The sequence below is a fragment of the Betta splendens genome, chromosome 22 (assembly GCF_900634795.4).
Source record: "Betta splendens chromosome 22, fBetSpl5.4, whole genome shotgun sequence".
NCBI classification, from domain to species: Eukaryota; Metazoa; Chordata; class Actinopteri; order Anabantiformes; family Osphronemidae; genus Betta; species Betta splendens.
Genome location: NC_040900.2, coordinates 7,338,452 through 7,400,216, shown reverse-complemented (window position 1 = coordinate 7,400,216; position 61,765 = coordinate 7,338,452). Strand labels below are relative to the sequence as shown.

Below are 61,765 nucleotides of genomic sequence, written 5' to 3'. Positions count from 1 at the left end.
CATCAGATCGCGAGCCAACCGGCTGCATCGCCGGATGCGGCCGCACTTAGACGTACAGTAAAGAGCGGCGAGGCGCTCGAACCGCTCCTCCGCGTCTCCCTTGGAGCCTCCCCGCGTCCGTCCCGCCCGCTCCGGCTTGCCGTCCATTAGCGCGGCAGCTGTCGGGGCCGCGCACGTGGAGCCCGGCTCTCGCTTAGGTTCTTTTCCCCCTGACATGGACTCAGCTGACTGTTCCCAATGCTCACTCACCCATCAGAGGGAAAACAGTCGACTCTCCCTCACCCGCTCGCTCCCCGTGTCTCTTTTTGTCTCTGCATGTTCTCTCCTCCTGCCTTCCTCTTCCACTGCCCCCCCACATGCATTTCTGCGCTCTGCCTCAGTCTCTCATGCTCTTATCTTGTTTCCTCTGCATGTTTTTGGTGGCTCCTATCGCTCCTCTTCTCCATCTCCTCCTTGTTCCCCTACATGTCCTCTCCATTACTTCGCTCTCTGCACCTATAGCTCTGCCGTGTTCACCCTTTCACGCCTCCCCGTCCTTTTGAGGAAGCACTTCGATCGTTTGGCTTTTGGGGAAAGTGCTTCCAAGTTCGCGTCGTGCCGAAACTTTCGCTGTACGGTCGCACGTGGAAAAGGGATATGAAGCAAAAGTTGCTGCAGGATGCGATCCGGCGAAGGCTAATCTCAAAGCCCAAAAGCTGCATTAGTGCCTCAGTCTTCAGGAGCTGCACTGTCACTCTGAGGCCAAGTCTGTAGATACATTAGCCGATGAGAGAGTCCTGTGCTCGCTGTCACCTGGTGCAGCTGTGACTCACTCATGTGCCTGTAATAATTAAATGAAGGAAGTCATCGTTTAATGAGATTAAAGATCAGGTTTCATGAGATTTGCTGGAGAAACTACTGTTATATGTCTAAAAGAGGGACTTCAGCTTTTATCAACAATGTAGCGGTCAAACCTACCAAATCCCTGTTTGATATGAAAACGCTGTACGACACGTTCATTAGTATTACTCTGGTATAATTACTTCAAAGTGGTCTTTAAATGCGTCACCCTTTCCAAGCCATCCCCTCTTTCTTGCTTTCCATCTTTTCTTTGCACTTCACGCCCCGTCTTTCATCCCTTCTCGCTCCCTCCCACTCCTGTACCTTGCTCTCCCTCCCTCCCCGCTCCCCAGAGGGAATGAGTAAGTGCATGGTTGAGTGGAGAAGAGAGGTGGGTCCTGCCCTCCCAAATTCTATTTCAGAGAAACCCGAGCTCAGAGAAGCATGTCTGCCTTCAGAGGGCCGGCGCTGGCCTGCTTTCACAGTTTCATAAGCAGTGCGGCAACGTGCGGAGATAAATACGAATCCCCCAAACCGATAAATACACCAAAGAGGCGCGGACGTCAGCCGCCGTGCCCACACTCGCTCGCTCCAGCGCCGAGCCTCGCAACGACACCCGAGGAAGTCGGCGAGCAGGCGTTCCCACACTCATACGTGACTTAGATCAATGTAAAGGCACGCGGGGGTAAACACACACACGCTCATGACGTGTCTCCACTGCCGAGGTCTGACTGTGCACACACACACACACACACACACACACACACACACACACACACACACACACACCAGCGGGAGCACGACCGGCAGAGGGGAAATGAATTATACATCCACCCTGTCTCTATGCATTAGACATAGAAAAGGAGAGAAGAAGAGGTGGAGGCAGAGAAGAGGCAGCAGATAATGTGGCCCTGGTACCAAACATGTTGCCTTGTTATGAAGAGGAGAAAGAGGAGCGGCAGAGCAGGGGCGCGTCTATAAACTGTCGATCACCTTGACAGCATGGCCTTAAGACAGACCCTCGCGTCTGCTTTGCAGGTCCACAGCTGGATGCAGAAAGTGCTCCTAGCAACATCTCTCTGCTGCTGTGACGCTCATTGGTTCACAGTTCAAAGAGTTCCTTCCTCTGCAGATGTGTGTGTGTGTGGGGGGGGGGTGATGCAGGAGAGGAAAATGCACACACGCACCCACTCGCTCCGATCCGACTGATTGAAGCACAATGCGGGAAAGATAAATAAATATAACGTCACCGACTAAAAGCAGGAAGCACCGAGCTACGTTCAGATTGGCCCATTTTGGAGAAAAGGCAGCGGTTTGAAGCTCCAACGCGCCGGGGACGAGGGAGAAAAATCCACTTTGGCCCGAGACACCAGCCAAATTGAGTGTGGTGAAAATGTGGGGAGGATTTCCAGCCTGTCACCGCTGTCAGGAGAAATTCCCCTCCGAAGACTCATCTTCTTGGGAATAAAAATATGAATTCACATATTTTCAGATTGAGAGCCGGCCGCCCCATTTGCTGTTGAGACGCTGGCAGGTTTGTTGCTGGTCACAAAAAGCCCTTTGTCTTGTTTGCAGTCGTGAATCATCACAGACTAAATCTTTAGCGGTGCATTTTTTGCCGTCTCTTGTTTGATTTTAACCCCGTTGTCAGTGCTGTGGTTAGACAAACAGCTTGATCTGGCTTTGTGGAAATTAAAAGGAAGGGAATTCATAAAAATCAACCAACAGCAGAAACCATGACAAAAGCGTTGTCGTTTTTCCTTAATTGAGGTCTTTTGCAAATCTCCTATCTGAGGTCTGAGGACATCAAACCGTCTCATGAGCTGTATAATCATCTTGATTGCGCTTTTGCAGAAATGCCTCAGTGTTACTGCAACTGAGTGGCACCAAGTTCTGCAACAAAACTCGAGTTCATAAATCAGGATCCAGATGGATGCGCACACGCGCACACACGCACGCACGCACACACACACACACACACACACACACACACACACACACACACTAAACGGTAAAATGATCTTCATCACCTGACAAAGTCCAAGTGCACAGGAAGTAAAACATAAGCTGGAATATTTGGGAAGCGCGTTGGAGCTGGAGGAAAAGTGCTGACTGGAACTGACAAGCATACAGTACACATATAAATGAGCCAATTTGCACCTAATCAGGAAGAGGAAAACAATGCCTCCTCCACACCTGGCGCTTAATATTATGCGACGACAAACAGCGACTTTGCTCCTTCCTCTCCCCGTCTGACGTCTGAAGGCAGCTTAGCGCCGGTGCAGCCGCCAGCGTCGCCCTCGTACCCTCGGACCCGGACACCGAGCTGCTGCATTGGTTTATCCAACGCCTCTTGGTGGGCGCCCGAGTTCCTGTTCTGCACGAGACGCCGGGTTTGAAACGGGCGAACGGTTCTGGATGCAGACGGTGGCATTTGGGCGTCGCCAAGCAGGAGGGGACGCTCGGCTGAGAGGCTGAGAGCCAGAGCACCTTCCTCATTAGCGGCTCAGAGTTGTTTGCTAAGTAGCTCCCCAGATGCTTCTGGTAATTGTGACAAACGGAGCTTCTAAATAAAATACTGGTAAGTGAGAGTCAGCGGCTATTCTAGTGTAGCGGCGGAACACAAAGCAAAACATGGCTACCGACGGGTTCAGTCCCTGAGCGAAATTACGTGTTTTTTTGATCAGACTTCAAGTCAATGAATCTCATTTCAGCAAACACACCAAAAATCTATTAACCAAAAATCAATAATCTATTAATACAGAAACACTATTGACTAATGCTCAGCTTTAAGCTCAGTCTTCATTTGCTGTGATGCGTGCACACACACACACACACACACACACACACACACACACACACACACACACACACACACAGTGGCCTTTGCCTAATCTTCCGTCAGACTTTCCACCTTCTTGCTGGTCAATAATTCATCCATCTCCTCTCCAATAATGTTCTTGATCAAACTTTCATGCCCCTGTGGTCGATTGATTCTTAATTGGGGGAAATGGAATAAGTCGTGGGGAGCTGCAGGACGCGCATAAAGCGACCTGCAGCAGGTGGAAGGTGAGTCACAGCTGGATGAGTCCAGGCTCGGCGGAGCGGGGAGGGAAGGAAGGCCTCGCTGCTCCGTGACTCCTCGCTACTAATGGGTTTAATGAGCTCTCAGGAGTCGCGGCTCCTTAAGACGTGGAGAGGCGTCGCGGAGCCGCACTGGGCGCAGAAGGAGACGCGAAAAGATGTCGACGCAGGGAGCAATTAATGGCGGATAGCTTAAAAGTGGAGAAAAGAGTGGCGAGGGAGTGATAACACCAAAAAGCAGGTTCTGTCACAGGCGCCACCGACATCAACAGCATTTACGGAGCGGGACGCGAGCCGCTGCAGACGCCGTTCCGCCTGTTGTTGTTTGGAGTTGACCCATTTTACATAAACAAAAAAAAAACATCAATAACGGCTTCCTCAGCAAACACACGCAGACTCCGTGCGCGCGCGCAGAGAGAGAGAGAGAGAGAGGAAGTCAGCGAGGGTGTTTGAAGTGCGCGTGATCAAACACGGCGTATGCAGCACCAGCAGCGGATGCCACAGCCTGTGCTCCTCACCGATCCCCGCACCGACGAACACGCCTCCCGTCAACGTTCCTCCCCGTCTCCCCGTCTCTCCCACTTTTCCACAATCGCTCTCCTCCAGCTCTGGCCCATCACACCCCCCTCTCTCTCTTTTTCCCTTTTTTACCCATTTTGAATTGTGTTCATCGCCTTAACAAATCACGTAGTAATTGCTTTTGACACTAATCTCATTAAGAAACATGGCCGACAGCTTTTTAAAAAAAACTTTATTTCATTTGAACCAGTTCTTTTCTCCTCCTCCTCCTCCTCTTTCATAATATCCCTATCTGAAAAAAAAGCAAAAGCGAGAGGAAGCTCCTCAGAGTCATATTCCGTGTTAGGCAAATACTGTATAATTCACCACTGTGCATGAACTATAAATATATCCATTACTATCCTCCTTCCTTCCTTCCCTTCCTGTCTCTGGCTGCACCTCAGGCTTTGGATGATCGGTGCCACAGCAGCTTCATGTCAGCCACTCGTGTCCACAGCGAGAAATAAATGCAGACAGTCGCAGTTTTCCGCCGGAACGGTGTTTGTTCGGAGCCTCGTACCACCTACAAAGCAGCACGCTCCTCCAGTGGAACGAGCTATGAGGGACGTCAACACAAAGCCCGGTAAAGAACAGAGCCCTCCTGCAGCCCCTTCAGTAATCAGGGATGAGAGGAGTTGGGAGGAAAGGAGGGAGCAAAAAAAAAAAAAAGAAAAAGGGAAGGAGAAGGAAAGGGGGGAGCCGAGGGGAGCCCAGCAGCCTCCTCAGAACTACACAAGAGGCGAGGAAAATTTGCCAGCCTTTGATTAGGCTCTTCAAACCGGTGTAAGGATCTTTTTTTTCCCCCCACTGAAGCCAACACACTTAGAATACACTCTCCCGAACCACAACTGAACGCACACGCGCACACAAAATGGGCGAAGACACACAGGAGGCACACATAGAGTACATCTGGCAGAGTGTCACACACATTTTTACACCCCCCCCCCTAAAAAAAAAGCTGGATACAAGAAGAAGAAATGAACAATCTCGCTCTCATTTGTGACATAACATCCCGCTGGCTGCGCGGGTGACTTAGGAGGTGACGCCTCAAAGGATCCAGCTTTCTCATCAGCGCTGGGTCTCTTCATTTCTCTACCCCCCCTCGAACCAAAGATAGAAGTGCCATATAAGTGAGTAAGCGCTCTCACGTCTCTCTGCTTTTTCCACACAGCAACTGAAGGGGGGGGGGGGGGGGGTCTCAGTGGAGATGTCACGGGGGAGAGTCCCCAAGAACGATGGGAGTGCAGGGGGAGGAAAAGGGGTGAGACCAGCACATCAGCTTCTTTCGTCCTCAAGTCGTTACTAATTACATTGTCTTCATCATCAGCCACAGAGTCAAAAACGTCATCTTCATCATCATCATCGTCATCATCATCATCCCATAAAAATCACTTGTATGGTTCAGAATCTCCAGCCTTTCCTTTATATCACCACTATAAGTTTCATCCTCATCCTCTTCTTCATCACAATCCCTGATGATGATCATAAGTTTGCATGACTCCATGACGGCCATCTCATCATCTCCTCATTCAGTATCATATATCCCAGCAGATGCAATCATCCTTATGTTGATATTAATTAGTATAATCAGCATTAATGTCAACAAGATGACTGATTTCAGCATCATCTGATAATAATCCTCATCATTATCCTCCAGTTGAACAATCACAATCAAACAATGAGTCATTTTATCATTTTCCCATTATCCTTCATCATCATCACCATCGCCACCATCATATCAGAGCAGAGGACCAGAGCACTCACTGTGCTCATCAGCATAATCATCGTAAGCATTAGTGCCATTGTCGTTAATCTTGTTAAAACAGCCGCCACCACTGCCACCATCATCACCCTCATCATCAGCTTTGTAGTCCTCTTCAGTTGTTATCATTGTTTATGTAGCCTTGTGATTACACCAAAACATACTGGGATGGTGCCATGTTTTTACCATGTTCACCGGTTCTCCTCGCGGTCCTGATCACTATTCCTGTCATAATCCCCCTCGTCATTAACATTAATACAATTAGCATCCCGCCGCAGCGTTACCATGACTGTCTTCATCTTCAGCAGTTAGGGCTCCCACTGTTTTCATTATTTCATAAACCTCATTAGCGTCGTCATCACGTTGAATGTCAGCGTTAGACTTTGAAGCGGCGGCGCTGACATTTCCGAGCTCTTCTAGAGCGTCGCTCAGAGCAGCAGCTGCTTCAGAAGCTAAAGCGTCTAGAAGCACATGAAACGGACGAAGCAAGGAGTTGAGTGGAGGCGCGTGTCGCTTTGAGAACGGCTGTCCCTGCGCGGGTTCAAGCTCCTTCCCAACCTTTGGAAAAGGTCTTTTATCCCGTATTCTGTCAGGATCCTTGATGAACTATTACAATTGCATTGTACTAAGTGAATGTACCTGTCTGGAGAGGGTAATATATTGTTTTAATATAGGCGTAGAGCTTTCATTTATGTGTGTACTGGGTCTGTGCCGAGACTCAAGATGAATTTCATGAGGAGATTCTATTATCATGGCCATCATTAAGACCTCTCCTGTCATCATGATCCATATGTCCATTATCAGAAGTGGCATCAGTGTCACCTTCATCAATATCATCGTCTGCTCCCGTCCTCTGTATCTGGAGCCACGTCAGCCAACACAAGGCCCTCAGGGCGAGGATGGTTGTTCGGGTCGGGGGGGGAACGGCGGCTCGGGGCGACCGCGCACGGAGCCAGCAGGTGCCGCGGACGAGGGCAGGATCCGGCGCTGGAGCATCTGCCGGCTCGGCCTTGTTATCTCCCATTAGCGTGGAGTAAAACGAGGCGTTTGTGCGCGGCGGCCCCGCTGCGGCGGCCCCGCTCCGGCGGCGGGTCGTCCACCGCCGGCTGGAAGCTGGCTGAATTTCTCTCCGCCTTGTCTGATGGATTACGATGCAAATGATTCACTCGCCCCTTCTTTTGTTTGACTTTCCACTCCCACTGTTTGAAAAACCTACTGGGGATTTATGATTTTTTTTCTCCTCCTTCCTTTCTTTTTGTTTGGACCGAGATGAAAAACGGGTTTTCATTATTGCACCAGCGCATGCACAGAGCAGGCACATTTATGCGCCGGGCCGAGCCAAGAGATTTGCGGTGCCGTTGTGTAGTTTGACGGCGAGGGAGGAAAACAACCGCGTTGTTCACGAGTGTGCGGTTGAACATTTCCAGGACGAGCTACGTTGTCCGGCACTTAGTGGATCGTGAGCGTGAAAGGTACTGGGGTCGGCGCTGCATTGTGTCCAGCCTCACCTGCACACTGTAACACCACCTGCTGGGCCCATCCACCCGTGCTTTCCCGCTGCCTCCGCGCCGCTGTCTGTCCGCTCGACTCACGCTTCCAGAAGTAATCTTTCCACCACTTCCCCTCTCTTTTTCCACCTAATTTCCTTCCTCTGCATTTTGCCTCCTTTGCTTTAATCCTCTTTCCTTCGTGCTCCATCTTTGTAAATGGGGGGAGGAAAAAAAAAAAACGAACCAGAGTGGCCTCGTCTTTGTGTTTTGCCCTTCATATCCGTGTCTGAGTGTCCCTAATCCTTCAAGCAGATCTTTTTATTCCCCCTTTTAAACGTTTGGTCTTTTCAGCCTCTCCGGGCCGGGCTGAGGCGCAGCCAGACAGTGCTGCGTGTGTTATTATCAGTCTCCAGCTGGTCTACATGAACACGGAGCAGCTGGGGTCCCATCAGAGCATCGGGCCGACAGAACCCAAAGACTCCTATTCTTTCACTCGGCTAACGCAATCAGCACAACCAGCCGGGACCTGAGGAAAAGTATTAGAGGGGAGCGGAAACAAGGATGGAGCCGGAATGACAATGGTCATTGTTTGCAGCGTATTGAGCGCAGCGCGGCATCGTTCATATTCCGGGCCTGTATCTTTCATTTTGTCCTCTCTTATTCACACTTTCGCTCCTTCATCCTGTCTGTTGGCCTCTCCGTCTCTTCATAAAACCCCCGGCTCACTGGCTCTCTCCATTCCCTGGCTGCGAGCGCCTCTCTCGCTCGCTCGCCCGCCCTCTCTCTCTTCATTAAAACAACAACTCCTGGGATCTCCCCAGGTTGTTTCGAGGCGCTTACATCATCATCATCACCATCGCTGCTAGAGTCATTATCATCAGCTAAACCTCATTAGCACACGGCGGCAACAGAATCAGCAGCGGCGCCGCGGAATATCCTTACTCATCCTCCCAACCTGCTCCTCTGCATGAACAATCGAATGTGGGGTGAAAGTTAAGTAAACATTTTATATTGCATTACCGACGCGGCGCTGAGCCGCTGACATACTGAACGCGGTCCCATGGGCAGAGGAGATGACATTTTCCCCGACATGCACAGACACACGGGCAGAAAAATGCACAGAACCAGTCCGGTTCCATTTTCTCCGGGAGGAAATATATTTTTGGGAAACCTACTTTGAGGAGAAATCACTTCTAAGACAAGGATTATGATTCTAAACCTCCACCTTAATAACAGAAGAAGAAGAAAATCCCTAATCCTAAAGTGAAGGCAAGATTTGGCTGCAGCGGAGAAACAAAATCACGGGGCACGAGATGTTCCTCAATCTGACTCAGGTTTTCAGTTCTAATCGGTTACATGTTCACATAATGGAGTCTATGACACCCGACTGTAAAGTAGCACATGACTTCATCTTGGTGTGGGCAGCTGAAGATCCAGTGTGAAGAAGTTCAATCGGGAGGTTTTACTGATGAAAGTGCATAAAAAACTGAATATAACGTTTTGGGATAATTAGTTCCCAATAGAGTTTTGTTTTAAAAATTAATTTCTGTGTTTTTTGGGATCACCTCATTTGAAAAACAACTTTTAAAACCACCGTTCTTTAGCTTGAGTGCACATTTTAAATATAAAACCAATGCATGTTCTAAATTTAAGCAGAATAAGGAGCATCGGCTGACGGGCAGAGAGGCAGAGTGACTGTTGACACCGTTGACTGGTGACAAACAGCAGGACGTGATGCTGTAACGCACGTTTAGGCGAGTGGTGCCACAACCTAAAGCGCGTTGCGCTGCGTTTCATCACACACATGAGGAGCAGGTGATCCCGGCGCAGATCTGCTCCGCGTTAACGGAGCATATTCAGATGCAGATAATAACTCCTCTGTGGGGTTTTCTTACTGGAACTAAGGCAATTGGCCGCGCGTTTAACATCAGCCGACAAACTGTTCCTGCTCCAAAGCCGATGAATATGTAGACGACCTCCTCCTGCCAATCACGATGCTGAATGTGCTGATGACTAAGATCAGCTACACTGGATCTCGTTATGTAACCGACTCTCCTGCTGAGCTGGGAGAAATCATTTGCGAGGCAGGAGCCCTGGCTTTAATTACACCCCGTATCACTTTCAGCTCTGTGGGTTGTCTCCGCGTCCGCCAGCGCAGCCCTGACATGTAAAAACAACACGCGTAGTACACGGTCCAGGCATGTAGGTCATGCCAAGAACATGCAGCGTGACGTAGTGCAGCTTTGCAGCGCGCGGAGGGGAAGTGGCCCGAGGCGGCGCGGACACGGCGTCAGGATGAGAGCGATGACATGAGATAAAAGGAGGGGGGTGAGAGGGAGAGACGCGAGAAGACGGAGAGGAAGAAAAGTGGGAGGATGGAGAGGAGGAGAGGTGGAGTGTTTGGTGGTGGTGGGCGGTGGCGAGGAAGATGGATTTAACCCAGGGGCAGGTTGGAGTCTGACAAACTGTCAGTAACGGAGCGGGGGTGACTATGAGTCTACATGTAAATTGGATGCAAATCTGTGTGTGTGTGTGTGTGTGTGTGTGTGTGTGTGTGTGGTAGGGCTAAGGAAGTGCTAGTGACTCCACATATCACTGGACGCCACAGGGGACTCTGCAGAAAGACGGTGCATGTGTGCGTGTGCGTGCATGTGTGTGTGGACGTCGTTTATTATGAGCGTGCACGTACGTGTGCGTGCATATTAAACTTTCAGTACTTGCAGTACATACACGGGCGTGTGGGTGCTCGCTGCATAAGATGCTCCTTCCTCAAAGGCTGTGTGGGAGAATGTGTGTGTGTGTGTGTGTGTCTCCAAGGAGACAGACTCTGTCCCATAGAATGAGGGTGTCGTCAACCATCAGCGCTTCTCACTGACATGGAGTTCCTCAAAGACAGAGATGAAGAGAGAGGAGAGAGGAGGAACAAAGGGGGAAAGGAGAAAGCGAGGCTTTTGAAGGATAAACCGCGGGATTAGATAAGGTGCTCCTCCTGGACCATTGAGCCAGGGTGTGTGTGTGTGTGTGTGTGTGTGTGTGTGTGTGTGTGTGTGTGTGTGTGTGTGTGTGTAGCCCATTGCTCTGAGCACATTAGCTGCTTGGGGTGAACAAAGCCCCCTCACCTGCTTGCTTTATAACGGGGGCCTGAAGGGGCTCAGTGTGTGTGTTTATGTACGTGCATGTGCCAGCTTCAGCTTCCACTGCCTCTGTGTGTGTGTGTGTGTGTGTGTGTGTGTGTGTGTGTGTGTGTGTGTGTGTGTGTGTGTGTGTGTGTGACCAGGCTGCCTCGCATTCAGCCTTCTCTCCATTGTGGTTCCGTGCACGTGCGTGAGCCTGTGACCTAAATCCCGCCGCCACCGGTGCGTTCGCTCCGCTCCTTCCTGCATGTGGCATCAATCCCTTTATGTGGGTCTGGAGGATTCCCAGATCCTGCTCCAGCGCCGCTGCAGCGCCGCCGTGTTAGCGCGCGGCGCCGCATCGAGGAAGCGCGGGCGCCGCTGCCCGCCGTGACCGAAAGTGGTCGGGGCTGTTTGAATTGGATTATCTCATACATTTTGTATTATCCAGCGAGACCTTGAAGGAGATAGAGAGCCCTGCTGAGAGCCGGGACCTTGATGTAACGGCTTTCTCCAGTTTGTAGCATGGCTCCTCTCCGTCTCTCATGGAGGAGCGTGTCTTCAGCTCATTTTATTCACGTCGACTCATCCAGGTTGGTCTCGATGCAAAGACGCAGACTGTGGCCGAAGCGGAGAATCGAGTCGCACATGAGGACGAGTGGAACGCGGCGGCGTGGGCGGCCATGAATCCCAGAAAAGCACATTTTGTGATAGAAAGTTTTGCTCCAAACATTAAAAATTTACTGCTACTTTCTTCGGGACCACTTTGTTAAATGTATTTCTAATGACGGGCTGTAGATTTTTCAGACTAACTGGGACGTCGAGTCGGCAAAAGGCAGAAATTTCTAAGTGTCATTTTCTATTCTCTAGGTGCCACATGCTAAATTTAATTCACCCTCGTTCTAAATGAGACTTAAAACGATATTCCAGCTCCACCACAAGAAACCAAACTGTCTGCACGGCTGAACACACACAACCAGAACCAGAGCCCGGCCGGAAAAAACACATATTTTACTTGTGCCATTTCTGAAACGTTGAATCTTCCCAGTCCATTTTCCCGCATTGCTAATTTATTTTGACTGGAAAGAAGAGCAGCTCACCAGTCAGAACAGAACCCCCACAGACAGAAGGTGAACACACACCGGCTTCCATTCACCATGAACCCGACCGCGACGTGAAGAATTCACCGCCCTCGGGTCTGAACAAACACCAGACCTCGCACCCAGAGCGACTCCAGGCCCAGACGAAGCCTCCGACCAGAACCGGGTCAAAGCATATGAGGCTGTAGGAGCGGACCGACCCAACCCGTCGACCCGTGACCTCGCGGCCACTGTGTTCCTCTGGCAGCTCTCCATGAGCACGTGAGGAGCAATGTGTCGTTTCGCTGCCAAACACAATAGCTGCTCTTCACATGCGCCGCATTATTTGGGATTTGGTCCTTGGCAACTAAATTACAACGTGGGGAAATGGGAGCAATTATGTTTTTGTGGTGGAATATTTCATGGACAGCGGCACCGAGGAAACGCGGAGCGGAGTTTCTGCTCTTTTATGAATCCCATCGTGTCGGCTCCGATGGACGGTGCGTTTTGGGGGAAGACCGACCTCAGCATCCTGGAGTTTGTTTACCAGGATCATCCTCGTGCTTCTCGTCCCACTTATTGTTTTGATCCTGCAGCATTTCTACATCACAATCAGGCCAAACGTCTGCACACAAAACAAACCCCAACCTCTTTTACTGTATGTGTGCGAGCCAAAGCCACTTCTCGCTGTAGATGGGAGCTGGGGGCAGATGATGTCACCGAGAGGCTTCAGCGGCGTGACGCAGCGCGAGCAATGACGGCGCCGGGCTCCAAACGGGCAGAACCGACCTCGCCGGGCCTCATCACGGCTCTGGCGCCAATGCATCTTTGATGTGTCCCCTTTCCTTCCACTTCTCCATCCCACCCTGACGGAATAACAGCGCCCCCAGCAAGCGTCCACGCAGCCCGCATTCACCCTGTGACACGTGTGTGTGTGTGTGTGTGTGTGTGTGTGTGTGTGTGTGTGTGTGTGCAGGCGCGGAGAAAGAAAGTGGAGGGGAAAAAGATGAAAAGAGAAAGAGAGAGAGACGGAGCGCGAGAAAGGGAGAAAATGTTCCCCCTTGCCTGCTAAATATTTGAGAAGCCTTCTGTGGAAAAGTGATGCAGTCGGAGACGGGCCTGTTAGCGAAGTGTGTGTGTGTGTGTGTGTGTGTGTGTGTGTGTGTGTGTGTGTGTGTGTGTGTGTGTGTGTGTTGGCTGATGCAGGCACAGACAGACCCGTTAGTTTGGACTAATTCAGCTGTGAACAAGCGAGAGGGAGCACTTTCACTGTTTATTTATCTACCTGGGAGAGGGAGCGAGAGAGGGAGAGGGAGCAGAGAAAGGGAGAAGGGGGCGAGCGAGGGAGGCGAGAGCGAGCGAGCCAGAGAGGCCGGCCAGGTTGTCACAAACCATTAGACGGACGGACCCGGTGCGCTCTGCCCCATGTCAATGAGGGCGGCACAGCCAGACAACTGTGTGTGTTTTGCTTTATGCACGGATGTGGATTTTGCACGAGTGCCAGACGAGTAACGTGCGCTTTTGTTTATTGGCACAAGTTGCGAGGAAGGTGTGTGTGTGTGAGCGAGCGAGCGAGCGAAAGAGAGAGAGAGAGAGAGAGAAACAAAGAAAAAGACTCTGTAGACATTGATGGGGAGACGGGGCAGGATGCCCTCATTGTCTGAGACAAAAGGAGCTCCCGGTGCCACAGAACAACACATCCAGTGTGCGCGTCCACGCGGCTGCTTCTCAAACAGCATCAAATATTCATTCAAAACACAGCTTAAGCAGGAACGGCGCACACGGAAAAGGACGTGCTGGTGTTTTTTAGTGTCTTTGACTCTTCAGCTACACGCTGGGAATAGATGGAATAAGGTAGAATACACACACACACACACACACACAGAGTAAGAACCCAACTCCCACTGAAACTCACTTGGGGTTGGAGCTGTTCCAGTAGACGGCGTGTCTGTCAAATATGATCTTCTCCTCCGCCCACACGGACACCCAGGAAAGGACGGTGAGCACCACCACCTCCATCGCACACCTCTGCCCGAGCTGGCACAGCATCGCACACATCCGGCGGGGGGTCTGTCTCTGTGACTGGGGATCAGGCTCGACGCCGCGCTGCCTCTATCGCTGCTGCACAAATCCCCTCTAGATCATCAATGTCCGTCTGCGCGTCTCTGGGCGAAGCGGCTCGGCGGCTCATGGGTCGTTAACCGGCTTGATGCGAGTCGCGGTGACCTCGGCGGCGTCTGAAGTCATGCCCGAAGCGGCTGAGATTCACTTTTGGACTTGGTCGGCCGCGGACGCGCGAGCGCCCATTCACATGGCATTTACGAGCGCGTCGTGTGCGGGATGCTGCGCGTGCGTCTCCTCTGCAAGGTTCCAAACTTTTCTCCCATTACGCGGAGCAGGGGCGATGGGCGAGCGACCGGGACCGCGAGGAATCCAATTAATCGCGCTCCAGAATCATCCGAGGTTCGCGCGCGTATCGGCGGAGCGGTCGCTCATCAGCAGACGTGAGACGACGCCAGAATCGGCCGTCATATTTGTTTACCCAGATTTGCGTCGAGTCTGGGGCGCGTGGGTTCTCGGAGGCTCGTCTCAAACTACGTCCACTCGACCTTCCCTCTTATTGCGTCGGACACAAATAGATCCACAGACGGAGACGCTCCTTTTGCGTTTCTTCTCAGTCCAAACTTATCGCTCCACGGGAAGCGCGAGACCTTAGCATCCTCCTCTTCCTCCTCCTCCTCCTCCTCCTCACACAAGCTCGGAGAGCATCTCAACTTGGCGATCCCTCCGCTGTCACTGGCTTCGAATACGACGCGGCTCCGGTCGCGGTGCGCCTCTCACTTTCCCGTGCGTCACGCGGATGCGCGCGTCCAAGCGAGCGTCTGGCGATGGCGGCTCAAACCCGAACGCGCTCCCGTGCAACCTGCACCTGCGGCGGCGGCAGCGCTCACCGGCACTCTGATTCGGCGTAAGTAGCCCCCCCCCCTCTCCCGCTCCTCCCCCCGTGCCGTACCCCCCCTCCTCCCCGCCGTCTCCGCGCGGGCGGGGTGCGTTCTCCCTCTGGAGACCCGGAGCCGGCTGACTCACTGCGCCGGAGTCGGGTTCCTACGGAGGAACAAAGTCCACTTAGCGCTTCAGCACAAACACAACGTGTACATTTGGACCAACACAACGTGAGAACGCGTCATCCCCGGAGGGACGCTGCAGCCGAAGTTGCATCTAATTGTTTACTTCTCGGACTTCTCCGCAGCCGCAGCCATCTGTGTAACTGAAGGCGCTCGTTTGCGCGGCATCCGGGCGCGTGCGCAAAGCGCCCGTGAAGTTCATTATGAGCCTGAGAGCCCGGTGCCTGACGGATTGTCTCAGAAAGCGCGAGAGAGGGCGTCTGATGGACCGCCGCAACGGCGGAGTCATTTTCCATCAGCGTCCATTAGGCCCAAAGGGCACGCGGAGGCAGCGTGGAGTCTGGAACCCGTGAGCCATAAACCTCCAGATAGCGGCCTGACAGAGCGCTGCCACCCCGGTGCCGCGTGCACGTGCGCGCGCGCGCGCAGACTGCACTGCAGAACTATATTCGTCTTAGACGTTTCGCCTCCGCGCCCGCAGCGGAGCGGGATACAGTGAGTGTCGTTTCCACACAGGGCTCCATGAGCGTTTCTCCAACACGTGTCGATAAGTCGAGCACAATGAGCTCGAGCGACGACCAATCCCCCCTCGACAAGATGAGAATTGATTCACGGGAATTATTTGCAGCGAGTCCATTTGCATTCTTTAAAAAGGGGGGCGGAATGAACTTCGGCGCGAACGCGGGTCTCGGACTCGACGGAGAAGCCGAGCGACGGCTTTGTTTTTCCTGCAAAGCGAAGTTCGCCGCACACCAGACGCAGCGACTCGGCCCCGCGCCTCCAATCAGAGCAGAACAGGCCTGCGCTGCGCTGCGCAGCTTAAGCCGAACCTCTCCGCGGCTCCATCCTTCGCGTCTTATTGTGCCTCTCCGTTGGATCCTTTATGCAAAGTGCCCTAGTTTCTGCGCCGCCTGCAAAGTAATGTTAGTAATTTGGGCTGCGCGGATGCGGGCAGGGGAGAGAACCCGTGCACCCCCATAACCCAAATACAGCTGTGCCGCTCGCCTGTGGGTGAATTATTCAACATCTGTCTAAGGCGTGCATATGTAAACGGGTGGACGGGCTCCTGCTTTAAGGCGTTTCCTGTGTCACTCTGACACGGCGTAAATCTCATGTAAGCTGCAGACTAAACAGCACGGGGTGGATGCAGATACGAGGGCCCGCTAAGTGATGCTAAACCCAAGTTAATGTGGGTCAGAGCGCCGAACTATGACGCATGCCTCCTTAGAAGGGCGTTAAATCCTGAAATTTACAGCCAGTTAAGTGTGCGATTGCTTCACAGTGCAACTCCGCGCATGGGGGACGTGAATTACACACACATGAATCATCTCTCAGCTCCAGCGCCTAAAACACAAAACAGATGAGTGTCTGTTCAAGCTGTTGACTCAAAGCAGCCATTCATTCATTTTGCAAGAGTCTCAGCATCAAACGCTCAGTGACTTGTATTGAATGTTGAATTGTATGTCACAAATTATATACACACACAGGACAAATTACTCGTCCGTTGTTCAGTCACCAGCACATTTGCATGCGTGTGTGGCCTCAGTGTTTGACTGGTATTTGCTTGATTAGGAACCCCGATACTAATGCAAATAAACGCTGCCAGATGTGGCGGGACCGCCGGCCCACATGGTTCCGTTTAGCGCGCCGGACGGAGGCGGGAACGTCCCACGGGTCCGGATTCGGCAGAAACGAATGGCGCGGCGGCGTGAGGTCACGGCGAATGACACGCAGAACGAGTCCAAGCGCGAACGGCGAAACAGTGTCGAATCAAATTAAGTATAAATTAAATTTGATAACCTAAATGCATCACAAATCGGCGTTTGGCCCATTTGGCTGTAAGTCACCCTTCCACACAATTATGCACTCTTTGCATTTCAGCGTAGCCCAAAGATGACTGGGTGCAGGCCGCGCTCCACTATAAATGACTCTTGGTGCAGAGTGAAATACTAAGAGGCTGCATATAAACAAGAGTCTGAGACATCACAGCACCATCAAAGCATCAAGTTGTTGCCATGGAGTTCTGTGCCTGGCAGGGATAGACTGAACTATACAAATATGTTTTGAACATGAGCTGTCATGGTGTCTTTAAGTCTCCGAAGAACAAGCTGCAGATGTGTGCGCGTCACGCTGCCAGTGCTTGATCATCCGATTGGCATCCATTTTTACCTTGACCTTCAGATGGGGAAACGGGCGCCTCCACGCTGCTTTGGAGCTCACTGTTGAACACCACGCTCTAGAAGCGGCTGCGATTACATACGAGATGGAAAAAAAACATCGCAGCTCCTCTCAGCAACAAATGTACAGTACTGGACTCTACTCTTTTCTCTTGTCCCTGTGTAAAAAGTGGGGAGGATGTGGGCATAATCCTCTCCATCACTCAGCAGGGATGTCAAAGGGGGGGAGAAAGGGTAATGCCAGAAAGCCCAAGGAGGCACTTCAGATTAAGCCACTAACTATTGACATTGTGTGAGTGGCAGGTAAAGTCACCCCTGCTCGACAGCCGTGATTAAGAGCGGAGAGCAAGAACTCCCCCTAGTGGCTGAGGAGGGAACGACTAGTTTATGAAACAGCTTTGCAGATTTTCCCCTCAGCTATTCCTGAGGATTTGTTTGATAAACGCCCATGTCTGTCAAATCATCATGTTCATCTCAGTCTGCAGCAACTCGACTCCCTCTCATAGGTTTAAACCGACCTGCTACACTTTAAGGTCAGAGCGGAGCACAGGAAGACAGAGGATTATTATTAAGAACAGCAAGCGTCCAGCGCTGCGTATCGAACCGCCCTGTTGTCACCATCCAGGGATTGGACCGGGGTCAGATGAGCAGTCGGTCAAGTTTCAGATGGGATGAGTACAAAGTTGGAAATGCAGTCAGATTAACAAAAAAAACACCAGTAGTAAAGAGGACGGGAAATGTGGAAAACGTCTCAGGATGTTAACCGATACAGGAGCAGCAAGTCTGTAAGAAAGTGAGGAAGAGAAAAACCAAATGGAGGCCAGATGAAAGAAGAAACAAACTGAAGATTTATTGGAGGCAGCAGAAGATGCAGGAGACAAGCAGAATGGCAAAGGGCGGGGGAGCGGGGCACATACAGAGACACTGCTGTGTTCAGATAGGTTTAATGTCTTTGTGTTACAAAAGGTTTTTTTTTTTTGTTGTTTTTACAGCTTCAGAGAGCTCAATAGGTCTGTACTGTTTTATCAAAATATACATGTTTTGAACGTAAAGTGATATCATCCCAATGATTGTGGTAAAAAAAACATGAATATATACAGCCATCAACCCCGCTTCATACAATAACGCCACCCCGCCCCCATAAAAAAGAAAATAAAAGCTTTTAACAAAATTGAATGGCATATTAATCTACACTGTCAACGTCACAGCTAGCACTGTGGATCGATTACATATCCATTCTAAAGCGATCTCTACCATAGAGGACTCCCTGTCAAGTCCACCAAACAAAGGGGCACAACATACAGTATACAATGCTACCAAAACATATCCGACTTCATGTCAAATTTGACCAAGGCCTTGAAGACACAGCAAAATTAGAAGGGAATTGAAGCCTTGAGCTTTTGTGGAACAGAAGGAATGTGAAGAAACCTTTAAGAAATCACAAGACTACAAAACAGCAGGGGTAGAATACACTTTGGTCCTTAACAGCAACAACTGTGTGCAGCTACATGAAGCTTCATTAAACCATGCATAATAATCTTTTACAAAAATAGAGACAGAGCACATCTGTATCTGGTCCAAGACTACAGTGGTTGAGGCAGTGGGAACCGGTGCGAGAGGCACTGGGGACTGTGACAACGATTAAGACTTCAGAGTGATGGCGCCAACTCGGACATAGGAGGAAAAGTGCACTAAGGAACCTGACTGTTGTGCGAGTAGACACAGACAGGAAACGGGTGAGAGTGATCCCACCCTCTAATCACACATCCTGAATTTAAGAAATATCCTGGGTTTTCCTTTTGAAAGACACAGTCCAAGACTGGTGTTACCACCGACTGACAAACCTCCCAGCTGCCCTCTCACAGGTAGGCTTACCTGAATGGAACGATAAAGGCATCTCTGCAGACAGGTTCAAGAAAACACCTGAACAAGCGGTAAACAAGTCAGCTGACCAGGCCCGAAAGTGTTTCAGTCTCAGATCACAAACGTAAGAAGTCAAGGCACTGTCATAATGATGAAACCCAGCTTCTACTTAACAATATCAGCAAAGCCAAGAAGTGATACACATGTAAATGCTAACATTAAAAGGAAAAGATAAATGAATATATAGGTGTCCACATACAGATGAACATAATATGGTTAAATGAGCCCCCAAACACATTTGCCTCTAAGGAAAGAGAACTAATGGAGGTGAATGAGGGCTGTAAGACAGGAAGGCTAAATACAGCTGTACTCCCGCCACAATACACCTAACAGAGCTACAACACCTAGCACAGATATTAGGCATCTAATGTACTTACATTCATAGATTCTACATACATATAATGGGGGTACATTAATACAAATCCGTAGATTACAGAGAACAGAGTGAGCCACTAACCCCAGTTGGACAATGCTGGTACATACCAGAAGGCATGAAAGGCGTTTCTAAAGGAAACAACAGCAACGTTTAAGGCATTCTGGCTGGGGAACAGTAAGGCACGAGACTTTAGAGAAACACAGTCAGAGAGAGATGTGTCCATATTCGATCATTTCAGATAGTGGTATGGATACCCCAAAGAAACACTTGGGTAGTTACAAGAACAGATTAAAAAGTCAGAAGCTGCTCGATGGTCTGTGAGCCAAAACAAATCCCTCGTCTCAAACCGTTTTTCGACTGGCCAACCGGGTTTAAAGTGGCATAAAAAAAAAAAAAAAAGGCGCACACATATTCACACAGCTACAATAACAAAAGGAATGCTGAAGTGTGTCTGGTGTGGATATTAGTCATCCACCTACGCATATATTGGTGGTGAAGGGTGTTTTTTTTTTCTTCCTTTTTAAAGATGTGATTTGGTCTAAAGTGACAGGTCTTCAGATGCCCCTACTTAACCTCCTTTATGTTTCATTGCAGAATGTTGCCTCTTACCTCAGACCCACAGGAACGTCTATGATGGAACTATTCAATTAGGTTTTGGGAATCAGGAACTTGTTCTGAACTGGACCTTAAAAGCTACATTTGACCAGAAAACACGACTGAGCAGAGTTTGGACCGGCTGGTAGGCATTTTCCATCAGAACTGTGACAACACAGGTTTACATTATTTTGGGTGTGTTTTATTCCCCTTTGCCAAAAGGGGGATAATGAACAAAAAACTAGTTTCTGCAGTGGAGGAAATCTGTAACTGCATACAAATAATGGGACTGGTCCCTCAGAATATCTCAGACTCAGCTAATAAGAGCATGTCTTGCTCAACAACAAACACTAAAAGAGAGAGCGAAATATGAGCAAAATAATTAATTTCCTACAATTTAAAATACTTTATATTTTAAGCCAAATTAAATTGATGCCATGAGTCAAATAGAAAAAACAAGGGTGTTCTCATTTTTATCTCATCTTGGCTGGACAAAAATGCGCGGAACTAATCCCAAAATCATCAACAATGGAATGACTAGCAACATGGGTTGAAGGAGCAACATTCTGCAAAGAAACAGCCATAAATACATAATGATGGCCACTGAACCTAAAATAGGATTCAGACTAAGAAGTCTGGATGGAGGAAGGAAAGGCACTTAGATGGTAGACTTGGAGAAGGACACTCGAAGATGATGGTTCTCTCTCAAATCATGGTTGTGGAACTCAATGAGAGACTCAATTGCTTCTTCAACTGAGCCCATCTGGATCAAGGCCATCTTGCGGTCTTTTCTGTTAAATATAGAAAACAATGTTGCTCAGGAATTATAAAAAGGGACATAATGTGAAACAACTGATTAGGAAAGGCAAGACTTACTGAAAGAATTTAAAGGCCTTGACTGTGGCTCCAGAGCTTGCAAACAGCCTCCTGAGGTCATCTTCTACGACAGACGGCCTAAAAGCAAAACAAAATATACAAGAATCAGTTAAGTGGGTTTATACTGCCTTTAGTTATCAGCATCTTTGTTTATATGCTGAAGTAAAACATGGCACTAGAGACATAATTAGAGGCAAGAATGCACCTCTAGAATAGAGATTTAAAATAAAAGACGTCACAGCTAGTTAATCCCAAGCTCTAAATATAGCAAAATGAGTCAGGACAGCACACAAAAAAGAACCTTTGAGTATAAAGGCTGCTGGGAAGAAAGCAGGAATGAGATTTAGCCCCATGCAGCAGAACTCACGGTATGTTGGAGAGGTGGAGTGTTGCGGAGGGTGGGAAAATGTTGGAGTAATTTTTGGAGCCCGGCTTCTTGAAACGGTGCAGTGGCGAGTTGCTGAAGTCCTTTGTGAGCCCCTGGTCCTCGTGGCCCTCTCTGGGCAGCTGCACTGTGGTGTGTTTTGACAGTGTCACACGCATGGCCCTGCCGTGCAGTCGTTGGCCATTCAGGTGGCTCATAGCTGACAAACATCAAACAAAGTCAATACTTGTTTCAACAAAGAGCATGCAAACCTTCCACGTACAAAGCAGACATTTGACCCATTTCGTTTTGTTGCACGCACAAATAAACTGCTAAAGAAAGGCCTACATGATGAGGGTCGGCTGAGTAAAGGCTCAAAATAACACGGTACCAGATAATGAGAGAAACACAAAACACAGATGAAGCAAAGTGCTACACCACAGAAAGCAGAGAGTGTGTTACAGATCTGAGTGTGAATACCTAGCTGAGCCTGTGTGCCATCAGACATCTGGATCAGAGCATTCTCCTTTTTATTGAACAGGATCTTCACTCTCATGACATCGCCATACACGCCTAAGGAGAAGAGGAGCAGCCATCACAATACAACCGCAACGGTCAAGGCTACCCAACGTAGCCTTAACAGGAGCCAAACAGCCAATCACAGCAACAAAACAATTTAAACCGTCACATCAGACATTCTTATGTTACTAAAACATTGATTATTCTACTTTCCTGTCCAAGTCTGTGTGGAATGACTAGTACTAATCCTAAATACGCCCTCTTGGATAAAATGCAAACATCTAAAAGTTATGCTTCAGAAGCCAGAGGTTGTGATTTGAAGGCAAAAAAATCAAAGAAGTTACATGAGTGTTTGATCAAATTGATTGTCCTACATTGAGGAAAAAACTGATTACTTGGCCAACGTAAGGGCCTGATAGACATGCAGGAGTAAACTAAACATGCACATACCTACATAGGAATAACAGAGACTGCACGATAACTGGGTGACATCTGAGGGATATGTCAACTCAGTCACTAAAAAAGCAGCAGCATTTCATTGTTGTACGGTGACGCAAGGTAACCAGTGAAAACTCAATATAATGCAATTTGTTAAAATTCCATGGCTTCAAATTGGACCACGCGGAACCAAATAAATTTTATCCTCTTCCTGAGGGTGATGCTTTAGAATTTAGATCAGCTTTATTCCTGAACACATGACCCCCACATTTCCATTAAGTTGAGCAACATTTCCACTTACGGGTTGTGCTCTTTGAGGATGGAAAAACTGCAAATGTTTTTTTGCCCGTGGACAGTAAAAATCAATGAAATGCTGTCGCTTTATGTGGTGTTTTCACCTTAGTTTCCCTACACACCCCCACGACAACCAAAACAGGTCATACAAACAGACACCCCCACCCTTCATAGCCTTGTAGCCTGATGACAAGCCATCAGTGGTTAAAACAATGCCAACATCATGAGACAAGACATGCCCACCTTGCCAGGTAACAGTAGTTATAAAAAAAAAGGAGATGAAAGGATGATAACGTACCGAAAAGAATAAAGAGGCAGTGTGGCGTAACGCTCTTTAGAGACAGCAGGGGGAGCAGCGGGGCAGGGGGCCAAAGGGGTAGAGGGAACAAGGGACAGGGGAAAGAGACGGAGCGGAGTGGAGGACAGTGGAGTGGAGTCGGGACATGTCCGCAGGCCACAGGCAGCGAGGTCCACAGGAAGGCCACAGTACCATGGAGGAAGGAGAGGCATGAGGGATGAAGAGAGGACAAGAGGAAATGGGAAATTTTAAACAGTGTGACAGAAGAGAAAGAGAGGGCAAAGACGAAGATGGGAGAGGATGGGTAAAAAAGGTAATGGGGAAGATCAAGGGCAACGAAGAGATGTCATCGTTGTGTTTGTGTTTTTAATTTGTGGGTTGTGTCCAAATTAGGAATAATGAATGGGGGAGTAAGAATGTTGGATGAGGGGTGGGGAGGAAGGTGTGGTTGTAGTAATGGAAGAGTGGCCGAGGACAGAAGGAACAATTGGTCATGGGTGTGCAGTCAGTTGGCAAGAGTTGAGGTGAGGAGGGGGTTTAAAACAAAAAAAGGAGGGGGGGGGGGGGGGGGGGGGGGGGGGGGGGGGGGGGGGGGGGGGGGGGGGGGGGGGGGGGGACAGAAAAAGAGAGAAAAAGTAAAAAAAAAAAAACAAGGTCAGTATACACAAAGAAATGTAGTGCTTCAGACAGTAGAACTGGCTAAATTAAAATACACTGTCACTATGGGAACACTAGAAGAAAAAAAGAAGAGAAAAAAGATTAACAATGAAATACAGAAAAAGGCAGAGACAATATGTACTTTGAATTGAACAGGCTATGTTTGTGTACATTACTTCAAATGAAAAAAATATATAAAATGCACTGTATCAATCCAGAAAACCTAAAACTCATTATTAGATTACCAATATGAAATGACTAAACAATGAAGAGTATGTGTACGCTAATGAGTGAACCAGACTACCGCTACACTGTACCATGTATATATGACGACACCATAATAATGAACATGTGTTTCTTTAAAATATACAAGTAATATTGTCTCTCCAACAACTCAAGAATGATTTCAACTAATGGACAAAAATGAAGATATGAAATGGTAAGTTTAAAAAAAAATAATAAAAAAAATAAATAAAAAGAAGTTAGTGTTTCGAATAAACTTAAAATTCACAGTGAGCAAAGTTGCAGATCAGAAATGTAGCAGGTTTGGTCAAACACAGAGAGGTCCTGCAAACAGAAGGAGGGTTTGACTTCATGACCCACCCCCCTTTGTTCAAAACACTGGTAAAAGTTCTTGAGCTAATGTGATCACATGGAGCTGGGGGCCAAAAAAAAAAGCACCGATTTGCCTTGAACAACTGGATCAATCTCCATCATCCACAGTGTGAACAAAATGCATATTATTTTGTTGTATTGTACTAAAAAGATATATAACTGTTTAATAATAGCCAATCCACTGACCTCGGGGTTTAGGTTGCTGACCAACAACACATTGTGGCCGCCAGCTGTGGCGAGCCCTGATAGGCCAAGCCTGCTAGCAGCTGCAGCAGCAGCCGCCATGCTGCCATGGCCCACACCGAGGGACGCCAGGGCACTGGGAATACCAGGCATGGACAGACCTGTAAAGCCAGAGGGACATAAAACACAATACAAAATCATAAAGCACACAAGCTGATTAGATGCTATAAAACAATAGACAAAAAAAACTGACTGAGATACTAACCTGCTGCCTGCTGGATAGCAAAGGTTGGGGGGAAGGCATGAGCTCCACCATATGGAGAGGCCGAGATTATACCCGGTGCTGCAAGAGCAAGGGGGAGTGGCAGAAAAATGTTGAGTTGAACTCAAATTTATTGTAACTGCTGACATAAGTAGGATCAAAATTCAGTTTAAAAAATTAAAACAACGACCAATCCTACTGAATTCTTAACTAAAAAAGTAGCTTCTTCAAACATGTCCTAATTTTACCAAATGCAGCAGCAGCCATGGTCTGATGGTCAATGGAGGGCTGTGAATCTGCAGTGGGGAGGTCTGGTCGGGTGTAGTCCCTGCTCTTGTCATTGTTGTACTTAACATTGAGGCTGGTGAGCTTAGAAAAGCTGATTCTCAAAGTGCAACAAGCATTGTAGATGTTTTGTCCATCCAGAGACTGAAACAGATGAGAAAGCGTTAGCCTTGTTCATGTGAGTTTGTTTGCTTTATGTCAAGGCTCTCAGCCATAAAGACTGTGACAAAGCAACAGTTGTTAACATACCGCTTAATCATAGTACCAGTCTTACCAGTTTAGCATGTTGAGCTGTCATGCCATCTGCATACTGGATCAGAGCCTGAAACTGGTTGTTCTTGGTAAAAGTGATGATCTTCAGCACAGTGCCAAACTTAGAGAAAATCTGGGGAGTGTAAACATTAGGTTCTGCATTAACAATAACAGTTTAAAAAGCTAGGCTGAAGAACAAGAAGTTGTAAGATTACAAACATTTTATTCTTGTAGCCTAGTTGCCAAGCACCGTCTCAATAACATAGGAGGTGGTTACAAACACAAGAACAATGACATGTGCTCTTAATTTTGACGTGTCAAAACAGTGTAGAACAATGTTAAATCTCCCTTGATAAACGGAATAGAGTTGTCTGTACCTGGTGGAGAACATCCAGGGTGACTGGGTAGAATAGGTTTTCCACTATAACTCTGAGTACAGGGCTTTGGCTTGCTGCTCCACCTATGCTAGCTGCATCTGCAGCAATGGGCATGCTAGCCATCCCTCCTCCATGAAGGGCATTAACAGCCTGCAGAGCTGCCTGAGCACGCTGAAAAGATAAAGGCAATTCTTATAACATCTGGAGAAGACAGAGGTATGAATGAGTGGATGGCCAATATGGGAGGTGGGGGCACAGGCCCTTACCACTTGGTTTGGAGAGTTGTCCGTCTTGAGTTCCTTATGAGTTGAGTATTGCATGTAAATGGGGTGGTTTCTGATGACAGGGGTGACAGACGAGTAGTAACTGACCATTGTCTGTGCACACTCTTCACTGTTCAATTCCAGGAACGCCTAAAGGAAAACAGAAACACAAATGCAGTTTGCAGGTGCTTCCCTGAAGAAGTGTTTTTGAAGCATCCCTAATAAATTATTAAAAAGAATTTTAATCCTTTCTAACAGCATCACTGTGAGCACCTATACCCAGTGGCTATCACTGTTTATTTTATTCCACATTTTTATTGGATTTGACACAGCACTGCTGTTACACCAGGAAATGATGAAATTCTATGAGGGATTCACTCTGCAGAAAGTCTCAGCAAGTAAAGTTTCTCCATAGCTGCCTAACAGTGAAGTGTCACAAAAAGGGAAGAAGGGGAATTACCATCATATTCAGGACAGGACAAAGGGCTAGAAAGACGATCCTTTGTCCCAATGCTAAAGATAAATTTCACCCAGGAGTGCGAGCTGTACTGGTTTGGTGAGCAGACCTGAATTGCCTTACCTGGTTTTTCCCTTTTAGCATCAGCAGATTAGTGACCTTCCCAAAAGGCAGTCCCAGACCAATAACCTCAGCCTCATTTATGTCGTTGGGCAGCTTGCGTACGTGGACCACACGTGACGGAACACCAGGGCTGCGTACGTCACCTTTGAATTTTTTGCTATCGTTGCCATTGGCTGCAAGAGAGAACAGAGGCAGATACGATCAGGGAGAGAACAGAAGGCTCTGCCTTGTCTTGAATAATGGATCGATCGTCATGGCAACACAAAACACAGACACGACAAGTACTTCAATAAAAAAGGATTCGCTCCTCCATGGCAACCCCCCTACCTGAGTTCATGATATAAGGCCCGTTGGATATGCAGGAAGAAAACAGTTCGTCGGATCCCCTCTGCAGATGAAGGAGAAAACAATGGTTCACTTCAGTGCATTCACCAATGAGGACGCAGCATGGCAGGTGGAGAGCACAGCTCTCATATTACAAAGCCATTGTGCGATAAAGTAGAAAGTAATCTGATAACTAGAAGAGGATCAAGTAAATATGCCTGAGAACCATTCCAGCTCACATGGAACGCACCGTCCTAGCTTGTTAGTACAGAACTACACATTACAGTACAGTTAAAACACACAAGACACAGTAGCATTATTTCTTATGTGGGGCAATATGCTAAACTATGTTTTAACATCACTCTCACTGAAGAACAAGCAACTATTCAACTTGAAGCAAAAAATTCTGCCTTAATAGCAACTCTCACTCACCACAACCCATCTAATCCCTCCTTAGTTTCAGAAAATCAAACAGTGAAGTCCTCTGGATTGATATGGTGGTGCTACCAGCGAACACTAGCCTACTCTCTGCTGAAACAGCCTGGCCCCACCTCCCTCTCTCACTGTAGTAGATATAAAGTGCTGTTTCAGGGCTGTTCTTATGGCTGTGTCTGTTTGTGGTTGTGCAAAATAGAGTATTGCAGTCACAAGAAGTGGCTCAGCAGCCTAAGCTCTACAACAGTCTACAATGAAGGCCCTGTTCAAGCTGAGACTAGGGGCATTGTTACACAGCAGCACACATATGGAGCCCTGAGGACACTAAGAGTTGAAGAACCCCACACTGTTTTAACAACAACCGGTTGTGCAGGTTTGCTAGCATTCCTCTGCACCTTGAGGATCTTGCCCTTTGAATGTGTAAGGCAGTGGTGGGGGTTCCCAACGACAGGAGGACAGATGGCATTATAAGCGAATACAAAATAAGACCAGGAAGAGTCAACAGTTTAGGACTTAAAACAACTCAAGCTCACAACACAGCAACGTTAAACAGATAAGTGGCGTCTTCTATTTGGTGGGAAGAAAACATAAAAATTTTACTTTTGCTCCATAAGTGAGCCAAGGGCACATACATTCCGTGAGAAATAAAGGAAGTGGCTCCAGCCTTACTTGGTGGCTGTGGGCGGACAGGGTCACATTATCAGTCAGCAGACAAACTATAAACAGGAAAAGCAGCAAGATCAGGCCTGTTTTCAGGGTTTTATTAAACTTCCTCCTGGGGACCGATGGTTACTGCTTTTCTTGCCCCTTTTAACTTCCTCATTCTAATAATACTCACATCTATAATAACCTGGAATGACATTGACATACATGCAAAAAAGGACTGTAGTGCAAATGAAAACATAATTTACCAAAGCTTTTGAATGAAGTCTAGGGCGACAAAAGAAAACCTTGACGATGAAGCCAATACTGACTCACCTAATCATTTATCTTTTTCTTGTAAGAAACAATCTCTTTCCGCACAAAATGGGTTTCAACTTGTCCACATTCTGTTTGCTGAGGCGCTGACAATATAATAGTAGCCTCCAGGATATGGTGACACACTGTTGGCCCACATACTTAAATTGTTCAGCAGTTTCCTCTCCAACAATGGCAGTGCCTCACATTTAATTATCAAAGGCTGCATGGAACTGAAGGCTGTACAACAAGGCTGAATATTATTAGAGGATTTATTTGCACTTGTGTGGTCAAGGAACTGTATTGCAAACACTGCTGGACGCAGTAGTGGGTGGTAGCCTCTCAGAACATGCACAAAAGAAAGAAGCACAGGTACAGACATGTTTGTTCTCTCAGATCAGTCATTCCCATTACAGGGGGCGGGGAGCTGTGCCTCACCAGGGGGCTGGGGGGGGGGGGGGGGGGGGGGGGGGGGGGGGGGGGGGGGTGTGTGGAATGTGACCGCAGAATGCCAGACACTCTGCCCAGACAAAATAATTACAGATTCCAGCAAGGCACCACTCCGAGTCAGTACCATCAAATTATTACCACAGTCCACCAGGCAGAAACCAAAATGTTTCAGAAGGAATACTCATGAAGGGCAAAAACCCTTAAGTATTAACTAGCACCTAGTGCATTGTAAATCAAATCAACAGAGCTAGCCGAAATGAATACAGGGGGGAGGGCTGCATCCCTGCTATGGGGTGTATATACACGAGTGGTTGTTTAAACAGCGAAAAGACCTTTGGCCTGTAGGATGGGCCAGGTTGTGGGAGGATGGGTTCAGCTTTAAGGTGCGTCAAGGCAGCCCCCATGGACACACTACCATGTAATGACTCAAAAGGCGTGCACACAAGAAATTACTATTAAAGTTACATATGTTTTCAACCAATCCCTGCAAAGGACAGCAGATTCATAGATTATTATTATAGATTATTCATAAACACAAGAACTGTTAGAGCAGCTTCAGTAGAATAGTCAAAAACTGACAAATCTAATTCAGAGCAGCTTTCTTAACATTCCAGTAAGGCAAACCAGTTATTAAAAAGGCACACAAAAGAGAACAGGAAGTTTTGTTTGGTCAAGTCACGTAACCTACAGGAAACGAGGCGGTAAAAAATAAGCCAGAGGTCAGCCAATCTTTTCTAATATGAACAAACTATTTGATAAATCTTAAGAGTTACTATCACTGAACTGCATTTCATAAATCTTTAAAAGGGAAGGCAGTGTGACGCTCCTCACACATGACAAAATGCTTTGTAAATACTTGTGTAATTATAGAGGAAGCCCTTGCAAACCGACGGTGTCTTAAATGCACAACACCACAGATCTTTCGCATTTTCAGCGATTTGTGAAAAGCTTTTCAGTTCCTTTTAAGTTGTTTAGCAATAAGGTAACACGCTCGCATTAAAAAAAGAAAAGTTACAAATCTGATAAAAAAAAGACTGTTCCGATTACAGCTCAAATATAGACAACTAGGCTAAAAATGACAACCATTAAATAACTAACACCAAACTCACTTTCCAGCACAATTATAGAGTTATATATTATATAGAGTTTTACATCTATACAGTTTAATTTTCTGTGAAGCATTAAATAGTAAAAAAACACCCACCTTTGTGCCAACTGATATGTCATGGACACTGCTGTAATAGAAAAAAAGGAAAAGAGAAAAACATCAACCATTATCCATCAGTTTCATGTTAACACTGTGAAAAGGCACATTTACACCAATTGAAAGAATAGCAGCGCTGAACCACATCAAAACAAACGTCCTCAAACCGGGTGCATTTAAGGTGTTCGCAACAGAACAAGCAACACAAGGAAGTTGGAAAAACATCGAACTAAAGGCGCTCGTGCTAAAACGGACAAAATACTTACTCAATTTCAGGGACGTAGCCGGATCCCAGAGGGTACAAGTCAGCGTCTAGGCGGCTACAAAGCAAAAAAAGCAAAGTTTACAGTAGCTACTTAGCACAAATAAAGCGGATATCGAACAACAAAATCACATTGAGCCCTTTCCTGAGCGAAATCAAGTCTGCATTCACGCTGTGTCGAAGTCCTGAGACTTTGCTCTGTTTATTTTACGTGATCAAAAATTGTACAATAGGCCTGATTGAAACAATGCACTACAGTTTGTCCTACCCAGATAAGATAATCCAGAATTTAAGTATGTGAATCAATCAACACCGAATGCTCAGGCCAGACATCTTCAACATGGCCCTGGCGCTCCGCAGACAAATGAATGCGGAAATGAGACACGTTGCTTTAGCTAGAGCTCGAGTTCCCGTGAAACCAAGTTGCCAAGGTACATATAGCCAGTGTTAACTAATATCTATGTTAGCACACGGATGCTTCCAATATGCTCCTAAAATAAAAAAAAAAAAAGGTTTGCATCTGAACTCCATTAAGTTTTGTTTAGGTGGTTTGTACAAAGATGAAATAACGGAACAGCCCCCTTCAAAACGATTCACGTAACTAACGTTTGTTAGCTAGCGATGGCTAGCTCCTGCTAGTTAGCTAGCGCTCCGGCTAACTGTTGCATGTTTTGGTGAAAAAAAGCTGATAGAAGTAAACTTTCAGATTGGAACACACGGACAAAGCAGCATAGAAATCCGATCTATTTCAATAAGCCGGCGATACATTAGAAGGAGTAACTCAAGAGTCGGTTTGTGATAAAAAAATAAGTCTTAAGTCCGGATCTTTTTCACTTACCCGTCCATTGCACAAGAAAAAAACTGCAGGTCTGAAGCGAAGGTAGGGCGGCACACTTGCTTGATTTTCTTACAAAATGGCTGAACACACCGAGGCGAGCGCTGATTAGTCCAGGGACTTCCAAGAGCCAAAAAGGGGCGGGGCAAACTCCAGCTACAGTCGCGATTGGACAAGATCGCCATCATTTTGTGGGTAAAAGGAGGCCGCGGCAAATTTTCAGCACGTCGTATCATGTGGCTGTGGAGAGTTCGGTGTGATGAAAAACAAACTTTGAGTCAGCTAAAAGGAGAAGAAAAGGCCAGTGAGCAGATTTATTCACGAAGAACAAAATGGCACGGAATGATGTCACTACCTTGAGTGAGTCATATATACAGCAGCACTTTCAGTGTAAACAGCTGATCATAATGGAGATGCTCATTAGTCTGATACTAATTAATTAGCAAAACAACAGTGCGAAACTTCCTTCTACCCCCTCACAGTTCTAATGCAATAAGTTCCATTTGACTTTGAGACAGGCAGACAGCAAGTTATTTATGTCAAATAATTAACTATTTATTAAAGTTTTGACTGAGAAATGAAAAGGGAAATAAATCTTTTACTGACTGATCATGTGACTGATAAATACTTCATATTTCCATCTTATCCAAGCTCAGTTATCTTATTGAGTCTGCTTGAAGTGTTTATTCAGACTAAACTGAGTTATGTAGTGTTTTAAAGAACTTACTTTAAAGATGAATGCTTGATCTATTTCATTTGTACAGAGTCTACGGATATGGATGGTTGTTTTATATATATATATATATATATATATATATATATATATATATATATATATATATATGTTTTAATACTCCAAAGACATGTCACACTATGTTACCACAAATATTTTATAAAAAGACTAGTAGAGAGGGAGTAGGGAGAGAGTAGAGAGTAAGAGGTTTGATTTAATTGAAAAGTTTAATTGTTTCATTATGTAATGTATTTGTGTGCCCATCCTAATTTGGGTGTTACATCAAATACAATAATCATAGAGGAAAAGGTAATTAGACACACTGTTACCATAGCAGCAATTTGATTTTGCACATCTTTCACAGGACTGATTGGGATGATTCATGCCCTTCCTTGGTTAGATTCAAATGTTTGGTCTTCCTGTGCCAGAAATATAATATTTTTGTGTATTCCATTTGAAATTCATATTACATTTACCTAATGTTGCTTTTTAATAATTCTCATATTCTGGCCAAGTCTACCACATGCACATTCATCATTCATGCATATGGAGCTTAAAAGCCACTCACCTTCTATTATGTCAGCTGATGCAGACAGTTCTTTACAATGGATGCAGTGTCTCCCTTTTGTAAGCGCATGAAAATTTTTAAAATTGCAATTCATCAAAGGTAATGTCTTAGGGCCAATACCAGACTTCTCTCTGATTGATGCCCTCTTTTAGTGCATCTTCCAATTCATACTCACTGTCTCTTTCTCACACAGCCTTACAGTATATCTAAAAAACAAGTAACAGAATTCATTTCAAAACAGTGGACAGATGCTCTCTACTGGCATAATCTAGGAAGTGCACTCAAATACTATGTTGTGAACTGCTCTATTTGTAGCACATGTACTACAGAGGTTTATTACATTCAAAATTATCCGACAAGCCATAAACAAACATTATTTTTTTATTCAAGATTAAACATTTAGACAACCACAGAATAGATGAACAGGCATTGGTTTACCACAAGGTTGCTTTTTCTGCTGCTGCCCCAGAGACCCAATATCAAGCAAGCTGTAGCTAAACAAATTTACATTATGCATATTTCTGTAAATAACCATAAACATTTGAAAAAGAAAATTGCATGGTAGGCATTGAAGGAATAAAAAAAGATATGTCATCAACTTTAAAATGTTATACTAAGAGAGGATACAAATTTTATCTTAAGACACCTAAACAGTCCGCATATGACCCATAACCTAAGCTGCATTTCTTTGTAGTTATTGGTAAAAATGTGTAGCGACCCTCCAGGGCAGAAGGCAGTGTTTCCAGTGGGTCTTCATAACCAGGAGCAGAGCAAGAAAAACCCTGGGCTGAAAGAATGGTGGCACACAGACAAGTCCAACCAACTGAACCTGACAAAGGCACCAACAATACACAGATGTAGTCATCTATATTTTTAAAAAATACACACGTCAAATACAATATACTGCCTTGCAAAGAGGCCAGAGGAAAGAAAACATGAGTTGGTATAAGAAAGAAAGTTGCAACAGCTAGTGGAGATATATGTGGAAAGCATAGACTATATTTCATCCGCCCACGTCTGTTGCCCTCCCCTTGGAATGTTAGAAGGGATCGTCTCTCTGGTGCTGAATGCAGGCAGGATTTGAGAGAATGACTCTGGCACCGAGGGCTGCAAAGACTCGTCAAGTGTTATTCGTCAAGTGTATGCAGGAGGCCGGAGACTCCTGCACCCCCCCACTGATGCAAGGAAGTCAGAGGGAACATGCTAAATGAATAGCGAATGGAGTGTGGTGTGGCAGACAAAACTCAGGGTTAGCACCAGCTTCAGAGGTCGTTTTTGAACCGGGTCTCCAAGCGTAGAAGGTGGGGCTACATGTGTTGGATGATGTTCAATGTAATGATACGTAGATGAATCAGGGACATGGACCAGCCTTGGGGGGAGCAGAAGCACGGCCACATTCAGTACATTAATGAGTCAGACTTTCCACAGTCACAGACTAGGGCCTAAATGTATTTCTATTTGCTTTTAGGGCCCCGAATTGTCAAATGTTGCCAAGATGCACTTTCTCTTACACAAAACTTGCTTCTTTATGCGAAAGTGGGTTCAAATGTTCCAAAGTTTTTAAATTTCCTGTAGCTATTCAAGTACTATTGGGCCCTGGTCTACAGACCAACTGACAGGGGTTAAACTGGGAGCGAGTAGGACAGAAACCAGCAGCCGACCAACACACAGGGGAATTACAGTATCATGAGACTTTATTTGGTTCATAAGGAAACAGAAGGGGTTTGTAACGATGACCTCAGCCTGTCTCCTCTCACCTCGTCGGAGTGAATCCCAATTTAACCCCTGGATCTACATTCACATGAACATGAGATAGGCATAATAAATGACCTAACACATGACAAGACAGTGATAAAAGTTGCAAGGCGTCATGCAGTGCTACCTCATAAGATTTACATTGATTTCACTGTTGAAAGACATAGTTACCTAAACATTTCTAATCATTGCGCTGTGATTTATCGTGACCCTTAATTTGCTGCTCACAAATTAAGTCTATCCATCTTATTTAAAAGATGCTAAAGCTGTGAACGTCATGTACATGTGTCACATACAGTATCTATGACAAGCTAACGTGGTCAGTGCTCCGAATGGTCTCTGCTCCGAGCTGCAGACCTCTTTTACAACCTGATGCATATCTCTAACACTGCCGGTTATATTTAAGGTTACCGATAGAAAGACTTGAAGAAAGACAGGATCGTATATGATCCTGACAAAGCAGAGACACTTGTCGAGATTGTGATTGCAAATGTGGTAGTGCTTACAAGCTTACATGCAGTAAATGGTTGGAGACGATGAAGAGAACCAAAACAATAAATACATTGTATAAAACATAATTTCATATCAATATATTAAAATACTATTTAAAATAATATCTTAGACAATATTGCAATATGAAATTGACAGATAAATAGTTGGTATGCCTACACAGAGCTATATATATATTTGAGTATCTGTGTCCCTCATAAATTGCGTGTTTTTGACTTGAGGTGAGTTTAAATTTCCAGATTTGTCCCAGTGGGTAGCAGAGAGCTAATACATTTTTCTTTTTTTCCAACCATAATAACAATGAACGTACAGTACACAGTCCCATAATAAAGATATACTTACTGAGTACAATAGAAATGTCAAGACAGAAAAATAGAAAAATATCAATAGAAATCAAAAGTCAAATACATATCAGTGAAAGTATACAGAGTAAAATGTACTTATGAGTCTTTGTGGTTCTTGTTGTCATAGCTGGAGCTTGAATTAGCTCTCATTGTTGGTGTGTTGGCTGTGTAACTATACCTCAGCTTTTTTTTTCATATCACCAGTCCTGACGATCACACGCGTGCACACACACACACACACAGACACACACACACACACACGCATACGCACACACACACACACACACACACACACACACACACACACACACACACACACACACACACACACACACACACACACACTCCCCCCTCACAGATACGGTTGCACACATCTGCCACGCACGGACGCAGGCGTGTACTCACCCACGCACACACTCCGCTCACATGACCGTGCAGCATTTGCAGGTCTGTTTCTTGCCCTTCTCCTTCTCGCCCTCCTCGCCGCCGCCGTTGGCCTTCTCCTTCTCCACCATGCTGCCGTTGGGCGGAGCCTGCTCGCCCGCCGCCGCGTCCCCGCCGGCTTTCCCCTCCCCGTCCTCGATGACGACGAACTCGGCCTTGACGTTGCCGTCCACGCCTTCCATCCCCAGGGCCGTGCGGGTCTCCTGCTCCTCCTCCACGGTCTTATAGCCCATGAACACGAGGGTGACTGGGTTGTCTGCACTAGCTTGGTCGGGACTGGGGCCCAGCAGTTTAGCTTCAATCCCTGTCACCTCCCTCTTGGGGGTCTGACCAGAACCCTGCACTACCCCGTTTTCACCTACAGGGGGCAGCAGAGCATCAAAGACAGGCGAGGAGGGGGCAAAAGAAGGGAGGGTAGTCAGAATAAATCAGAACGAAAGGAATTATTCTAATGACATCCGACAGAGAGGAGACATTTAATAAAGAAGCCACTATTAGCTCACTTCCTCCTTATGACACAGGTGCTCAGGCTGCGTTGCCATGGTGACTGAACTTACCTCCATTTTCTTTGGCCACACCCTTATTGGCTGGTACGCCTGTCTCTAACTCTTCAATCTCCTGTTCCAGCCTGGCACAGGGAACACACACACACACACACACACACACACACACACACACACACACACACACACACACACACACACACACACACACATTTATGCTCATGAAAGTGTTATACATGCATATGATGCAACACACACCAAAGCATCATTAGCACATCTTAAAACCTAGCTGCAAAACGTGAACCTCTGCTAAATGTCCGCCGCCGTGAGGTTTTAAGACGCTAACCTGAAGATGACCTGCTCCAGCAGTTTGGTCTTCACCTCGTCCTCGTGCAGGCGCTTCTGAGTCTCCTCCTCCGCCGGAGCTCCATCTAACAACCAGCGCTCCCTCAGTGCCTTCGACTGCGAGTCAAGACGACAAACAAACACACGTCGGATTTGATGCTGACGAGGATCCAAACTACTGAGCATGTTTCTTTTATTAGCAACAGCAGATGATTAATTCATGAGCAGCTTTTCCAATCTTTCAAAATATTGCGTGTAATTATAGCGACATCTTCATTCAAGTTCTTTCAGAGGAACAGCTGATCTGTACAAAAATCTTGTCCAGCGCTTCTCCGTTCGCTCACGGCGAGTCTGTCACAAATTGTGGCCAAATTGTTACCGCCAAGTGGACTGTGGCTCGCGGCCAGAGCATCAAGGCTTCTGGCACTGAATTGCAAAAGGAAAACTAAGCTGTAATTCTCCTGTTAAACTCAATTGAGCACGGGTTCAACGTTGAGATAAATCACTGAAAGATAAAGATAAAGCAGTTGTAATCCTGGACCACATCAAACATTTCCTGGAGCTTGGCATAGATTAGATCAGTATCTAGAACTTAATTTAATTTAAAATTTAAATGAAATAATAATTAATAAGCAACAACAAAGGAAGAACGCATGCATCCGTTTCTCCATCCACGTTTTTGCTGTCACTTTCCCAGCAGCCCCTTCTTCTTCTTGCGACTTCAGATCCACTCTCCCCTCCTGCAGACAAGCCGATATCAAAGCAAATGCTTGGCGTGCTTTGAGGTAAATATAACAGTGTGTCTTATTCGCAGCTGTTAAACCGAGCAGTGAAAGGCGCCCCTGCCTTATGGAAAAGTTCGTTTCACAACTCGTTTTCACAAGTCGGGCTAAAAATCTGGACCGCTGCTTGATGTGAATTCCTCTCTAGTGATGCAACAAGAAATTTGCCTAAAAAACCCTCTCCCTGCGTTTTGTTTCTCTTCTGACTCGACCTCCACCCCTTCCTCTATTTTTCTTTCCTTTTTTCAAGCCACTACAAAGTTCACGAACTCAAAAAGGAGCCTGTCAACGTCATCCTTTCTGTTTTTCTGCTGCTCATGTGTTGTTTCTGTGACGGTGCCTGCTCTGTCCCAACTTTCCTCGTTGAGTAATCCAGCTCCAGAGCTGCACAGAGCTTCACAGAGCTGCACAGCACTCACTCACACGGTGTAATTCAATCCTGTTCAAACCCGGCCCTGCGCGGTCTCCTGGGCCCTCAACGTAATCCTGCTTCCCTCTCTCTCTACTCCCTCGGTCTCGTTCATTTTCTCACCACACCCCAGGGCCCCCAGTGCCTGACATCTCACACACACACACACACACACACACACACACACACACACACACACACACACACACACACACACACACACACACACACACACACACACACACACACACACACAGAGTCGTGAAGCTGATGTTGTGTCTCTCTCCATTGTCCTTTGGGGTAAAAGCTGCTAACGTAGCAGACAAAGGGCGGAACTGTGACACAAACACACGCGTCCATGCAGATGCACTGAGCAGCTGCATGGACTGTTCATGTAGCATCTCTCCTCCTACGCGGTATGATAATGAAACTCAGAAAAACTGGAAGTAAATAGTTAAGTGTGGCAACGCTCGCAGTTGTTTACGTTTCCTGACATTACACATTGTCACATGTGTGTCTTTCATTCTCCAACGACACGGATTGTTGACATTCACATCCCAATTAAAGGGACTGCCGGCTGCATAATCGTGTCTGCCAAGCTAATTAAAAAGAGCTGCTTACTGTGTTAACAACATTACCTCACGCCACCGTACTGTCAGCAATGCGAGAGCATGTGTGTGTACGACCCTGCACTAAAGTGACTTATACAGTTATAAAATGTGCTGTGAGACGTTTACGGGTCGGTCCAGAGAACTCCAGCAGAGGAACACTTGCTTTGCTAGCCTGGTAATGCTCCTGATTACACTTCCCCTGTGTGTGTGTGTGTGTGTGTGTGTGTGTGTGTGTGTGTGAGAGAGAGAGAGACAAACGCGGGGTGCGGTGGGTGTAAGAGGGGTTTCCTGTTGGTGGGAGTGGGACAAAAACCTGTTTCCTCTGCTAAAGCCCTCTGCATTGTCTGGAGCGTCAGTGTTATTTCACGCAGCAGCGCGCACAAAAACAGCCGCGCATGCAGCTACACACTTTACAAAAATCGCCTCCATAAATAGAAAAAAGTGGGAGCACGCGAGGGCCGATCGCAGAGGTCACGGGCACTTATCTGCGACCCGCTGAATTGTCCCGGGCTGAAATAGCTTTGATAGCACTGACACATGCGCTGAGAAAAGCCCGGCCGCTGATACAAGGAGTGAGTGTCCACATGCGCGCGTGGGGGAGCTGCCGCTGTTATCGGACGTCCATTCTGAACATTCCGTGACAGCGGCGGCTCGGGAGTATCTCGCTGTGTCGGGCCGATATTGTGATACCGAGTGTAACGCTGCCGTGTGGGAACAGCGCTCACTCAGAGTTTGGGGTTAGAACAGGACGCGTCCCAGGTTGGGCTCAGCGTCGGGCTCTTTACATGCACAATGATGACGATCCAGACGTTAACATTTCATTCAGCGCTCAAACACCCGACTCAGCGGTTCAAGGATGGATGTCTCCTCTGGAACAGATTCACGTAACTGGAAACATGTGTCCGGCAGCCACGACTGAGCCTATTAAGTGTTAGGCAAGTGAAGGCGCTGGTGGTTGGGCAAACACTTGGTTGGCTGCGTCTCTGAGGGGAGTGTTAGTGGACATTTTCAGGCGGGGGGGGGGGGGGGGGGGTCACTAGTGTGGTACCTTGAGATGCTGGAGCTGCCGCCGGTCGTCATCCAGCTGCCTCCGCTTGTTTTCAATCTCTGTCTGCTTCTTCCTTTTCTCCTGCCAAGGCACGGAGACATCAAACATCCACTCGCCGCACGTGATACGATGTGAGCTTTTTTTTTTTACGTTTCTTTATTGACACGTGTATTAATTAACGCTGGCTGCTACCAGATAGCAAGCCAGACAGGACATAAACAGGCAAAACAGACTTCAAGCCTCTGAGACCCTCGTAAAAGGCGGGTGAGACTGAGGAGAGACAGAAAAAGGCAGCTGTCGCGTCCGCATTAGCTTCAATGTCCACTAATGGCTGAAGGAGATGGAGCCTAAAAGGCTGAGTCATTAAGACGGCCGGTCACATCCTGACAAGCAGCAGCGCTCTGTTGTTCTCTTCAGCTATCAGTGTGTGTGTGTGTGTGAGAGAGAGAGAGAGAGAGAGAGACAGAGGAAGAGACAGCACGTGTGGCGTCTGTCTACAAACAACTTACAGCGATGGCTTGGAGTCTCTCCTCTTGTGACACCTCCGACATCCTGATGCAGAGAGACGGGGAGAGACGGGGAGAGAGGGGGGGGGGGGGGGGGGGGGGGGGGGAGAAGGAGAGAGTTACAAACACCCAGAGCCCCAGACGTGACACGCACGGTGACGAACGGCTTTTCCTGAAGGCAGCGCTCGTTCACCTGTCATTCACCTGCCGACGGCTTCCAAGCAACCGGGGTTAAATGTCTGCGTTTGAACCGAATCGGTGTCTCAGTCAGCGAAGGCATGCAAATGTGCTGGAAGAGGCCGCTGCTGGAGATTCCTGCTCTAATAGGTTCCAGACCAGAGCTCCAGGATGGAGGATGGACAGAGGAGGCGCTGAAGCCGGGAGGGAGACGCTGTGAGTTGGGACTTTGAAGACGAGACAAGGCTCAACCTCTTCAGACGTAGCTTAAATCAGACTAATCGTGTAAAAAACAATATAGAACAACACGCAGCACACTGCACCACACTGTCCAGGGTTGACCAGGGTTTGACAAAAACATCAGCACATCAGTATAACCCGTAATTGCTTCAGACGTGGTCTAATTGCAACATTTTTAAAAATGCCCCCCCCCCCTTCACACACACACACACACACACACACACACACACACACACACACACACACACACACACACACACACACACACACACACACACACACAGCTGGACTGCGCTCGTTAGCTCGCTGTTCAGTCGGAATCTAAACCTCTGGGTTGTCATATGGACGGTTAAGCCGCGATTCTTGCTTCCCTCAACACACAAAACCATCACATGATGCCCATTTAGAGGGGAAGTAGAACCACAATCATCTGATCAACCACACACACACACACACACACACACACACACACACACACACACACACACACACACACACTGTCTGAACACATTCCTTTCCCAGTGATTCAGAACAAACCGATAAAATGAAATAAAAATAAAGAACAGCTGCACCTTTAACTGTAACTTTGGCTGTGCTGCTTAGCGAGCACGGTCGATACTTTGAGCTGCTTTCCCTCCCTGCCTCTGGGCTATTGGAGGTTGGCAGATACAGAGGTCAAGTGAACATCTGGGGACTCATCTGCATGGGTTCATCCATATTAGGAAGGGGACCTGGAAGCGCTGGCTGCTGTCAGGCTCAACTGGGAAGGGTCACGGGTACGAGTGGGGTCGAGGCAGTGCTGATTCTCACTGTCTGAGACAGGCAGGAACTGCACGGAGCCAGCGGGCTGTCACATTACTTCACTGATGCCTTCTACTTAATGCTAGGCTAAAAGGCTGCTTTATTCCCCAAACAAATCGGAATCACTCTCAAACCCTGGAGGTGTTTTTGTTTTTGTTTATAACCACTGTATTGATCCCCGTGGGTGAACGGATGCTGGGCTTCTGAGGACACACTGACACGAGGCCTCGAAGGAGCCACGAGTTCCTCCAAGCTTCTCGGATCCTGTGGGCCTTTATCCTAATGCCTGCCTCATAAAATATAGACAAACGGGGAGAAAGCGGAGCAGACGCGCAGACATTTATCTCTGCAGCATGTGTTAGGAGAGTAATTCAATTTACGTCCGAGGAAGGAAAACATCCAAGGGCGACAGCGGTGCTGCTGGACAGGCCAGCAGAAATGGAGATAAATGTAAGTCAGGCACTGCTGGCCGACAGACTTACACATATATGACACCCCATGAATGTGTGTGTGTGTGTGTGTGTGTGTGAGGTGCACGGCAGAAGTCAGCCCTGCTCCCTGTTGAGTGCACTGGATGCTGCATTTCCAGGAACCCATTAACTGCCTCCGTGAAGCACCAACATCCTCTTCTTCTAATAGCACTGTGCTCACGGTCCGCCGGCAGTCACTTTACAGCATCGGCTCTAGATGCGGCAGAAGTGATTACCTTTACGACGGCGGAGCTGCAGGAACAACGGGCCCCACTGGGCGCCGTTCTTTAGGGACGGCGGTGTTGAACGAGCTTGAATTCAAAATCGCTTTTGTCGTGAAACAGAAATGTTTTTTCTAATTAAAGCCAAATTAGACGCAGTCGTTAGCACATTACTGGTTGTGGTGAGAGATAACAGTATATTTGGATTGGGGGTGTCCCAAAGTCAAACAAAGTCAACAACAACAACTTTATAGAGCATTTAAAGCTGGAACAAATACATTAATGTTCATGAAAAAGGTCAGGAAGTCAAGAAGACAAGACAAACCATGTGTTTCAATCAAAACTGTGCTGTTGAAGGCCTGTTAGCCAATTAGGGACCTCTTCATTAACCATGTGAAGCCATTACCAAAGGTGAGACGTGAAGTGGATTCAAATGAGCACGAACAAATGTAGGAAGTTTGAAATGTGTTCACACGGGTGTTAATTTGCACCATGAAAAGCCTTTTAGCTGATATTCTGAAGTCACTGGTTCACGCTCACAACAAACTGCTGTTTAGATATTACACAGGAAAAGGGACCACACACACACACACACACACACACACACACACACACACACACACACACACACACACACACACACACACCAGGACTCCTCACAGACAGCACAAACTAGAGGATGTCAGCTGAGGTCACATGTTCGCGTTTCCAGGGGTCAGAGGTCAACGCTCCGTTCCCCGCAGAGGCTGCCGATAAATAACGGCTCTGTCGCGGCAGGAGGGCGCGAAACACTGTGCAACCTCACGCTGGGAGGGGAAATGAAGCAGGCACAGGCCGAGACGCGGGGGTGGGACGAGGTGACAGCACGGACAACACACTGGTCCCACAACGAGGTACTAAACGGGCCCTTAGTGCCGCGGATTCCAGTCTGAGGCCAGAAATAGTCCAGCGTTTACTACGCAGGGATTCAGCCGTGGTCTGTTTTCGCTCCAGCTCCTTTTAGACGTGACCAGTCACAGCAGCTGATTCAACCCACCGATGGAACCCAGTTCCACAGAGGAGCTACACGCTAGCAAACCCCGCATGAGAACCGCGTGGGGGCGGAGCGGGTTCCAGATGCCGTTTGACCACTCGCTCGAGCAGCTTCTCCCCGTTTCGACCTGGGAGTGCTTCTCTGCCTTCACTCCCACATTCCCACCAGTTTTTAAACATTTCATCTCGCATCCAACGGCCCACAATAAAAAACGCGCGCTCGGACTCGCCGAGAGTAAAGAAACGGGCCGTCGGCGCGTCTCTGACCTCAGCAGGCATCTCGTTGTGAGAGCATTTTAACAGCATTAGCATCAACCCGGCCTCCGCGCCTTTAATGTCCACACAAAGTGGATTTCCACAGCCGACTTTCCCCTTTGTACTCGCGGCCTCTCTGCCCAGTCAGCACACTGCGTCTGCATCCGGACAGAGGAAGCCTCCGGACCGGCCTCTCAGCGCCAACACAGGAACCATTAGGCCAAAGAGGCGCCCCCCCCTCGCGACGCGAGCCCCACTCCAGCCCCCGGGAGCTGTTGGTGCTTCTTCGATAATGATATTCGTCCTCCTCGTCCAGATGTTCACGTGTGAAAATATGTGCAGCGTTATCAATAGCGCTTTTGATTTCATGCTAGCAACAACACTCATGACGGTCATATGAGCGCGCGGGAGTCGAGGCGAAGAGGCCGCGGCCGCGCGGCGCCGAGTGCGATTCTCCCCGGGATTAAAATGGCTTAGTGGCTAAAAATGACACTTTATCAGAAGGCCGACTATCTCCTCGGAAGCGAGTGTAAAAAACAAATCCTCTTTTTGCTCATCTGTCATGACAAAGCAGCGAGAGGACGGGGGGGGGGTTGACTTTCCATCAGGCGTGTGGTGACAGAGAGGCCAAGGTGGATTGAATCGCAGCTCCCACCTGTGCCCAGATGTTGCTCCTGATCACCATCCGTGCCCGCTGAGCCAGCTTTTACCGTCCGGCTCGTACCCGTTCCCCTCCGTAACGCATGCCATTCATTTTCCAGGAAGAGTCTGCCGATCCGCGCTCGTAGCCGCGGCGCGGCCGCTTTATGACGGCCGGCGAGGTCAACGAGGCTAATTAGCAACATCCCCCCTCGTGGGACCGCTCCCTCGGGGCGGGACGCGAACCTGCGACCTCTCGTAAAGACGCTGGAGAACATCAGCCCTGCTGCTTAAAGTGTAAACATGAGACCTGCATCAAGTCAGTTTGGCCCCAGTTTGGCGTGAACAGAAAGGTTTTCTGGCGGCAGAGAATCTCCCCACCTTCACGGACCATGAGGATGAATACGGTGAACAGCGAAGGCAGACACATCCCAGCTTCCGGCCTGGCGGACGGGAGACAGTGATGCGGGATGACGACGTCACCTGGACGACCTGAGGGCATTCACACATAACAGCGCAGAAGGGAGGATCCCCGGAAAACCAGAGCGCTGTAATTCTGGTCTTTATGTTCTAGGCCGCACTCGTAATTCGCTTTTATGCTGGATCTATTCATGCTAGCACAGCGGTGGCCGGTGCCAAGGACTTCCTCATCTACCTGCTGTACTTCCTTGCGCTTCTTGACCGCGCGCTCACTTTCACTTTGCGTATTTTCCCATGCTTTCCAGGAAACACACAGGTGTCGCTCGAGCTCAGCCCGGCGAAACAAAAGTGCTGGCGTCCTGTGGTGAACTCCCTCACAGGTGGAGGCGGGTGTGTTTGTGGATTCTCAGCTCTATTGCGCCTGACGGTCAACAAAGATGTTGTCCACAACAGTCGGGTCACGTCGCAGAGCAGCAACATGGAGCAGAAACAAAGGCCGCAACCCCAAACAAACACACTCCACGTCCGGCTGAGTTTCTACCTGCTGTGATCAAACATAACTACACAAGACGCAGTCAAATTAATGGAGTTGGTCCAGTTGACATTGTTCTATTCAGAGACAGAAATAGAAACAGGACCGTAATGTAAACACGAGCCCAGAGGATGGAGAAGCCAGACTCCGTCACCAATGGCAACGTGGGATGACATAACTGAGCCTCGGTTCACTTTCACATGCGCCCAGAACCGCTCGGTCCGCGACACGGCGTGTCACGGCCAAGGTTCCATCGGCTCGCGCGCGCCATGTTGGAGCAGCCTGCTCACATCACATCACATCACAACACAACACAACACAACACGGCACGGCCGAGCGCACAAAGCCCCCGTTACTCCCCGCTCCTCTGCTCCAGTCACTGTCTCGTCCCCGCGCGGCGACGGCGGAGCGCGGCTGGCGCCACTGGAAAATCACCGCCGATGCAAAAAAAGAGGAGGCATCTGAAACTCTCTCTCTCTCTCGCACACAGATCGATATTACATGATGGATCCTCAAAGGCATCCGCGTAAACACGTCGTCCTGTTACACCTGTCGGTCTGTTGGTATCACACCTTAAAGCCTCGCACACTGAGCGGCCCTCTGTGCACGAGACGATGTTGACATCACATTGAACGCGCCTCTTCTTCTCCGCGTTTCACCTCAACCCCAGCGTCCGCCCCCACTTGTTATTTTGACCGCGCGCGGCGCATCCCTCGAACGACGCATTCGCAACTACCGGCGGTAGCCTCGCAATTCACGCAGCCGCGTCTCCCGGCGGAGACGCGTTCGCGGCGCTCACCCGCGTCCCGCCCCGTCATCCTCCGAGGATGCCGCCGAGGAGGTGGGAAGCTCAAGCGCTGCGCCGCTGGACAAATCGCGAAAACAAGCGCGCAGGCCGGCCACGGGCGAGCACGAGCACGAGCACGAGCACGAGACCGGCCGCCGCGCCGCGGATCACGACTTACTCAGCTGATGATCTCGGTCGCTCTCCGCCGGAGACGTCTTCCACGCAGGGTGTCTTCTTGTTTATTTCTGCGCGTCAGCTCTGGATACTCTACCAGCCCTTCCTCTCCTCCTCCTCCTCCTCCTCCTCCTTCGCCTCTTCGTCTTCTGGCTGGCACCCCTTCTCTAATTGCTGAGGTGATGCCGCGAGCAGCGCGAGCGCACAGCTCGACTATAATAATAATAATAAAAAAAAAAACCAACAACCCAATAGTTTCCTCTCAGGAGAGAAATAAGGAGAATATTACGCACGACGAACTTGGCCCCGCTCTCGGCGTAAATCTCGCGGGCTGCGGGGCGTCGTCTGAAGCAGGTTGTAGTCTCGTCAGCGTGTAGGGGTGAGGGAGAGGGAGAGAGGTATTTGAAGGGGAGTGCAGGGGGGGGAGAGGGACACGCCTCCTGCGCCTTGTGGAGACGGAGGGGCCCTGGCTCGAATGCACGTCCTCCGCTCCAAACGGGGCTCTGGCTCTGCTCCAGCCTTATCGTATGACGTCCGAGGATCTCGTCTCCAGGGCGCAGGACGGAGGTGTACGTGCCGCCTATAGACGGACCTCAAAGCAGCATTCTTCCAGCTCCGCTGCTCCACGCGTCCATCTAGCGGCGGAGGGTCTCAATGGCAGCGCTGCGCGGGCTGTTATTGCGTTCAAGCAGCATGCGGTTACATAAGTAATGAGGCTGAACGGCTTCTAACGGTGATTTAAAGCAGATCCTAATTATAGTTCTGCCTTGTTATTTTAAAAAAAAATACTTATACTTCTATAAAAATACTACAATTGCGCGCGTGCATAGCGTGTAGCGCTGGTTTTGCAATCTAAGATTTATTTTCAGTTTGACCTAATTTTTTTTACATTTGCATCCACAAGTCGCGCTGCACCACCACTCAACATCCAGCAGGTGGCGCCGGTGTTGCAGATGTGAAAATGTAGTTACTTCGAGCCGAACAGTTTTACTCATTTACTCATGACATGACTCATGACGTAAGAAAAAAAGACAAGCTGGTAAATTGTTGCACAAAACGGATATACCTTAATGTTTCCAGTTACAGTGCGCTTGAGTCACACCTGTGAAAAGAGCAGAGGCAACAACAATGGAATTATTCTACAATAGTATGATGATAAAAGTAACAGAAAATATATTAAAGCTGGAAGTCACTTCAAAGTCTGTATCATCTGAGGTCCATGAGAACGGAATGCGTTCCCTAATTCTGACATTATTTACATCACGTCTGTCGTTTCTCTCCCCTCCAGCCATCTTACACACTCAGAAGGCAGCCTGCAACAGAACTCTGCGTGGGTAGTGGTTTTGCAGAAGAAGCACGGCCTCCCTTCCTCCCTCGTCGCGTGCGTGTCATGACATCATGATAAACAGCGCTGACAGACGCGGGTCGGACGCGTTCCGGGAACGGCATCCCTTTAAAAAACGGATTTGTCCCCGACGAGCAGACAAATCTTCGGTCCCGCTGTGATGATGTTTCACCATCAAAACCAGACCAGGACCAAGTGTGGACCACGGCATCTGCACCTAACATGTATTTATCAGTGAGAACATGCAGCCGTTGCCCTTTTTTTAAGGTGCGCGTGTTTGTTTAGATTAACTCGGAGCCCCCGAAGCCTCCGGGCCTGCTCAGCACTTGGCTTCTTATCTCTGTCTCAGAACCTCATGAATAAACAGCGCAGGAATAAAAATTACCCAAAGTGAAAATAACGGAGTGGAATTTGAAGGGGGCGGGTGTAAAGAGAGAGAGAGAGAGAGAGAGAGAGAGAGAGAGACTTCAAGTGCTGAGGGAGGGAGCTGAAAGGCAGATCGAGGCCTGGGGGGACGGATATAAAGAGTTTGCTGCGTCCTGGAATACCGTCGGAGCACTGGGCCAGAAAAACACCCAAATGTGTGTCCGTCACCGTGCGCTTTAACGCAGACCGGCCTCTGTGGGCTGCGTCCGTGGGTGTGCGTGTGTGTGGGAGCCGGAGGATTGTGTTTGTAGTTGTTTGTATTTGTTCTAGTTCGTAATGAGCCGCTTTCACAGAAAGACGTGGTTCGGGCCCCATTTCTATCTAATTCTCTCCCTCTCGCCTCCTTCCTCCTGCCTCCTCGCGTCTCCTTTCTTTGTTTCTGACTTCCCTTTCTTCTCCAAACGGCTGCGAATCGGCTCCCACTAAAGCAGACATGAATAATAAACGGCGGCGTTTAGCCGCCGTCTGACTCCGGCTCCCCTAATTCGACTGTGTGCGTGTGTGTGTGTGTGTGTGTGTGTGTGTGTGTGTGTGTGTGTGTGTGTGTGTGTGTGTGTGTGTGTGTGTGTGTGTGTGTGTGTGTGTGTGTGTGTGTGTGGATGTGGGGGGTGCATCCGTCTCATTAGAAGTCGGCATCACCGGCTGCACGCCCACTGTCACGGCCCACTCTCTCTCTCTCTCTCTCTCTCTCTCTCTCTCTCTCTCTCTCTCTCTCTCTCTCTCTCTCTCATATGTGCCATCATTAGGACTCCCCCTCAGCCGCGTGCTGGATCGGGTTGGCATCAGATGTGTTGCTGTGTTAATTGGCGGCTGTAATGCAGGTCAGCAGCTGATCTTTCATTTCCCGTCGCTCACGCCTGAAGTTAAGCGAGAAACGTTCCAAACTTAAAACAAAACCTGTGTTATTTTTCTTCCTATTCATCATTTATCTTTGTTAGTGTTCCCACCCTATTTGCTTATGCACATCCCTCTCTGTCTAGTACATTGTTCAGTTTGCTCCATCCTTCTATTACTGCATTGCTTCCTCCATTCATCTTAATTCCTCTTTAAATCTTTCATCACTTTTTCTTTTTACTGATTTGCTCCAATGTGTCTGTCTGTGTCCTACCATCACCTAGTATCACATGATGCATCACTGAAGGATGACAATCAAGTCAAAATACAGTACAAAATTCTCATTCAAAGCCAGTTACAAATATTCTTCTTCTTCTTGTTACTGATCACAGGCCTGAGCGCAGATGACCTCTAATTTTCTAATTGACTCATTAAAATCGACGCTGGATCAGTGAGAACGCTGCTTTTTTTAATGCTCGCGCCGGCTGCAAGTGCCGCACGTGTGCATTGTGTGTCTGCGGAGCGCGTGTGCGTCTGTATAATGCATGATATCCCTCGGCATCTCGGCCGCGGGGCCGCGAGGACTGAAAGTGGGTCAGACGCTCGTAAAGGGTGCATGATCCTCCGCAGAAAAAACTCACACACGTCTGACAGTTTTGCCGACAGGAGGGGAATTGGTGAAACTCAAGAAGACACACGTTGAGGTAAATCTACACACGGAGGCATCGTGCTGTAACCAAGACACACAAACACTCATTCTCATTCTCACACAATATACATTCATGAATGTTTAAAGTGTTGTGTGAATAGTTGAACAGAAACCAGGGATTTACTGTTTAGCTACTATCAAACAGCCTCTCTGGTCTAATAAGTGTGCCACTGTGTTAGAGCCACCGCTGGGCCCGCAGGGCGCTGGAGCCCTGTACAGTAGAGTCTTACTCATGCATGTAGTCCACAGACACACAGTCAGCCCGCTCATGCTCCAATACGCTGCATTTTCCCCCTCTGTCCCTGCAACATGAGGCCTGAGTCTGCACGAAGCCCTGGGAATCTGTGCACGGAGACTGGTTTTAATATAAGAATCTGAGATTTGACTGAGTGAAAGCGAAAGCCGTGCTTTGGGCTGGAGTCCTGAACGTGTGGAGGTTCGGCTCAGTTAAAAAATACATTTAAGTTCCTGAAAGCAGCAGGTGAAAGCAGGAGGTGAGGACGACCATAGAAAAAAAATGCCAGACTCCCAGCTGAGCTGTAACAGTGTAGCTGCTGTGTTTATCACCTTTCACACACGTCTATACACATGCTGCTATAGCTCTATATATAAAGGAATAGCTTCCTGTGTGGAAACAAGTGTCAGAGCAGCTACTGACTCAGAGAAACCAGCCTCCTGGAAATGTCAGTCGTGGCCCTGAGCTGTGGGACAGCTGACTGGCACATTAAGGCTGGTTATGGTTGGGGAGGGCTCGCTACCAGGTCCGTCTGCCGGGTCCACAAATGACAGGATTTCTAACAAGCTGTAATAAGCCTGTGTGACACTCAGTCCAATGTGCTGCGGACCCAGAAATAGAACCGTTGCTTTAGAGTGATTCCTACAGCAGGCTGGGCGTATCGTCAGTACAGTCACACAGTCACTGGAATAGACAATTGAATCAGTATTGTATTTTTGGGAAATCCTATTCATTATATTGATCCATCCATGAAGTTAAATGATCTTTATGAACAATCAGTATATGAAGAACCCAAAGCCTGTCGCAGGCAGGTAGGTGTGAAGGCAGCGGAGGAAGCTGCTGTGCTGAAGCGGTAAATCAGCAGATGCCCCTGGACAGACGCGTGCACACACACACACACACACACACACACACACACACACACACACACACACACACACACACACACTGTAGACGTATACACAGGCACAGTCATAAAAATAGACACGCGCATGTAGACAGCTCAGTGCATTTTCTTCTGCCTCCTGCAGCCGCGCGCACACAAACACGCTTGTTGTGTTGTGCTTTCTGTGCCACCAAGAAGACAGAGAGACAGAGACAGAGAGCTGCTGGCTTGCAGAGTGTGAGTCATGGGCAGGCGGACTGTCCTCAGGCCTCGGTACACCATCTGCACCCCCACCGCCTCCACGCTCTCATCACACAGCCCAATGATCTGCAGCACTTACATATGCACACGTCTGCAAACAAGCCGTCGCACATGCACAGCCGCACAAAACAGGCCTCAACCGTCCACACTCATCGCGCTCTAACTAAAGGGATCACGGCGGCGCAGGGAGAGCCGCCCTCACCCGTTTCCCGCTGCATCCCTTGCAGCCTTTTGGAAGCGCCCAGGATTCTACCAGGCCTCTCCGTGGAAACGCGACACCGGCCCAGAGCTCAAGGACCAAATGCTGCGCTGCGGTGCCAGATCGGCCGCGCGCGACGAGCACGAGGCGGCCGAGCGCGCGCACGCTCACTACCCGGGAATCGATGGAGAAGACCCTTTTCATTAGAGCGGTGGTAGAAGCTCATCTGTTATTGAACCTGCCTCTATTCTGAGCGGTGCCCTTTTACGCCGCCCTCAAGTAACACAAGACCAACGCTCCGTTAGGAATTCTTCATTTTTTTTATTCAATGACGTTATTATTGTTACACATCACCACAGATAGAAAACATCAGCTCATAAAAAAGCACTGCAGAGTAATAACAGTATTAATAATATTAGGTAATATCAAGTATTTACAGTCAAAACGGGGAAAGTAGTACGATATTCACTAGCACTGAAAAAATGCAGCATGTCTGTGAAGGTGACGGCGCGCGGCCGGAAGCACAGACGTGGTAAAAAAACACGCTCGCACACACATGCAGCACAAACGGACGAGCGGCTGCTCGTCTCAGACGTTCCCTCTACGAAACGCAGGACGGGAACCGGGTCCGCCACCGGCAGGCTCCGCTTGGTGCCGGACACGGGCCCGAACGAGGCGTCGTTGCTAAACAGAACACATTAGGATGAAACAACCGCCGAGGTATAAAATGATAATTAGCAGATGAAACCTTTAAACAACACGGTATAAATGTACACATGAGGACGAAGGGGCCTGAAAACAGCAGCAGATTATTACACGTACAGTGTTTCATGCCTGGAGCCATGATGAGCTCCATTCGTTCGTCTGCATGGCGTCGTGTGGCTGCTTATATGAATCTGTTTCCTGTTTTGCCCTGTAGCGTCACTTTTGCCCTTCCAGTTGAATCCAAGTCTAGAATATTAAAGTTGAAATTTATTATTATTCATAGAGTAACGAACCCCACACGCGCCAACATCTGGCTCATGTGTCAGGAGCGACACACTGTCCACTGCCGCTCGTGTTTACAACAGTAACCTTTAAATGACGTCTGTATAGAGGCGCCCAACTGTGCATGAGCCTCCTCATACCCACTCCTCCTCCTCCTCCTCTTCGTCACAACGCTTTCTAAGCCGTCTCTCTCTGGTGGATTCTGACAGATTTGCTCGCCACCAAAAGGGATTTTTTCTCTTCAGATGGATAAAAGGTTCTTTTGCGATTCGCCTCTAATACTTGACGCGAACCTGTATCCGATCTCGACGTAGCTGCAGTCGTTCCATTAATTCATAGCTTTCGGGTACTTTGAGGAATGATATGTGTATTTTTTTGTTCCCGGCTAGTTGAAGGAGCAAATTCTCTGTGTGTGGAAGTCGGCGTCCTCAAACAGCTGCGCCAGTTTAGGAGGAGCTAGTTTTGCCTGTAGTTGTTTTGTTTTCTCCGTCTCATCCCTCTTCTCAGGGGAAGCGTGATTTAGCAAATCCCACACCGTTCATTGTGATCTCTCTCTTTCTCGCTCTCTCGGCTGCTGCCTCTTCCACAACGTCTTTGAACGCGTCTTTGACGACACAGAGGATGTGCGCGTTGAAACTAGAGGTCACCTGGGAATTTTAGTCCTTCCTACTGCTCTCCTTGTTGGAGCTGTAGAGCCAGGTAAAGGGAAGGGGGAAACCAGACCCCCTGCTGACCGTGTGAGCTGCCAGACCTCCCCACAGTCCTGATCCCATGCTGCCTCCTCCTCTCCTCCAAGTCGCTTCTCTCTTCTCCTGCCACCACCCTTAGCTTCAGTCAATTATCCTACAGTACAATCATTGATATCTCAATGATTTTCTATAACATCCTCTCGTTCTGCAGGACCTTGTAGTAGTGCTCCTGCTCAGCGTGGCTGCGGGCGGAGACAGAAGGCTGGCGAGGCAGGGTGGAGGAGCGGGTGAGTATGTGGCTGTGGCTGTCCATGGGTAAGTCAGGGTGTGGAGGAGGGGGGAGGATATTGGAACAGGATGGGTGAGGAGGGGGAGGCAGTGGGGAAGACGATGGGTGTGGAGGCGGGGGCATGTGGGAAGCAGATGGGTGAGGAGGTGGGGGCATGTGGGAAGCAGATGGGTGAGGAGGTGGGGGCATGTGGGAAAAAGCGTGGTGAGGTGGTGGGGGCATTGGAGAGGAAGATGGGTGAGGAGGAGGTGGTATATGAGAGGTAGTGGGGTGAGAGTGAGGCAGAGGTGGAGGTATAGGGGAGGACCTTGGGTGTGGAGGGGGAGGCAAAGGGGAGGAGGACGAGTGAGGCGGTGGAGGCGGAAGTGGGGACGACGACAGCTGGGGCGGGGGAGGCAGGGGAGAGGGCGAGGAGGGGAGGGGCGGGGGAGGCAGGGGCGAGGACGAGGAGGGGAGGGGCGGGGGCGGCAGAAGGGAGGACGAGCCGGAGAGAGGCGGGGGAGGCAGCTCCCCTCCCCCGTCGGCCAAGGAGGGGCACAGCGACTCCGTCTTCCCCGGCAGCGTGCGGTAGTCGCGGTAGTGCCCGGCGTTGTCCTGGCGCTGCAGCGCCGCGTGGCGCTTCTCCCCGTCGCCGCCGGCAACGCCGGCGCTCAGCATGTTCCCGCTGATGGTGTTCCTCCACTCCCACGGCTTGCCGTTGGCGGCCGACACGCGCACCACCGGGTGGTGGGGGGCGTGGGCGTCGATGGTGACGATGCTGCCGCTGCCGGTGACGCTGCCCGGGTTGCTCCCGGCGACGCTGTCCCGGTCCGACGGGATGCGGTAGTAGGGCGACTCGGAGCAGACGGAGCCGCCCCCGGAGGAGTAGCTGCCGTCCGACGCCTTGGAGGACGAGCTGACGCCTGGGCCGTGCTGCTTGGACATGGCTATCACCTGGAGAGGTCACAGCAGCATAATCACTGTGAATGAACGCTGCGAGAGTGTTTTACATTCGTAGCTAATCAATAAAATGTTGTGTTGTGACTTTACCGACAACATAAATCAGAGGCGTAAAGGCTTCACGGCAGCGGTTTCTGGCTTTGTGCCGATTTCACTCTAAACCCCCCCTTCCCTGATTTGCTGCTCACCTGAGTGACCCTCTGCTGGCTCGGCGCCTGGCCCGGCTGCGTGGTGGGCACGCGGGGCGTGGACACGGCGATGGGCCCGGCGCCCGGCTCCTTGGCGGCGCCTCCCTCGGTGAGCGACAGCCACTTGGCGCGGGTCTTGGCGCTCTTCGGGGAGACGGGCGGCGGGCGGGAGGCCTCCTCGGGGATGTGGACCAGCGGGGGGGCCAGCACCACCCTGGCTCCGGTGGGCGTGGCCATGCCCTTGTTGGCCTGCACCGTGGGATAGAGAGACGACGGCATGGTTTGGTCTCCCTCCCCCGACGCCTCCCCGTCGTCCTCTCCGTCCTTCGGGTCCGCCTCGTCCTCCTCGTCCCTTGAGCTTTGGCTGCGGACCTCCAGCGAGCGCTGCTTCCACTCCGACACCAGCTGCCGGGACCTCTGGGGGTCAAAGGGCACGTGGAAGGTCATGTGGCGCTGCGCGGTGACCGGCTCCTCTGACGGGGAGATGGGGCTGTTGCCGTTGGCGACCCTGGGCAGCGTGTTGCTGAAGGTCACCATGGTCTCCTTGCCCATGGGCCCGCGGGTTGCCAGGAGTTCCACGTCGGCGCTGGCCCGTTTGAGAGAGGCGAGCGAGGCCTTCTCCCTCCTCACCTTGCTTCGGGCCCCGGTCCCCAGCCCCGCGCCCAGCTCCTCCCGGCTCTCAGACACCCGGGGCGTCTTCCTGTACAGGGAGTCGTGGCTCCGCTGGCTCAGCGCCCTCAGGCCGTCCTTCTGCTGAGCCGGGGCCAATCTATGGGACGAGGAGGCGTCCTCCTCTGATGCTTTGAAGTTCCCCACGGCATACACAGCCTGACGGAGGACAGAGGGAGGTGAGGACGAGCAATAACAAAAGGGCAGCGGCACCGAATCAGTCTCACACAGAACGAACGGTGAAAATGTTTTCTTTAATCTCAGCGCATGAATACGCAGCTTTTCCCTCTCTTATTGAATCAGCGTGAATCACTCTCTATCTTTGATGACAGCAAAGACGGAACGCAGAGCCGGGACATGAAACGAGGGAGGGGGAGGAGGGGAGCGTGGAAAATGGCAGCGACAAGTTTTCTTTAAATGAACGGTGAATATATTCTTAGGGGCTTATTCATCCTCCATCGCTTCGCTCCGTGATAGAAAAGGCTATTTATAGCGACCGAGGCAGCCGTGACAGCACGGATCGAGACAACGGGACGATTCAGTCCCAGCAAACCAAGCCGTCTTCATTACACACAACCTGTTTTAGCCTGAGTCCCCGAATGCCGAGTGACAATTTTAAAGACGGGTAAAACCCGGCAGACCTTGGGGACAGGATCTATCACACACGGCTGGTGACCGGAACCCACCAGGTAGACGCCGATGCCGGCCCCGATGACGTAGCCCACGTAGACGTCGATGGGGTGGCTGCGGTGCTGCGTTATCTGCGTGAGGCCGGCGAGGCCCGCCGCCATGCAGAAGCCGAACACCAGCAGCGGCTTCAGCAGCTTCGTCGTGCTGTTGATGCTGGCGTTAAAGTACATCTGTGGAGACAAACATGTAGCAACAACGTCATTTTGTACATTTTAACTGTAGGATCAATATGTAGTTTAATAAGACTTGGACAAGAATAATGATATGAGCAGGCGGGACTTCCTGAGCTGGACTGGAATTCAGAAATTATTAAAAGAATTCCAGAATCAGTGATGATTCTGTGAGGCTTATTGGTGCAAGGATGCTGAAGAACGGGAAGGAAAAGAGGTTCTATCTATTGGCATTCTCTCCACATCGCGCTTACATAAAGTGGAAGACAGCCTGAGTGACAGAGAAGCCGGCTCTGCAAAAATATCCATTTTAACAACGCGTCCATCCGGCACTGACTATACAAATCCCGCTCGTCCTGAAGCGAGAGGGGAATAAAACCTGTCACCGCTGTGATGTTTCAGTTACTTTCAACGCAATTCAATTTTGGTCGGCCCCTTATTGGACGCGAGTGTCGGCCCCATTTATCCGGGCCCCGCTTGAGCAAACCAACCAAATGAGACACGAAGGCAGAACGAGGGGAAACGTCTCATTTCCAAAAAGGCTGTAATGAAGACTCAGAGTGATCTGATGCTGCAGGAGCACGGAGGCAGCTAGCTGCGCATTAGCTGACGTGCTGCTGGACTGCAGCCGCTGCCCGTGTCTTTAACGGTGAGAATGAAGTCGTTCCGCGAGTCAACGTGTGAAGCACAACTGTGACTTATTTACGGCGCGACAGTCCTCTGATGGTCTGGAGCTAATTTCATTTCGCCAGCAGTGGCGGCTGTTAAAAGACCAGCTGGATCCTTATCACCAACGCACAGATAAAGAAATGCCATCAACACAAATTCCACCAAAGGAATAAGAAACATTGAGATTATACCAAAAAAAATCCCCAAATTTGAGGTTCAGTCTACAAACAATACACCAGCAGAGAACATCAGGCAAACAGACGCTAAAAGCAGCTGAGAAACCAAAAAAGTGCTTACGGAGATGTAGACGGCGGCGAAGCCAGAGAGCGTTGCATGCTGGGATGGGAAGGTTTTCCTGAGGGAAGAAAGAGGAGGAGTTAGGCGCGTTTGTAACGCACGCCGTGGAGGCTGCACCACGTTGGGAATCGGGCCACTGTGTCACAGTGCATCCGCTCCGGTGTCACAACAAGCGAGCATGTCTCCGAGCGGGATTATCCTCGTCTCCGCGGCGTTTGCCGCTAATCTTTGCGTGTATGGACTTATTAAGGCTGTCTGACGCCCATATGCTACACGCTAGTCTCTCTCCTCTTTTAGTGAAACACTCAACACTGAGCTTAAAATCTCTGAAAAGAAATCTTATTATTTTCATTTTAATCACCTGTAATCCTGTGTAAATGCAGCACATTTGGCTCGCAGCCTGCACCTGACTGCGCAGCCTCACCTGTCTGACTGCGCAGCCTGCACCTGACTGCGCAGCCTGCACCTGACTGCACAGCCTCACCTGACTGCGCAGCCTCACCTGTCTGACTGCGCAGCCTCACCTGACTGACTGCGCAGCCTCACCTGCCGACTGCGCAGCCTGCACCTGACTGCACAGCCTCACCTGACTGCGCAGCCTCACCTGTCTGACTGCGCAGCCTCACCTGACTGACTCACCTGGCCGACATGATGGCGTACTGGTCCTTCCCCGTGCACACGTCCTGCGTGACATAGGCGTTGCTGTCGCAGGACACGCCCAGCGCCGTGTAGTTGGGCTGGCAGACCGTGAGGAAGAAGGGCGCGTGGTAACCTGTCGCCAGCTGGATGACGTCCGTCACCAGGGCTGTCGCCAGGAGACCGAACACGTGAACGCCTGAGGGGAGAGAGGTAAGAGCCGCGCTGAAGGAGCCTCCGACTTTAGAGGATGAGGTCTGGAAGTGGAAATTAATTACTATTTCCACATCAAAGCTCAACGTCAGCCTCCAGGTATTATCTCACGCCTGTTTCCTTTGACATCACCCTTCATTTGACGCATGTAATGAGCTTATTTCCCTGCTTTGCAAACCAGAATGAAGTTCAGGGCTCAGCGAGTGAGCAGAATATTTTGTTTGCGGTTAAAACAACAGCTTCTAACTGACTATTAATAAGCATGGGATGAAAAAGCACGGCACAGTTAAACAAACTGGTGACGAGACGCATGCGACGTACCAACGAAGCGCACGGTCCTGCGCAGGAAGGAGTTGAAGCTGCAGCCCCCTGCGGTGATGGCGCTCTCCGACTTGGGACAGGTCCTCAGCTTGGACTGCATGCAGTACATGAGGCCCTCTCCCATCATGATCTGCAATAGTGGGCGAAGAGCAGGTGGAAAACACTCAGGGATGATGTCTTTCTCTCACGTAGTCCGCAAGTAGCGGCTGCTATGGTAACGTCAGCCCCTGCACCCCCCCCCCCAAGGCTAACGCTAACCGAATCGGGGCAAAGTGCCATCGAACAGTGATCACTTCCAATCCCAATGACAGATGCGTTGGAGAGCTGTGCTCCTGTACAGGCAGCAGATGGATTAGCAGTGTGTGTGTGTGTGTGTGTGTGTGTGTGTGTGTGTGTGTGTGTGTGTGTGTGTGTGTGTGTGTGTATTGATTGCTCTGGTGTGCTTGCTGGGGTAACGGAGGCCAGGTGTGTGTATTTATCAGTGTCTATTGATTCTGCCTCTGTTGAACAACAATGAATTTGCCTTGTGATCCGTGCGTGTGCATATTTGCCTGATCCATTCATTCGTCCGTAAACAGACGTGTGTGTTTTATGTGCGTACGACTGAACACACATTAGGTCACTGATCCTCTGATTAGATTTGATCCCAGTGACGTAAATAATGGATGGATTTGGGCACTTTAAAGGCTTTTGAAGTCAGTGTTTTACATGAACGTTGCAGTAAATGACTATATGTTGCTCCAGTCACAACTCTGCAGCTTCATGCTGTCTTCTATCGCTGCCTGCTCTCATTAGTTTGGTCTCCAGCTGTGGAACAAGTCAGTAATTGTGTGTGTGTGTGTGTGTGTGTGGGGTGACGCCACTCACAGATGCTGCGGGACCAGCGAAGGCCAAACTCAGCAGCATCAGCAGCGGGATGAGCTCGTCGCCCGTCTCCACGTAGGGCATGGAGAGGTCACGGTCGTGACAACGGAAGCCCACGGTGGCCGGGGACAGCACATCTGTCAGCTCCAGGAAGTACAGCGACACCAGGGAGGACAGGACGATGGGGAGCTGCGCACACGGAGGCACACGTCGCGGTCAAGGACGAAGCACAGTGATTCACCAACGCATCTAATCCACGCTTACCTCTACAAAATAAAAGCACGGCAGCAGCGTCATGCTGTCTTTGGGCGGTTTCTTCTTGGCTTTGTTTTTGGGCGACGCCATCTTGGGGTGGGACCAGTCACAGCCTGTCAGGAAAGCAAATATGACGTCAGAGAGAAGTGTTTGAAAGCATCGCAAAGACGTGGCCGGACCCGTCTCTACCCGATGAATGAAACAGAGGCCGGTTCACCTGAACGCGGCGAGGCTGCACAAACTGGGTGCATTATTGTGAAGGACGAGGCCTCGCGCCGCACAGGTGCATTATTAGCTTTACGCAGACGCACACACAGAGACCACGACAAATATTTGGGTCATAAATCTACATCTGCACAGTGAATAACCCAATCAGTGGGTTGCTAACGTTTACCCCCAGAGAAATACACACAAGGTTATTAAGATGCGAAGGTCAGGATATGATCTACAAACAGGAGGAACTCATTCGTTTTTAAAGGGCCAGCATTCGTGTTTAACACTAAAATGAATGCTTCTCCCAGTCAGTGACATGCAGGAAGTGGGGGGTCAAATGGAAACCAGCCCCCCCGTCTTCATCATCGCAACCACCCCAGCTCCACTCCTGTCCTATTTTACTTATCGCTCTCCTTCCATCGCGTTTGCACATCTTCCCCGATTCATCCTCTTTCGGCCTTTTCCTCACCAAGGATCGTGGATTATCAATATCGCCTTCAAATAATGAATCCTAGCTGATGTAGAGAAAGGGAGAAGATGATTTTGCTCAGAGCATCTTTCTCTAAAACATGCAAAGACACCTGCTCCACCTTCTGTCACAGACACATCTACCAAAGTGAAATGATTCACGCTGTCTGGAAAAGCGCTCGGTCTCGCCTAGGATTTTGTAAATACCATTGACTAGAAGCTGCTTTCTCAACACACAAAGTGGACCTACATCCCTCTACGTCTTTGTTTAGGTGTCATTTTGTAGAATATCCATCTGTTCCTCCCCATTTCCACCTCCGTCTACCTCCTCCCCTGTTTATGTGATATCTCCAGCCTCCTTTCTGGCTGTTCCCGTCTCCCTTTTCCTCTGAGATAAGAGGGCCTGACCCACAGGCGGTGTGAGGCAGAGAAAATCAAAGACCTCTACAGTCTAATTTCCATGACCGCTGGAAATGTATTGAAGGGGGAAAGGAGATGGAAAGAGAGGAAAATAGGAGAGGACTGGGGACGGGATAACAAGGGATCAAAGACATAAAGAAGAATGAGAAATGGGGAAAAAGAAGATAAATGGAAAAAAGCATGCAGCTTAATTTTGTGTGTTTATATTTATATCTGGTGGTGGTGGGGGGGGGGGGGGGGGGGGGGGTGCGGAGAGGGTGGGGCTGAGGATCAGAGACGTGGAGGATATTAGGATGGATGGATTCCCGTGTAGTGAAAAGCGGCTTAGGAAGATACAAGGTCCCGGGTCTCAGGCTCCCAGCCCCTTGGTCTCTGTGACCTACTCCAGTCAGCACTTAAACCTCACCCCAACACACACACACACACACACACACACACACACACACACACACTGAAAGAGCTTCTTCGCCGCATTAAGGGGATTGTTTATCTGTCACACCAGAATGTGTCCCCTGAGGAGTGGGGAGTCTGAGTCTCGCAAAACATCATGCGAGTCTTTGAATGTGGCGTCTGTGTGTGAATGAGGCGCTTGTTTCGCCTGAGGTGGACACAAACAGTTTGTCAGGTCGGTGAAGAGAACACAAGTCTCAGTGGCCACAGACCCACACACCCACAGACCACGGGACGGAGGCGGGAGAGGTGAGACACACATAAATAAATGAGAGGGTGAATGTAGTCTATGGGCGACGAACGAGAGGAAACCTCGACCGCGACCTCCACAGCATCAGCATCAGCACCAGCATCGTTCAACCAGCAAACGTCCCACTGGAGTTCAGACGAGTGGGACGCCATTCGTTCCACGTTCACTCACTTACACAGTAACTCCTCAACGCTTGTGTTTTTCTAAAGCTCGTTAACCTCCACAACCAATGATCACGTCAGTTATAGGTTGTGTAGCGTCTGCTTAGTATTTTAACACCATATCATATATAAAATCTTAGACAACGCAGTTATAAAAACCTTCATCTGCAGATCAGCTGTCCGTCCAAACACTTTAAAATATTCATTAAAATAATCAATTGTGGCACTTTATGGAAACACTTTTTTAATTTTTTCGTCTGTTAAACTGTTTGTTAAATTTGAAACAGAGCAGAAATGATTATTAAGTATTATTCTAAACACTAAACAAGCAACGCTTTCTGGACACTATACTAACAGTGTGTTAAATGAACCCTGGGGAGTTTTTACAAAAGAGCATTGACTAAACCATAAAGACAGAAGGTGCTGCTCATGTCAGAAGCCCTGGTTCACGAACATGAACTTGGAAACAGACCGATGGAGAAGATCAGACTAACTGAACCTGTGCTTCTTTTAAAAAAGTTGGTTTGAGTTCGGCTGCTGCAAAGTCACACAGGGCCTCAGGCGCCACACACACACACACACACACACACACACACACACACACACACACACACACACACACACACACACACACACACACGAGGGCCCATATGATCCACCTGATGTGGAGGAGGGTCCAGATAGCAGCAAGCTGACGTCTATGTTAAATAGACAACCAATCAGGAAGGAGGATAAATAATGGTAATCTTTTCTGAACGTTCACTTTAACTTATTGCTAACTTTACGGACTTCAGATGCCAAAGCTGTCGGCGTAAACAACGTAGAGCAAGATCGCCGCTACTGTTGCAAACATACGCAAATTGCGTATGAGATCATCAAATATGAAAACGTGAAAACCATGTGCTTGTTCCTCCCGGCTCGTGCCAGTGGGAGAGGAGTGGGCTTCGCCGCTGTGAAGGATGATGGGTGGGGGGGGGGGGGGCTGCACAGAGCCGAGCCCCGGTGCTACCGGACAGCCTGCGCACTCACCTCTGTCCCGGGGGCTCCGCGAATTCACCGAGTCCCGTCGCCCCCTTCCCCCCCGACGTGGTCTTGCGTGTTGCTCCAGTTCGGCGGTGCACAGCCCCCCGCTTTTTAATCCATCCCCCCCCTCCTGTTCCCAGAACCACCCCGAAGAATCCCCAGACCGGCGTCAATTCACAAAGCGCGGCCGCGCGAGGCTATTGTGGGATCAGCGAAGGACAAAATGAGGCTGAATGGAGGAGTGTTCGTGGGGAGACCCACGGGAGGAGCGGAGCGACGGAGCAAAAGCTGCTGATGGTGGAAAGTCCAATTTGCGGCACTTGCTGGTAACGCGCTCCACCTTCCTATTTCCTGGCTTGGGGGGTGAAGTGAGAGGTTCACGTGCGGCCGCCCGGCTCCCGTTCTTTATTTGCACCTGCAGATTTCCCCGATCCCCCTCGCAATTTCCATCCGGCGTGGATTCCGAAATCCAGAAAGGCTTATTTTCCACGCAGGGCATCCGCTACGCGGTTTTCGGGTACGCCGTCAGCTCCACGGCACACACATACACACACACAAAGGCAGGGGGACGCAGGGGTGTGGAGGAGGGGGGGGGGTGCAGGGGGAGGAGAGTGTGTGGTTTGTGCGTTTACTGTGGGGGGAGGAGACAGTCTGGTCCACATATACACAAATCTCCTTTCCCATCCCCGGCTGAATTGGATCGGGGCGAGCGCCGTGAGGCTGAGGGAAAAAAAGGGGGGGGGGGGTGCGCGCGTGTGCGTGCGTGCGTAAGAGCGAGGAGGCAGTTTTGGGGGACAACCCCCGCAAAGCCAATTTCCCTGTAATTATATGACTAGAGACGCCGTCTGACGCGCCTCGCACTTTTGGAAACCT

The 61,765-nt window shown here is 49.1% G+C and overlaps 4 protein-coding genes and 1 long non-coding RNA gene across 12 annotated transcripts in view; 1 reads left to right on the top strand and 4 right to left on the bottom strand.

Annotated features, from left to right (window-relative positions):
- Window positions 1-14,878, bottom strand: part of efna2a (ephrin-A2a) — a 53,187-nt gene extending 38,309 nt beyond the window's left edge. Inside the window, exon 1 of one of the 2 annotated variants that reach the window (XM_055505425.1) lies at window positions 13,821-14,878. In XM_055505425.1, the coding sequence (XP_055361400.1) occupies window positions 13,821-13,963 (143 nt within the window). In that variant the 5' untranslated portion in view covers window positions 13,964-14,878. The remainder of the gene's footprint in view (window positions 1-13,820) is intronic. The other variant, XM_029138512.3, reaches the window with a different exon arrangement.
- A 5,015-nt stretch (window positions 14,879-19,893) lies between these two features.
- ptbp1a (polypyrimidine tract binding protein 1a) lies at window positions 19,894-30,929 on the bottom strand. Of its 5 annotated transcripts, none has more exons than XM_029138795.3 (16): window positions 30,834-30,929; window positions 30,000-30,053; window positions 29,734-29,764; window positions 26,691-26,751; window positions 26,364-26,536; window positions 25,787-25,933; window positions 25,521-25,691; window positions 25,166-25,276; window positions 24,855-25,035; window positions 24,610-24,687; window positions 24,348-24,505; window positions 22,890-22,923; window positions 21,821-21,913; window positions 21,344-21,560; window positions 20,977-21,054; window positions 19,894-20,891 (listed from the first exon to the last, which is right to left on the bottom strand). In XM_029138795.3, the coding sequence occupies exons 1-16, from the start codon at window positions 30,839-30,841 to the stop codon at window positions 20,759-20,761; spliced, it is 1,728 nt and encodes a 575-aa protein (XP_028994628.1). In that variant the 5' UTR covers window positions 30,842-30,929; the 3' UTR covers window positions 19,894-20,758. The 5 variants fall into 5 exon arrangements, with proteins under 5 accessions (XP_028994628.1, XP_055361695.1, XP_055361696.1 ...); XM_055505720.1 differs by having other exon boundaries at window positions 24,348-24,515; window positions 24,611-24,687; XM_055505721.1 differs by having other exon boundaries at window positions 24,348-24,515; window positions 24,611-24,687; window positions 29,734-29,761; window positions 30,834-30,903.
- A 1,565-nt stretch (window positions 30,930-32,494) lies between these two features.
- On the bottom strand, window positions 32,495-45,791 carry palm1b (paralemmin 1b). Of its 3 annotated transcripts, none has more exons than XM_029138670.3 (6): window positions 45,141-45,791; window positions 39,392-39,434; window positions 38,883-38,963; window positions 36,034-36,149; window positions 35,742-35,812; window positions 32,495-35,542 (listed from the first exon to the last, which is right to left on the bottom strand). In XM_029138670.3, exons 2-6 carry the CDS (start codon window positions 39,431-39,433, stop codon window positions 35,163-35,165), a joined length of 690 nt encoding a protein of 229 aa, XP_028994503.1. In that variant the 5' UTR covers window position 39,434; window positions 45,141-45,791; the 3' UTR covers window positions 32,495-35,162. The 3 variants fall into 3 exon arrangements, with proteins under 3 accessions (XP_028994503.1, XP_028994506.1, XP_028994505.1); XM_029138673.3 differs by lacking the exon at window positions 45,141-45,791 and adding an exon at window positions 44,748-44,896; XM_029138672.3 differs by lacking the exon at window positions 45,141-45,791 and adding an exon at window positions 39,582-39,981.
- A 4,541-nt stretch (window positions 45,792-50,332) lies between these two features.
- On the bottom strand, window positions 50,333-61,484 carry LOC114848914 (phospholipid phosphatase-related protein type 3-like). Its single transcript, XM_029139826.3, has 9 exons — window positions 60,899-61,484; window positions 57,917-58,020; window positions 57,656-57,841; window positions 56,789-56,918; window positions 56,258-56,453; window positions 55,619-55,676; window positions 54,479-54,652; window positions 53,124-53,951; window positions 50,333-52,929 (listed from the first exon to the last, which is right to left on the bottom strand). Exons 2-9 carry the CDS (start codon window positions 57,995-57,997, stop codon window positions 51,895-51,897), a joined length of 2,688 nt encoding a protein of 895 aa, XP_028995659.1. The 5' UTR covers window positions 57,998-58,020; window positions 60,899-61,484; the 3' UTR covers window positions 50,333-51,894.
- LOC129603607 (uncharacterized) lies at window positions 56,446-57,848 on the top strand. The gene is made up of 2 exons (XR_008693680.1): window positions 56,446-56,566; window positions 57,658-57,848. It is a non-coding gene; the product is annotated as an uncharacterized LOC129603607 (long non-coding RNA).
- Window positions 61,485-61,765: the final 281 nt, after the last annotated feature.

Excerpts from the sequence above, each read along its gene's own strand:
- ptbp1a (XM_055505720.1), bottom strand. Across the intron at positions 29,765-29,999 it reads GGCTACGTCCCTGAAATTGA|CAGTGTCCATGACATATCAG; the intron begins GTAAGTATTTTG and ends TTTCTATTACAG. Across the intron at positions 26,752-29,733 it reads ACATATCAGTTGGCACAAAG|AGGGGATCCGACGAACTGTT; the intron begins GTGGGTGTTTTT and ends CTTCATCTGCAG.
- LOC114848914 (XM_029139826.3), bottom strand. The coding sequence starts at position 57,997 with ATGGCGTCGCCCAAAAACAAAGCCAAGAAGAAACCGCCCAAAGACAGC. Across the intron at positions 57,842-57,916 it reads CGTGCTTTTATTTTGTAGAG|CTCCCCATCGTCCTGTCCTC; the intron begins GTAAGCGTGGAT and ends CCGTGTGCGCAG. Across the intron at positions 56,919-57,655 it reads TCGCTGGTCCCGCAGCATCT|ATCATGATGGGAGAGGGCCT; the intron begins GTGAGTGGCGTC and ends CCACTATTGCAG.
- palm1b (XM_029138670.3), bottom strand. The coding sequence starts at position 39,433 with ATGTCGGAGGTGTCACAAGAGGAGAGACTCCAAGCCATCGCT. Across the intron at positions 38,964-39,391 it reads AGAGACTCCAAGCCATCGCT|GAGAAAAGGAAGAAGCAGAC; the intron begins GTAAGTTGTTTG and ends GTGCCTTGGCAG. Across the intron at positions 35,813-36,033 it reads CTGGAGCAGGTCATCTTCAG|GCTGGAACAGGAGATTGAAG; the intron begins GTTAGCGTCTTA and ends TCCCTGTGCCAG.